The sequence below is a fragment of the Lottia gigantea genome (genome assembly GCF_000327385.1).
Source record: "Lottia gigantea unplaced genomic scaffold LOTGIsca_3, whole genome shotgun sequence".
NCBI lineage: Eukaryota > Metazoa > Mollusca > Gastropoda > Lottiidae > Lottia > Lottia gigantea.
In genome coordinates, this window is record NW_008708986.1 from 583,737 (window position 1) to 655,825 (window position 72,089).

A 72,089-nucleotide genomic window follows, 5' to 3' on the forward strand; every position below is an offset into this window, starting at 1 on the left:
TTTGGAATCATTTGATACAAACCTGGAGTCGAACGACCTAAAATACCCCAGGTCACTTTGATCAAGGAGAAATTAGGATTAAGATTATCTGTTCTCTTAATCTCTACTGAATTTGGATAATTGTGTGTAATTTTGTGGATTATCCTCCTGGTTGGAGTTCAATAGGAAGCTAAGAAGCTCATGTGTTAAAATGAGCTGTAACTTTATGTAATAATGAAGTTTTGCAAATTGTGTATTATTAAGTATATTGAGATATATTAACTGGATTGTTCCTAACATGTTTCCACTTGGCTGTCATTTTTCACCAAACCAGAAAGTAGACTCTGACACAGTCATCTGGTGCATTTGATACAGACTGATTAGTTAATCTCCCTTAATCTATGGGATTATGTAAATTGTTCAGATTTAATTGTGCGTTAATATCAAGCAAATCATTTGGAAAATCTGAAATGTCAGAAGTGGTCGTAAGACATTTCTTATATAATGTGTTAAATGCCCTCTTGATCAGGATTGGTTTGCCATTTCACTCTTGATGCTCTTGGGAAAAGGAGGTGAAATATCACTTGGTGAAATATGGAAAGAAACTGAATGAAGAGACTGCTACTGTGTACAGAACATATCTGAGTTCTTAGCAAAACTATAACATTTCTAAAATTCTGGAATAAGTACACTTAATTACGTTTTGCCAAAGGATCTGATTGTGGTAGGGTCTAACGATCAATCCCAACTTGTTTAGATGGTTTGAATACTTCTGGAAACCAACAGAAACTTTCTCTCAGTGATAAATTTGTCAATGTAATGAAGCAATAATAGAAAGACTGCCAAATTTTCAGGACGTTTGTCTATTTATACTAACTCAAGAATGTTGTTGGAGTTAATTCAATGTTTTTCATCATGAAAAGAACAGATTTTAAAATCTATTTTTGAAGAGAGATTAAATAGACGTAGTGGTTGGAAAAATTTCAGGTATTGAAATGAAAGAAGCATTATCATGTTGATGTAGAGAAGTGGTTATGAAATTGACTGGTTTCTTTAAAGACTGAAGAATCATTGTTTCTCTGATTGATTGCATAGCAGTGCTATAATCATCTAATTCTGGAAGAGTGGTGCCAAGAAATATTCATGCAAAATGGATTGACTAGAGATGTTGATGTCAGCTTGACTCCTTTAAGTCTTTGTGATTTTTTGTTGCCCATGGCACAATCTGTGGATCAATTATGTTTTTAAGTAAATTCTGTAATGAAGAGGTTTGAAAGAAAATTACCTTTGATGATTCCAAGGTTATGAAATTTGTGTTTAAAGCAGATGAACTTGATTAAAAATATGCCTCAGGTACTTATCTCCAAGCTATAAGTAGTAAGGTATGGTACCAATTTATTAACTGGTATAAATATGATATAACTTTCTGACTGTTTATACCTCCACCTACTATAGATGATATAGTAAAGATGTAATCGGTACTGATAGACAATAGTTATATAGAGTTGATTTTGGTCTTTAGATCATATACAGGTTGTTTTTATGAGAACCAACTTGGCACCAAAACATCAAACAAATACCGTTCTGATCATATCTTCTGGGCTGAGTACTGATCACTGTTGTTCTTGACTCTAAAGACTGAAGCTTCTTTCTTTCGTTTTGTACCATCAACATTGATTCTGCAGAGGAGTTCTCTGGATAAGTAATTTTTCTTCCTGAATGATTTTGTGAACCAGTTACAGTGGATGCCTTATGACTTCGAAAAAATATCCTCAAAGTGAAATTAATTGGTTGTGTTGGTTGTTGCTGTTGGTGAAGTGAAACTCTGACCACAAATTTTGGGATATTCTCATCATGATATAGTCAACTTCTAGGGTTGATCATTTTGTTAGAATCAAATAACATGCTTATCATTGAAAAATATTTGCACCATAGGAGAAGAATTTTTAATATGAATTGAAGATATTTAACATTCTATTTGCATACTGATAAAATGAAATTTATGGTGATTTTCAAGTGTTGGTATAGGTAGTGATAAGTTAATAAACATTATCAGTATATCTCTAGTCTTGTTTTTAGCTAACCTGTCTTGTGAAGTTTTGGAAGAGTTTGAAATGTGAATGGATTTTCAGTTCAGAACAAAATTTCATTCCAGGGTTTTTTTTATGATCTTTGAATTTGTGATCAAATTTCAAGATGAGTTACGGAGGTTACAGTGGATATAGCAGCAACTATCGCTCTTCTTATACAAGTTCACGGCCGTCTGCTTACTCCTCTTATTCTTCAACTTATAATTCATCCTATTCCAGTGGTCCTTCAACAAGTTCCTTAGCCAGAACTTCTGCTTACAGATCACATTCCACCTATGGTTTGGGAACGTCAGATTATGGAAGTGGAAGGACTGATTTCAGTAGGAGAAAGTCAGATTTTGGAACTGAAATAACAAGCCGTAGAAAGAGTGAATATAGTACAGACAAATCTGATTTCTCATCAAGAAGGAAGTCAGATTATGGAAGTGATGCTAGTCGAAGAAGATCACTGATAAGTGAAAAAAGTCAGAGAAAGGAAGAAAAACCGGAGTTGAAAACTGAAAAAGAGGAAAAATTGGAAGAGGAAATTGAAAAATCTGAATCAAAGTCTGTGAAATGTGAAGCAAGGATAGCGGATATCAAGAAAAATGATTTTAAAAGATCTGTGAGTTTTGAAACTGATGCAGGTGAGTTCGGTTGCATAGATGATTTCAAAGTTGGTGGTTTTGGATGGAATCCTCCCTCTTAATGCAAGAACAATAATAGATTTCATTGCTAGACTCCTGAATTGCCCTTGTATTTTGTTTTATTTTCTAATATTGTGTGTGATTCTAATATTTGGGGCTCTCCATTTACTTAGTATGTTTAACTTGCTCTCATAGCTACTGTGTTGTGATAAGTATTTGAATTGAATATCATTTTGCTTAGGCAGTTGTGTACAGAATTCTAAATATAAGGTTGAGATAAATATAGAATATGCCTGCTGATAAAGTGAACAATATTGTCTGGTTTCCTCCCACATATACATTGTTGTCAACAACTCGATAGGTATAATGGAGGCATCTATTTCTGTCAAACTAAGATATAGGTATAGGTTTGGTGCCAAGGAATGAGTAGTAATTACTGATTCTTACTATTTATATATTACATGGGTCATTTAGGTCAGCCGACTTTTCACTTTCTCAGCACTCTCTGTCACTTCCTTTCATAATTTGATAAATGATCTTTGAGTATACGCTCCATTTATGATGCTTGGACTAGGAGCTAAGATCCAGTGTAGTGCAGTCACATTAAAGAGGTTCCTTGAAAGTTGATATTGGAAAATGATTGGTGTCACTGACCTGACAACATTTCCCTCATTGCATACTACATGACATTCAATAGAAAACAGATGGTATTGTCTATAATATTTTTAAAGACTAAAAGACCAGCCTTTAGCTTTTATTAAATCAATTGAAATGGCACAATTCATTAGGTAGAAAATAACAAAAGAGTCTTCAGAAGGTTTTGGTTTAAGGTAAATCTATTTCTTGTATGATAATGACAAAATAAAATATCTGGTTCAGTTCAGAAGGAGTGTTGTAGAAAAATTTGCTTGTTAGGTATAGGTAGAATTTTGAGAAAGGGAGGTAATTAAGATCTGATTTATAGATTCATTAAGACTTGAAGTCGTTGTCAGTTTTGATTTGAAAGGAAAAAAACAAATTGGTAACAGGTGAAGCTGTGAATCATACACTGTGGTACAACAGGTATAGACTACTTGCTACTTCTAGATCTGTAAGAAGATTGATATCTTTGCTATCTGGTAAATATAAGAAGTTGTCCCAAATGAAATTTGAAAACTGAAGAAAAAAAATATTAGACCAGTATTGCATTTTTTAAGATTCAAGCTGAAAAAAAAAAATGATATTATCTATAGTTCTGATGTTTTTGAATTTTCTATGAAAGAAGAACATCATTCTTGACTTTCAACCAGTAGTTAAACTTTATATTAAAAATCAGAAAGCACTTTGTTGATAATATTGATAAAGCGTGGGGCTAGCTTTAAGATGATATAGTAAATATATCGGTATTATAAACACTTCATAGTATACTAATATTGTACTTTTATACGGTACACTGCTTTCTTTATATTGATAAGACGGGACAAGCCATTCTTGTTTTTTTTTTTAAACCTGTGCTCATTGAGGTACATTCATGTTTTCATCAAGTTTCTGTGTATCTGGAAAATGGAGTATGTGTTAGTTGCTCTCATTCAAAGCCCAAATTGTAAGTTGAATTTTGTTTAGCAGTCTATAGTAAAATACACAAAGAGTTGCCTTTTAGTTTTTAAGGGTTGTAGCTAAAAGTGGGGTTTTGATATTAAAGAAAATGTAAATATTATTTTTGTTTATGTTTGAATAGAAGTTGCTGACCTTGAAGTTTCAGTTACAATTAGAGTTCAGTTATTCATTACGTTATCCCTCAGGGGCATTCTGGGTAGGCAGATGTCTTTTTTTTTCATCTTTTGAAAGGGACAATAGGAACAATTGAATTGTGCGAGTAACTGAGTCTTTATATTGTTCTGATTCAAAAAAGCTGTGCAAAATTGATTCTGATAGTGAGCCTCAGTTTCCAGAACAGTACATATATACCATGAACAAGATGTACAGAGCGTCAAACAAGTCTTATGTTGATATTTTAATTCAATCAAGTCTTGGAAAATATTCAGGTGTAGCTCACTTGGACTGTCATGATATTGGTGAGTCTGTTTTCCACTACTTCTCAAAAACAGGAATGGATCTCAAAATTGGCCCTATGTGAAATAAAAGCATACTTCTTGTTAGATTTTTCATAGCATTGAGACCTCAATTATAGAGTTTACTGGTGCACATTTCATACATAGCTAGTGACAGTGACACCTGTAAGATGTAATTGATGAAATATTATGTTAAGTTTGATCTTTTGAATTTTTATAAGTGAATTTAAAAAAATATATGTTTCGGTATTTATGTCATTGTAATAGGAAAATTGTGAGCTTTTTCATTTCGATAGATTCAATTAAAATAGTTTTGATTCAGTGAGTTTTATGTCATATATCATTTTACTGTTGACTGTTTATTTTCTTTGGAGTTTTTATGTTCATGTGCTCTCTTTTGATGCATTCCCAATTCCCATATCAAACAATTTGAATACCACTTATTAGATATAAACACGAAGTGATATCCAGACATGTTAAATGATCTATGTTTAACAAAGATCCTAACAAACCTTTTTACTGCAGGATTGCAATGATCTTTTCCTTATTGGAAAAGTCCCACTACTGGTATGACTGGCAATGTTGGGCATGCTCAGGAACACTGGAGTTGACATAGCATAACTTTTAGAAAAACATAACTTAATGGCATGTTTATATTGCTGTATACATTTATTACAATTCTTATACTCTATAAAGTTATATTGCGATCTGTTTATTTTGACTCCAGAAAGTTTAGTTATAAAGAAAATATTTGATAAGTTGGTTATACCAGTTATTAGATTATAATACATAATAGATACTCTCTACAGGAAGTAAGTTAAAGAATTTTAATGATGATAAGATCATAAATATATTATTAAAAATTCAAGGTATGAAGTAGAGTTGTCTAAGAACCTTAAAAACCTATTAAGATTTATAGAGACTTCTTACACAAATATAGCTACCAATTTTTGCAAATATCATTTGTCAATTTAAATAATATCATTATTTGCTTAGGTTCCAATTAAGGTCATCTTATTGAAGAATAAGGGGTACTACTATATTTTATGTTTTATCAAGAAAGATTATTTGTTAGTGACTGAATCGTTTGTGTTTTTGATGAAGCATTTAAATCAAGTATTCTAACATAGAAATTGCTTGATTCATTCTTTTCATATAAATATAATAATCTTAAAATAATTTTATTTATTAAGATAATGGTATATTATTTTAAGGATATTTGGTTCAATCAGTTTTATCTTGAAAGATATTTGTTATTTCGATTATCACTAAATAAATTTGTAACTCAGAAAAATAGCTCAATTATTGTGTATAAGATATATTATATCTTGTAAAATGTTGTAAATACAGCTGGTAATAAGATAAGTTACTATTGAAATATCTGAAGCAGTAAATTTTAATACCTATTATTATATGATGTTCTGACCCATGGCTGATATATAGTATATATGTAATTAATTCGAACTTGATTGTTCCTTAATTACATATCTTTGGTTTACTATTCTGTAAAATTTTGCTTTACTAATTTTCCAAGGGTACATATGTTAATACAAACCTTCTGCATCTTAGTTTTCCTGTTGACTCTAATAAGGAACATTTGAGTGTTCAAATGTAAATGGAGGCTTTTGTATGCATCATTTAAGTGTTATTCAGGGATCGATATAAAATTCCCACAGAGCTCATGTTGCTTCAATGATTGCATTTCTATCCTGTTGAAATAAAAGAAATCTTCTGATGATTAATTGCTAAAGGTGTTCTCAAATTTCTTAATAATTTTAGGTTTGAAGCAGGGTTTGTTTAGATAATATTTTAGGTTATTTAAATATATATTACTAATTATACTGAGAAAGTTACAGTCTCTTGACAATTAATATTTTTGTTAGTTTTGAGGTTATATTGTTGCTTTCTGACTAAGGTGCTTTCTTGTAACATGTTTATTTCTCTGCTGCTGTTTCAAGATGCTTAAAGTTGGATGAAAATCTGTGTTCTATCATCTGAGTTGACATGGAATTTCAAAAAGTTCTCTCATTGAACACTTTATAGTTATTAATTTGCTCTAGAGTCAAGAATCTATCTATTAAAGGTGTGTTGATATTTGTCTATGAATCAATCTAGGTAGACTATTATCATTACACTATAGGTCTCTAATAATAATATAATGGTGATTTTGATATTTATGATGGAACATTACCAAGAATTCCTGCAACTGTTGGAACTCAGATTGTCTCAATGATAATTACCATGGGATGTTATAGAAATATAAATATACAAGTATATCATTTCAAGGTGTGGCTTGAGAATGATACTATTTTATGTCATTAATATTTATTTTAATACTTTTGAATTTTACAAGTCCTGAAAGTGATCATAAAAGTTCCATCATTTTTCCTATGTAGTTCGTCTGGTCAGATGATCTATATCGGAAAGTTTCTCTTGAAAAAATAAGTAATTAAAAGAGAATAGTTTTGAATTATGATAAAAATCATATACCTATATTTTTCCATACATGTATATGATTTAAACTCATAGCGATACCAGTAAATAATGATGAATTTACATACCAAGTAATAACAACTGAATGAAGAACACATAAAGAAATATTTTATTTGATATGTATCTAGTTGTGATAAAATGATTGCATGTTATATTGTCAACAATAGAAATTTTTATTAATTAATTAATGTATATGAATATGTAATGCATGATTTTATCACCATGTTTTGAATAACTGTTTTGAATTTGTGTTTGCTAATCAACTAACCAATGATAACTTTATTTTCAGCTGTTTCATATTTGACTAACCAATTAATTTGCTGCGTAGTTTAATAAACTGCTATAACTTTCAAGCTTGTAATATCATCTATGAAGTGAAACAATTGTCAAATATAATGCTATGCCTCTCCTGAATGCCATGTTTTAAACAGTTTACATAATCCCTTCAATCATAATGATAAGGATGTTAATCGTTCAAAATTTGCACACATCCATGAACATTTCAAACCAGAAATTCTGTATACTGACAAGTGGTAAACTTTACACCTAAACTACCCCTATGTCTCTACCTAAACTTATCTAGCCATGTTTTTATTTTGAAATTTGAATGTGAATTTGATGGTGCTTAAATTTACATAATATCAAAGTCAATTTGTTTATAATTTCAGATCAGAATCGTAACCGAGCTCTGAACTCCACTCCAACAAGAAGTAGTGGATATGGGAAATCTTCATCCTCACAACAACCAGATATTGTTTCTAATTCTATTAAATCCAATCGCTCGCAGGAAGTTACTAGATTGGAATCATTATGTGAGACCAGAACTAAAGAGCTGAATCTCGTGAAGATTGAGTTGAAATCAACAGAGAAAGCTTTAGATGCTCTGGCTTGTCTTATTAGATACCTTACAGAGGAGGTAAGATGCTATTCTTAATTGTTGTGAATTTTCTGCAAGTTTGTCTGCCAACTAAAACACTAAAATAATATATATGTTTTGAATAGCAAATTCAAATGTGAATCTCTCTAAATTGGTTTGGTGTCAGAAGCTTTGGAAGGTGGATGTCCTTTTTGTTTGTGAAATTTTGCTATTTTTTGTCTCTGTGTCAAGACTCTATTATGAAAGGAATGGTTTCTCAGAATTCATGCAATATTTACATGTTGCACTTAATGCTGACATAAACTGAATATTTTCAGCTTGATGCCTTTTCCTGTCCAAAAGTTAAAACTGATCTTGCTCAGGCTCAAGAATTGCAAAAACAAGCTCAGGAACAAATTGGTAAATATCTTTATGTATATTACTTGATTATTATTCATATCACTCATATAACTATAAGGTTTTGTTTAAAAAAAAAACCTTTAATGTTCTCATTCTATATCCCTGAATTTTCCGTTGTTTAAAATAATTTTTTGATTTTTTTATTAGCCGAGCTTCAAAAAGTTAAAAGAGACTTAGAGGAGAAACTATCAGAAATAACAAAACAACAGGAAGAAAGTTTGGCAGAAATTACCAAATTAAAATCAGACATGGTGGCAGCTACAGAGGCCCATGAAACAGCAGTCAAAGAACTGAAAGAACAACATGAAAAAAAACTGAAAGAAGAAACTGAAAAATTAGAGAAGAACCATACAGCTTCAACAGCAAAAAGTAAGATTTGGATGTTTGTCATTTTGAAATCAAAATTTGGTAGGTAAAGAGTTCCATCTGGCCATCTTTAAAATTGAAAGAGGTATGATGGCCATATAAGCTTGATACCTTTAACAGAAAAGTACAATGTCACTTACTGATAATTTTTGACTCTTAAAGTGTTATTTACTCTCAAAGAGTAAAAATGAAATTAAATATTGTTCCATTTTCAGTGAGAGACAGTCATGAAAAGATGCACCATTTTATGAAAGTACAAAGCGAAAGAGAGGTTTGTATTTTGGTATTCAAAATGTGTGATGAAGAAATTATTTTCTTAAATCATTGAACAGATTCAAATAAAATCAACTAAAATTTTCTTGAGTGTGCTGTCCAAGAATGGCAGTAAAACGCAGTGTGCTAATTGAGAGATTTTATCAAGACACAGCGACAATATTGAAATAAAATGTCATTTATAATCTGATTCAACAATGAAATTATCTCTTTAGCTTTCGGATCAAAAGTTCGAGTCCCAGAGCAGAGAAGATATGCTGAAAGTTAAACATCTTGAAGACATTCAGGAACTCAGAAACAAACATGATAGACAAATGGAAGGTTAGATTTTATTGTTTTTATCAAGATTTGTAGCCATCTGTCTGTTAATTTTCTGTATGTGTAAGACCAGTTGTACTTTTTTTGTAACCAAGGCCAGTTTCTCTATAGAACCCTTTCTTATCACCTCTGCCAATTCATTTAATACATTACATGCTGGATTATTTGGATATTTTAATGTGTTCAAATTGGCTAAAAAAAATTCAAAGAATTCCTTAAATTGTTTTTGGAAACAATGTATGTAAAATGGTCTTTAATTTGGTGGACTACTGTGAATGGACTCTTGCTGGTTTTATTAATTTTGAAATAATTTGTGAATTCTTACAAAATGTGACATAGAAACATGATCTGATTGAGACCAGTGTGAACCAGGGTTACACCAGGGTGTTCTATTGTCACTCAAGGGTTTCATTCTGTTTGTTAAAGACTTCTCCTCTACTAACCAAGTACATAATATGTATGTCAATATAGTCGCAAATCACCAGACTTAATCATAAAGAATACAAATAGTGGACAAAAATGAAGTTCAGTTTATGGATTTTGCAAAATTTTGAGATAAGTGTGGTGATAAATGATTTAAAATCAACATGGATTGATGTACTCGATGAAATGAAATTTCTATTGATTGTGTCTTGTGGATGGTAGATGACAACTTAACGTTTGCTTCATTGTATATGGACAATTAGCACTGTACTCCAGACAGTAAATAATTTAGCAAGATAATTAACATTTCTGTATGATATATTGTGACTGAAATTTTAAAAATGGAAACTACTAAGTCTAGTTGTTTATGGAATATATTGGATAATGTGAAAGGTGAATAACTGTTGTAAACAAAATGTATACTTTTAAAAATTAATTTGTGAGTGCAGGTTTGGATCAGCTCAAAGTATCTTGTGTAACCTAAGAAAGCTTGTTGATATTATTTGTTTCCATTAGGATTCATTGTGCAGACTCATTCTGATTTTGAGGACAGTTTGTTGAATATAAATGGCTTATTATATAATGTGAGAAAAATTTATTTCAGTTATTATTTTTTTGACAAATATCAGGAAAATCAGGGTTGTTTGAGTGGAATGTCTGAACACACGCTTTAATTTGATATAGATTTGACCATACTCAGAATGATATGTATTGATATAGCAAGCAAGTATAGATATATTTTCTAATTTCAGAATTACATCGTCAACATCGTAATAAGTTGGATGATATCAACAAAAGTTTTGAATATATCAAATGTACACTTGGGGTTAGTAAGCTTTTTAATACTGTTTCTATACAGTATAGTTGTATCTCTAAAAGCTTCCAAACTCTGCCCCGTTCAGTGTCAACATTAGTGCATTTTTGATTCCTGCTGGTTAATTACATGTATCAACACATTTTCAATTTCACATTTTAAAAGATTATATTGCTTGAATTTCTTCTTAAAACTGCTGACATCTTTTAAACAAACAAAGTGTTACAAAAATTTGAATTGTTTTCAAAAATTGTCTTTTATGAATCCTAAAATACTGATTTCATTTTTTAACAGGAGAAAGTTGAATGCTTAAGAGGAGAATGTGAAGAATTAAAATATCGGGCGAAACAAAGTGAAGATGCATTGCTACGTGATACAGATGTTCGAGTACAGATGGCTCTAGCACCCTATAAACACCTCCCTGAAGAAGTTGACAGTCTGAAAGCTGTAGTTGAGATGAGAAATGAAGAAATTCTCAAACTTCGAAAACAAAAGATGGATTTAGAAAAACAGGTATGACTCAAACTATGTTACCTTATATGCCTTATCACATCTAAATAGCAGAATCCAAAATCATACAATGCAAGGATCACTGGAGGATTATATTCACAGGCCTGAGAAAATACCTTCCTATTTCCAACTAACATTAGTTACATACCATAATTCCAACAGTTTAAACTCTTCAAAGGAAACCATGATATTAAAAATAACATATTAAGACATATGATTAAAATGTATATATTATTATTGCAGCTTGATGAATTACCCATAGCTAGAGAGAAGATTATTTCCCTTCAACAGAAAATTGAAAACCTTGATGCAATAGTTAACTTGAAGAGTGGACATGAAAAGTAAGTAGAAAAACAATTTTTTGAAAAATAGGCTTGAGATCCTGTTGGGTTTTGTAGTCTTTCTTGTTAGTCATGTATGTCAGAGGAGCTCAAACCGTTCTAGTGATGCAATCAAGCTATCAAACATTTCACTAATTACACTCTCTATGACCTTTCACTGAATAAACACTGCCTAAGTACTTGAAACAAGAACATGAGTCATTTGTACAAAATTTTCGATTTCAGACAACTTCATGATAAGGTTCAGATATTGATGAGTAAATACGCTAAGGAATCGAAGGCCAATAAACGTTTATCTATGGATTATGAAGAGCTCATGTACAAAATGGCTGCTTCACCAGAAATCATGACCACCAGTCAGGAGAGTTTATTTAAACGTCAGATAAGTCGTTCTCCACCAGGAAGTGAATGTAGTTCTCCTGATCTGAGAAGAAAAGCTAAATCTCCTTTCGATAATGGAAATGGGGACCAACCATCACCTAGACGATCACGTAAATCTAATGGTGACCGCAAATCACAAACTGACGAATCATTGGAAAGGAAACTCAATCGTCGTTCACAAACTTTCGTTTTGGAAAAAAAGAGTTCGACTTCAACAAGTCCACATCACCTGTCTCCAAGTAAAATTCCAAATGGATCACCAATGTCAACATCCTTGGAGTCAGAAGGCAGCCAGGTGCCAGTGGATATACCGCCTTCTGATGCAACTGATTTGGATCTTTCTGTCTCTGTCTCACTAAATGAACTTGGTGTTGCTGCTCTTGAGGACTCTATGGTCTCCAATAATTCAGATTCTGCTGCCTATATTTCTGACTCAGAAGTCTTTGACAGTCCAATGAAACAAAAACAAAATGGAGATGATGAAGTGGTGGGGAAATTAGAATTGGAAACAGACGTGTAAAATATACTTTAGTGATGTCTGCAAACTTAAATCATTCTCAGTTATACTTAGAAATTCTCAGAAATCCATTATCTATATTATAATTGTGCAAGTAGCTAGCGATGCTTTTGTTTTGAAAATGTGGCAATATACCCTTTTAATTCTAAAACTAGTGGACTATTTTAGTGTAGTGTAATTGTTATAGTCAAACCAACAGGTGAATTAATTTGGATTGTGTTTGACCACCAGTGATGACAAGACTATATATGAGTATTATGTTTCGACTGCCAGTATTGGAGAAAGACAGAAAATAGCATATTCTGACTCTGAACTATAGAGTGGGTATATTACCGGTATAAAGCATATTGTAAATACTAATCTTAAATTATTCAGTGTTTAGTAGTTGACTTGGAGTAGGAGTCACATTTTGTAGCCTCTTGGCAATCGCAAATGGAAATTCTTCTCCTAATTATACATTGCGTGGCCTGTCTCCATTGAAAATCAGGATGTTCCAAGCTGAATAGGAAATGATTTTGAATTGTTTTGAGGAAATTGACTGACAAAGCTGCAAAATTAAAGAGATTTTGTGTGGATTATTTCTTTTTCGGTCTTCATCTATATAATTGTCTTGTAACAATATATGCTATAGTCTTGACATGGTGAGGCAAATGCAACGCTACTTGAAATGAGGAAAAACACCCTATTTTTAATTGCATTGAGATTACTTTTTAAGTTTTGTTTATATAAATGTCACTTTTCGATGAAAACTTCATCTTGTATCTGTATTGTGCTCTGTAAGGAAAATAAGAGCAACTTCGTTTAGAAGAAAGTACCCTATATTATGAACCTGTCTAAAGACAAGAATAAAGAAGGCTTAGAAATACACAGAGAATGACTTTGGGCTTGTAATTATTTTTGAGGCAGCATCTAAGTTTGTCTCAATTAAATAATAATTTGTATGCAGCTAATTTTTGCTGTTTGCTTTCTCTTTCGGTTTAAATTGTCTCATCAATTTATAAAGTTTTATATAAATTTTGGAATTTCATTTTGTAACATCATTTTGTAAATTCTCAAATATTTTCAATCATCATGTCCTTTTGTTCAAACTGCCCTCATTTTAGATTTTTTGATAACATATCATTTTGGTTATTTGTTTTGTGTTGCATATCATAAAGACTAATTGAGACTTGAAGAAGTTTTGCTAAGCCTATGTTCAATCTGATTTTTATTCCTATCACTAGGAAAATAATGGCCCACTATCAACTAAACAGTTTTCCTACCTTCAGATTTCAATCTTTCAAAATTATTTGTATTTCATAGTCTTGTATGCTATTTGATTGAATTGAATTAGTAAAGTTATTTCATTCAACTTGACCGAATTCTATGTTCCAGCAGTAATAACAAAGGAAACTTTTAAATGACAAATTCAGAATTTGGTAAATTGTACAGCTTAATTAGATCACAATTTTGTATCTTTTTGTTATAGAAAATAAAAACAATACGAAATAGTAATTTAAAATAGTAAAGATATACCACAGGTGAATGAAATGGTAATCTGTTTGTTAATGAATAAAATGAGCATTTATTATGTTTGATTAATGTTATATTGTAAAATGATTTCGGTTGTATGACAATGTTTTGTTTTTGAATATTTATTTTTAAAATTTTTATCATATGAACATATCTAAGCGGGAACTTGTGAGCTTGAAATCAACAAGGTTGGATAAAGTCAAACTCAGTTGACTTGGCAATGGACTGGTCTTAATACCGACAGACTATCACATTGGCTTTAGTATTAGATATGTTTATATGATGAATAAAAGTGTTATTTTAAAATGAAATTATTTATAAATTAGTGAGAATTGTATGATACACATATATATATTATCTGTACTGTATTTCCACAATAACGTTTTGTGATATATGATTGTGTTAGTAGATTTACATTTTGTTATTGAACATGTTAAATTGTATATATATCTTGTTGTGTATTGGCAGCAAAATTTGATTTGGTAAAATATTTCCCGAGAGCATAGGCATAGATGTGCATGTTCTTACCATCTTATGACATGATACGACTCTTGTAAATTTATAAAGGTTCATCCATGAAACTGCAAATATTGTCTTTACTTAACTAATTTACATACCAGAATAGAAAGCAAAAGTAATAGTTCCTCAACTAAATTGTCTGCCAAAGAGATAAGATAACGATTCCTAGGAAAATTATTTTACCACATCAAGATTTGTGACCTCACAACTATAATCATTTTTGTGGTCTTGTCATCTTTCATTAGTGCTAAATGTAGTGGGAGACTAAGGGGGAATAACTCTTAAACAAATCTAAATATTGTTGCTAGAATGCACTGATTTTATGTTGCACTTGGAGAACTATTTATTTGTTTTAAGTATATTTCCCCTTTACAGAAAATAAGGATTGTCAAGCATAATAGGTCAAAGCTATTGTAGACCTACAGGCAGCACATTTCTTGTGTTTTTCTCAATAAATTCATATTCATTATTACACATATTGTTGAGCACCAGGCCTTGGTCAGTTGCCTTATTGATTGTCCTATGAACAAAGAAACTAATTCGCAGAATCTTAGGGTACCATTAAGCTTAAGCTTAAGTCCACACAGAATAATGAATTTGCATGCAAGAGTCATATTTCCAACTCATTTGCTATGCAAAACTCAGTCCCACTACACTAGTCATGAAACATAAGCAATTAAATTTATTGGAGTATTTTATTACAAAATGCACAAACATCTAAAAATATAGTAAATGTAAAGGAGGGAAGCATGTTGCATCAAGATCAAGATTGAAAAGAAAAGCAAATGTTTCAAGAAAAATATGAGAAAGGGTAGAAATTAAAGCAAAAATTGAAATATATTGAATTCCAAGGTAAATGTCCTGATTATTTACAACAAAAAAATTACAACTAGAGTGCAATTTATAAAAATTATTTAATGTTCGTTTGTAATTGAATATGATGATGTTAGTGAACACGTCTAACCCTGTTTAGGAATGTATTTGAGCACTGGACGAAATATTCTGAAAAATAAATAGACAAAATATAAAGATATGAAACTTCCAAAATTCTGATAACAACCAATTTTCCATCTCAATGAAATGAAAATTTATCTGCAAATCCATGTTCTGATGAAATCTTTATCATGATCACTAAAATATTGAATGCATCAAATACTGGGTTCAACAAACTATCCTTGGCTGTTGTTGTATTAACAAACACATTATTAAGCCAAATTCCATCTTTTAAACACTATATAAAAATAACAGCATCTTCAGCTAATTGTAAGTTGTAAATGCGATTTTTTTTTATTGCTGCGTCATCTTCCATATAGAGAGAATAGTTACTTAGTCTTGACCTTCTGGGTCATTATTAATTGAGGATTTTTTAAAGAATACTTACATGCAAAAGAGACATAAACTTGATAGCAACCAATCAAATCAGTTCCAGAAGTCATATTTGCTTGAGCCATATAATCGCCAGGTGGTAATACTACTGCTTCAACATCAAAGGAAGCCTCTTTTAATTTATAGTTACCCTAAAAAACATTCCATAATTAGACCATAATTAATGATGTTGACAAATATCACATGTCAAGGTTCATTTTCTAAAAGTAAACATATAAAGTAAATATATATAAAATGATTCCAAGCTAAACAACTTTAAATGTTGTTGATGAAAAAGTCTGAGACATAACTAGCGTACTTGTCCAGGACGTTCAAACAAATGAAGTAATATATGGACTGTAGCTGCTAATCCAGTCATATTGCATCTGGATTTTCTTGTTAATATAACTTTAAGGAATTTGCTATAAAAGAATGCTGTTATGCTGTTGTCAAATCCCAGCAAGTAAGGCAATATAAAATATTATTTCTGGCCAACACTGATACTTAAACTGTTAATCTTTACACATCCTAAAATGGGTCATGAGGTAGCTATAATACGAAAAAAATCTTAACCAATATTATCACTTCTGACAGGATTTAATAGGATATACAAACTTACTTCATTAATGGGACATTTACAGGGGATACCAGCAGATGTAAGAGGTGGGGGACACACTTGGATCAGCTCTAACATGGCACATAAATCATTATAATCACAGGAGCCAATATTAGCTACACATGGATATACACCAGTTTTAGAGTTCTTCAGTGTCACATTTGCCTGAAAGTGGAAAAATATGTCTTATAGATGTTTATATGTATTATCTGGCAATATTGGACTTTTTAATTGATATTTATATTTGTCTATACTCAAGACATTTCACAATTCATATTCATGTATATACATATATTTACCTTTTGGAATTTTGTTATTAAGTAGTCTTTTTAGGGTTTAATCTCCAACAAAAATGGGGCTTTGAATAGATGAATAAATTATTTGAATCAAACACTATATTGTTACATGATATTTACACATGCATATTGCAAAACCGGAAAATGACTTGAGTAACTTGAATAACTTAAATAAATACTAGAACTAGGGGAAAGTTTTAAATATTTCCTTATATTAATTACATGTCAATCTCTGAATTGTACCTTATACACATGAGAAATTTTAGCAAAGTATACTCATGACCTCATCTCTTCTCTAATTGACCTTTCATACAACATATCTAGGGATCAATTACCATAATGTTTAAAGAGACATGTTCATTTGAATATCTGCTGAACTGACCAATAGAGATGAATTACATTATATAATTATTTATTACCAATGATATCATTCTAATATTACTTATAACTTTATTTGAAAATGTTAAGAACTTGGAAGTGATGCTTGTCCAAACTAGGACAGTGTGTTTTTGATGAATTGCAGGGTGATTTGATATGGAATTTCAATGTTGAAAAGCATAAAAAGCAAAGCAAATATGTAAATGACTATACTCTTTTCAATGAAATGAAATAGATTGTTGGCATCTATACCCCTTTTATGATCAAAGAAATGAAATTTGTCAAAATAAAATGTCTAAATAGAATTAATGATGCGCAGTGATATTAAAACTGCTGTTACCCCTTTAAGTACAATAAAAAAATATGTAATATGCATAATAAGTACTATAATAAGTATATTATACTTTTTTATTAGAGTAGTGTGTTAGACCATAATATATTCCCTTGTGTTTTTGTTACATTTGCTTTCTGCTTCTAAATATCGTTCAAATCTCATGAAAAAGAATGTTAAAAGGAGTTGGCAACTATGCCTAATTTATGGAAAAAGAGATTAAATAATGCAAAAACAAATTGATAATTAGCATGCAGTGACCCATCTAAATGGTCAATCTCACTTAATTTACATTTGAATATGATCAGGGTTAAAACTGCTGTTGCCGCCCATCATAATTAGCAAAATTTATCATAGATTAATAAGATATGATTTTAAGGAAGAATTAGACTTAGATTCACTTTAAATAGTTCCTTCTAATCAACAGGATATCCTACAATTTTCTACAAATTTATGATTAAATTAAACTTTATGTGTAAAGACATCCAATGATATCATATGACAAAACAAATCAAGACATGCTATACATATTAAACACTAAAAAATACTATAATTCTTTAACTCTGTGAAAGAATATTGTTAAATTTATCATAGATTAACGCCCTTTAATGATAAGGAAGATTTAGACAATCTTTCACATTGTTTTAGTTAAAATAGTTCCTACATGTTAACAAGATTACATACAATTTTCAATAAATTGATGACAATGTAAAAGATGAGTGGACCACAGCCATATACGCCCACCACGGCATGTGGATGGTAAATATTCAAGATTTTGGGGCAAGGGCAATAACTCTGCTTCTAGCTCAAATTCGAATTTGATCTTCGTTTTATGAATATGTATACACATACCGAATTTCATTTGATTCCATCAAAAAATCTAGTTTTTAGAGCGTTTACAAGCAAATGTTGACGGACGGACAGACAGGGGTTCAGACAATATACGTTCACATAGAGAGATGTGGGCGTATAAAAATATGATGCTTAAAGTCATCCTTGTCATTATTTTTATTAAATTTTCAATGATTAATGAGTTTATAAATAAAATGGATACCAGAATGTATGAATATATATTACTAATCCGATTTATCTTATGTAGGGTAGACAATCCTATTATGAAATATATAACTTACATTGACAGGTGATTGAATATTCTTGTGAGCAGTTCCTGTGAAACTAACAGTCAGTTGACCAGGAAAAACCAAAGGATCTGGAGTAATACTCAGATATGTCAAGGAAAAGACCTCCTTTGATTTATCACCACAATTCTTTAGGGAGAAATGGCCAACCTGTCCAAAACTCGTCCTTATCTGTAAAAAGGTTAAGTAAATTAGCATCAAATAAAACACTATGAATATGAGTGTAAACTGATTCTTTACCTATGAACTATGGTATCTGAATTTTAATCCGGTTTTAGGCATTTTTCTGCTAGGACTTAAGGTTCATAGAAATATAAGGTTCAGTGATTTTACATTTGAAATAGACAAACTTCCCTCCCAGGAAATTCACGTGAAAATGTCCCACTTTTGGACTGAAAATTCTCCTCTATAAAATCATTTTTACAATTAATATTTTGAGTAGTATTTTGTACCTATGAACTATGGTACCCGGTATCTGAATTTTAATCCGGTTTTAGGCATTTTTCTGCTAGGACTTCAGGTTCATAGAAATATAAGGTCCAGTGATTTTACATTTGAAATAGACAAACTTCCCTCCCAGGAAATTCACGTGAAAATGTCCCACTTTTGGACTGAAAATTCTCCTCTATAAAATCATTTTTACAATTAATATTTTGAGTAGTATTTTGTAAATGATATTTCAATTCATACGAAAATGATTGTAAAAATTCAATTAAGACTGTACACTACAATGTCAATATCTTACCTTTCCTGAATATATAACGCTCTCTTTGGGAGGGTGAGCATCAACTTTCTTAAAACGGGACGGGTTCAATAAAGATTTCAGAAATCCAGATATATCTCCATTGATACCAATAGCATCATCTATCTTTTTCAATTCATCTTTCGGAAGATATTTCAAAATGTCAGCAGTGGCTAGTGTAAAAATACACAGACATGCTAGAACTATCTTGATTTTCAAATTTCCCATTCTATTTCATATACACCTTACTAGTAACTGGCCAAATCTTAACTCTTTCGTTTAAGCCGGCTTCCTGTTCACCAGTTTTGTTTTGCTTTGCTTCTATCACATGACCAGTCACGAGCGTTGCATTCAGATGATTTTAGAGTGATGTCCCCTTGATTACTTGGCGGGAAATTCTACATTGCTTGGACTTTCTTGCATTGCCTTTGCCTATTATGTAGGCAATTAATACATATAATTATAAGTTTTAATATATAAAGCTATGGTCCAGGATGTACGCAATATAAACAACGGTCCGAATTGGTCAGAAATGAATTTCAAAATCACTACAGTCAAGTAGTCTAATTTCGTGCTAACCGTTACCGTTTCGACCCACTCATTACACTACCAACTCGGATCGTTACTGTGTCGGACATATACCGATTCGGCCCACTATTTTTTATTTTAATCGGACCAAGTCTTAATTAACAATACTCAACCAATCATTAGGTATTAATTATCACTTTGATGTGAATTGTTCAATGAGATTAGTTAAAGGGTTAGACGATTTGTATTCAACAGTTCAAAGTTAAGTAAAGTAATTAAACGGCCCTTTTCAGGGACATCTAAACGGCCCTTTTCAGGGCCACCAAACTCTCTCAAAAGAGTGTGAATGAGTCTAATATATTTTTTTGAAAATAAAGTTTAATATATATAAAACACGGTTATTATAATGGCCGCCATATGCATTGTCTTTTAACATTGTTCTGAGTCCTAGTGAGAGTTGTCCTTACCATTTTACTTTCAATTTGTTTACAAAAGTGGTCTGAGTCGGTAAGGTATTGGTCCAAATTTATAAAAAATGTGATCCGAGTCCGTCGTAAATATTACTTCGAGTCACTAAGGTATTGGTCCAAGTCTAGTGGGCCGAGTCGGTAGTGAGAAAAAAAACCTTGGTCCGAGTCGGTAGTGAGAAAAATATCATTGGTCCGAGTTGGTTATAAACATTTTTTTTTAGGTCCGAACCAGTAATGGTCCGACACGGTAATGGTCCGACCGGTCATACATTCATTTTTCGTGCATCTCCGGAAATGATTAATAATTCACATGCGTGACCTCCACATTTGCTTGTATTGATAAACATGGGTTAACTCTACGAAATCAACCTGCAGAATTTTTCTTGTTGTTTCAATGCCACGTCAGATTTATTAATTATTTATTTGTAACACATACAAAATGGCGGATTTCAGTTATTACCAAATATTGCAATTTTTTATCGGCCGGATTTCATCTCTAATCGGAATTGGTTGTTGATTCTTCGTTAGATCTGGTCGGGTCGAATGACATGGCGGTGAAACTCGGCCCTGGATGGTGTGGCGTGAGTTACTCGATCTCCTTCATTCTTCCAAACTCGTTCTGATCATGGAATTCCAAGTGTCGTCTGCTAGAATATATTCCAGTGAACGAAGTCACGTGATAAACTAGCGAATTCCATGTCAGCAGAAAAATTCTATGGAACACAATGTGGGCCATATTCTTGTGTTGTTTCAATGACTTTTAGCAATAAATCACTATTAGCCTATTTTACTTATCTTATTTTGTCAGTCACTGCTTTTTTTAGCAGCCATTGTCGCGTTGGTTACTCATGAAATATGCGTCAAAGTGAGGGATTCCTAAAGAAAATCGAAACTAACCAATTTTAATTATTTTATAAACATCTAAGACATAAACATTTTTCTTTCTGTTTTTTAGTTTTGACGAAATTCGGTGTTGAATCCTTATATGCACGAATATGTTAACTCTTCGACATAGTGAGTTCAGTTTTGATTTCTTTTTTCTGTCATAAATTTTCAAAATGATATTTTCAATCCCAAGCTTTAATTAAAAATGTCTTCGGGTTCAATAGGTTAACATATAAGATTTGAGGTTTCAAGTGTATAGCCTAATAGTGCAGAAAAGTAGGATGTCAAACTAAATTCATTTCATAATTACTTGGTCTCTACATATGCGAGAGGTTGTGTAAGTAATTTTTGGCATTGTTGAAGTCTTGTAAGACATATAAGGCCCAAGTAAAGTAAACAAGTAAAATTTTTAATTATTGGTCTAAACATGTATGTATACATGTCTATGCTTCAGATTTCAGAAAACAGGCAAAATAAAATTTCTCCCTTTATTATGACAACAAACTCTAATATTTATAATAATATATGAATATGTATAATAAGTAAAGTGATATCAATTTACATCTTTGTACTAATTGTAGTACTGTACTCAAAACATAAAAAAAAAACAATAACAACAAACACACAAAAAATGAAACAAATATCCGACCCCATGATATAAATATAATTCTGTAATAGATTTAATATATATTGATATTGTATAAGTATAATAAAGATTCAACCAAAATGTATACTGCACCATGTATATTTAATATTAGAACTTAGAAAGTTTATTAACCTATGTGAAATAATTCCTGTCAAATTGAGTAGGCTTAGTAACTATAGAGTTCATATATCTCTATATTTTTTTTTCTGAGAACTGAAAGGTAGGTTGTTTTTGGTATTTTTGTACTGGAATGGATTTTATTGGAATGATAACCATATGAAATGTTAAAGATCTTATAAAGGAATGCCATTACACATTAGTATTGAAAGTAAATAAAGTTCAGTGTTTATCTAAATTAATAAAATCATTTAGAAAGAAACAACAACTTCACAACCTAATAACACAGAATAAATAAACAACATATCTTATCACAAAGAAAAAGACATAAAAAATATTAAACAATTTAACATGATATAGATAATAAAATTTAATTTACAATATTTTGTTTTCAACAACAAGTTGCATAAAGTAAGAAAAGTGAACATCTACAACATAAGCAATTATAAGACTGGAATGCAAGCTATCTGAAAATTTCACATAAGTTTTAATCCTAGTAACCTCAACTGTATTTCCATACCAATCATTGCCAAGGTTTTGTCATTTAAATGAATTTGCAATTTTTTTTTTTTGATTTTCATAGTTACGAGATCAAGTATACAAAATCAGGTCTTCAAATTAATGACCATACCAAATTAATTTTGTATAAGAAATTGTTTAAATTTTTTAAGATTAAATAGGAAACTTGAAATTCTGCAATAAGAAGCAATCACTATATCAAATAGATATGATATGTATATAACAAACAAATTATCATATAGTCCAGTCTGTAGAAATGAAATTCACACTGAGAAAAATACTCATTTCTTTATGAAAAATAGACTTTTATTCTACATCGACACATTAAATGCGCTAAACTAGGAAAAACTCATTTACACTATCCACATTCTTAATAAATTCTAGCTAGTTGAATGCACTTGCATTTTTTTAAAACTTTTCAGGTGATGTTATTAATGTTGTTTTTTGCATGATACTTTAAATATTACCATCCAAAGACTGGTTCTTTTATAAGAGTAACATTGTGATTTAGCTTCTTTTTTTTTTATACAATTGGAAGTTCAATCTATTATTTGTTCATTTATATTTTTGATTTAGGTTTTTAACATAAATATCACAATATGCAGTGCTATAATTAAGTTGACATGAGCAATATTAAGATGTAGTCCTAATTGTTACATTCTTTATGTATAGCGATCTTGGTATTCATGATGCCACTTATTAAAGTCTATATTAAACACTATCAAACATCCTGTTGCTAAACCAGCTATAAGGAACCTGAAATAGAAATAAGTCTCTCATATAACTGAGCACTGATTTTATGTCCCTTATATGAGTAACAAAGATAGGCAATGTCATGCAGAATGCATTAAAAGAAATTTTTCCAATCTTCAGCTATAGAGAGATCTTTGAAGAGTACAGCTAATAACACATTTTATTTTTGCAAGGAAAAAATGTGAATATTAAAGACTTCGCACCCACAGTTCCGAAGATGTGATCAATGCCATCAACAAGACATAGATTTCTACATCAATACTTACTTTTGGTCGTGAGTTAAAGCAAGGGAACGAATACTACTATCACAGGTTGGATAAGAATATAATAATGTGAAGTCATGTGATCGCCACACCTCCACTATACCACCATCTCCACCTAACATAATGTATTGACCATCTCTGTTAAGAATCATACTCTGTAAAAAACAACAAGAAAACTGAGAGGAAGCACCAATTTTATATTTGCATGAAATAATGAGATGTGATGTGTCACATAAGGAGATCAAATACTGGTTGTGAATGTAAAAAAAGAGGCACAATGAAATGCAATCTGATTAAAATTAGACCTAACTTCCATTCGTATTTTATTAGTTTAGCTAATAAAACATTCGAAACGAAACTAATAAAATATGAACGGAAGTTTAATTAGAATGAAATGAAAAAGCAAAAGTACCAGCAACAAAAATCAAGGATGGAGCAACAGGAGGAATTAAAGCCCCAGCAACAAAAATCAAGTATGGACCAACAAGTTATGTATGGATGAATAGAAAACTTACATTAATGTTGTCCTTGTGGTCTAAGTACCGTAACAATTTTCCATTAATAGAGAAGCTACATATGTTACCACTGTCAAAGTTTACCAATATATAGGCCTCTCGTGATATGGTTATTAATCTTGGTGTACTACACACTTTAGGTGGGTCAAGAGATCTCAGTAAATCACCATTTAATGTATGAACGAGGCACGGACCATCTGGAAAAAAGGTATTGAAAAACATTAGTGAAACTGCTGTTTTCAGAAGTTAAAAATTCTTGGATTTTTCAGGTAGCATATAGTTCTGAGTGAAAGCATTCTAGGTATTTACCTTTGGAACCACTGATGACTAATCCCAATTCAGCCAACAAACTGACACAAGTTACTTCAGAGAGATGACCAGTTAATGTAGCTCTTGGAGTTGGACTTTCAGTGCCTGAAAATAAAATAAAATTTAAAAAATGGAAATGGGGATGTTTCTTATTTCTGCCACATCAAAAGGCAAAAGCAAACAGCAAATTACATTAATGGAAAATTAATCAGCAAGTTTGTTGTTATATGACATACTAGTATCTTAAGTTCTGAAAACAAAATCTTAACCCTGGATTTGGCAGCATAGATGACATTTACATATATACTTACTTCCATTGTCACCCATAATAGCTTGATGCTTAGAATTAAACATCCAGATCATCACAGTACAATCTTTCGAACCAGTAGCAATATAACAATCTTGGTTCACATTACATTCAGATCTACCAACAGTTGTTACCACATCAAAATGTCCAAATATAACTTGTAAGATTTTAGCTGAAATAGAAGGAAAAATTACTTTATCACTTCCTTTTTGAAATAGACACTCGGGCTACCCATAAATTTCATGCCAATTAATTATGTCAATAAATTTGCTCATCAGTAATCAAGAAGTACCGGTATACAACAAAGATACTATTACACATACCCGAGTCTGAATAGAATAACCTAAAACTTTTATCCCAGAAACCACAGGCAAAGATAAATCTGTTATCAGCTGTAGTTACAAAACTGGATTGAGTGACCTGTAGCCTTTGATCAAAATTATCACCAAGTGTTCGACGGAATAAGCCGGTATGTAATACTGAAATGAAAATAGCAAGTGACTTATATAGAGGAATATTTAAAAAATGATTAAAAAGAATATTTGGCATTGCCCATAATAGCCAATATCATGCACATTGCAATACAAAAGTCTTGTACCCTGAAATATGACGATTGAACATTCTGTTGATTTCATAAAACCTGAATGGCCATTTGAGCCACCCAAAGATAAATTGTTCCAGCACTAATCAAAGTAGTCTACAATGAATAATAGGATGAAATAAAGCTTACCTAATAATTGATCCATTGCAAGTGGTAACTGTGGTTGGTTGTTTGGATCTTGTTTATCAGAAGAGAAGCTACTGGTATTTGATTGAGCTGGAAAATTTTAACGAATATCTAAAACCTTACAAATGACTAATAATATGAATTACATATGAAATAAGGAATAAATCATACCAGCAAAAACAACTAAGTTTATCTAAGAAGTAATGTTAAGAAGAACACAAAATACTTTACAGTTAACTTTTGAAATAAATCATTGAAATACTTACGCTGATAATTAGAATTCCATTTATTAATAGCAAAGTTGTGGTTTGATGAAATAGTGAGGACGGCAGGTAATGGTACAGCAGGATGAGTATTAGCTGCAACATGGACGACCGGAGAATTCGACAAAAACTTCATAATCATACATACATCATCTTGATTAGTAGAAAACATCATTGGACTCTGGAAGTTAAAGAAATATTTTTCTTTCATTGGAAAATATGCGAATAAATCAATAGATTTGGACATTATTAGAATTAGATTACTGTATTCAAATGAACAAGCTTCATAAAAATAATAAATGAACTTCAAATGATAATCAGTTTTATATAGAGTATAAGCTTGATTTTACATAAGCAGAGTTAATTGATTTAATCAAAAACTAGTTTATCATGAAAGCAATTGATAAAGATTTACATTAAGGGAAATTAATTGGAACTAAAGATGCAAACACATTCAAAAAGGAAATTGAATCTGGAAATAAATTCAAGCAAGAACACAATTGGAAAAATTAATAAATGAAGGAAAATTTTGTCTCCTTTTGTGATGAATTATCCCTCAACCTTCAATCAAATAAATAAAACTTTCAGAAAGTCTTCAACAATAAAGAATTAGATTTAGCACAGTCTGAAATTTCCAATCCCAAGATTAAACGATGAAAACTTTGGAATGAACCTGCTTAATATTTTTTTTCTTATTCTCCTGGTATTTCTCAGTCAACTGGAATAAAATGTTAGTATAATACTCAATTCACACATAAAATTTAATAACAACCTGTTACCCTTAACTGTCCAATCTCCTATATTGTTAGTAATCAAGTTCCCCATTATCTAATCAGCTCTATTGATAATGGAAATCCTATCAATTAATTTTGTTTTGCCTGCCAGAAATTTTCAGTGTCCAAATTTTAGTATCGCAGTTCAGTAAAGAATTCAGTAATGTACCATCCACAAAATGGAACCTTCCCTTATTTGCCTAAAATCAAAATACATCACAACAGATAGTGCAGAAATTTCAATATAAATTTAGTGGTATTGGTTTTTACAAATTTAAAGAAAGGCATTGTAATATGAGACATCATTGCAAGAATTTTTCAGATTTTCATAACTTGTATTATACCGTATGCAATGCATATTACTAAAAGGATGCTGAAAATTGTTTTGTAATCTTCATGTCATTTACAACAGAAATACTTTTCTTGAAATGGATTCCAAAGGTAATCATGCCTGGTGAGCAAACATTCAATTATCAATTAGTAAGATTTGGTTTATTTATTAAAAAACATGCTTGGTAGTAAATGGTAAGGGTTTGAGGGCAACTATACCTGTGCATGAGGTTCGGTCTATAATGAACCCATAAAATAATATAAAGTTAAATGTGTATGAATGAAGTGATCTTAGACAAAGCTTAAACAGATATGGCTATGCTGCATGGTTTCTTTTATAGTGCACTAGAGTTCTAACTACATTTATAAGCAGTGTGAATGATTTTCTAAAAGCATGTAAATGCTTCCAAAAAAGATTTATTCACTTACCAAATGCATCATTGAGCTTCTAGGTGGATGAGGCTCTGCTAACAGTTGTGTTGGCGTTTGACCAAAACTGCGGATTTGATTTTCAATTGCCTGTAAAAATAAAAAGAAGGAATCTTTGAAATAAAATTGTCAGAGACTTAATGACTCAAGGATCCGTCTTATCAAAACTGGATGAAAATATTTGACAAAAACTTATAGCGACAAGAGTCAACATGGAACAATGTTAAGTATAATGTGGTAAAATGGGTAAAAATGGTCAGAAAAACAAACATGGATCAGTTCCATTTGCTAAAATTTATTTACCTCTTTCATGACAGGATCTGTCATTGATTCCAAACTAACACTCCCTTCGTAAGTAAGATAATAAAATACATTGGTGGCACGTACAGCTTCTGGTCCTGTTAAATTATAAATTGATAAGTCAATATTGTATCAACATCAGAAACATTAATGGAACTGGAATTAACTCATGTTGACAAATGGCCTTGCCAACCCTGAAATTATCTTACCTCTTTGTTTGTAACCAAATATAAGATCTACCCAATGATGAAGTTGACAGGATACAAACTCAGACTCCAATGCCTAAAATGAATACAAAACCATATTAGCTAAGCACAACAATTTGTTTCACAAATAATCATAATTGAAAAAGAACTAACAGACATAAGCGTACCTGTAAAGTTTTTAAAACCCACCACATTGGAATTGCAGTGGCTCTCAAATTAAAAATATTTTTGGACTTGGACAGCTATATGCTGATGAAAAAGCTTACCATTCTGTTGATTCTGATAAAGTCATGAGGTGTCTTAGCCCATGCTGGTAACTCTACATCATCAACAACATGACCGTCTTCTTGTTTACCAAGATTAAATTTATTACCATTGGTAAACATCTCTGGTAAACAATAAAACTCTGGTATTAATTCCTAAAAAATAAATCAACATGCCAAATTTTGGTTGACTCTGAACCAGACCTTTACCTTGAAAGAATAACCAACATGGCTTTTGGATGTCTGTTTTCTTCAATGATTTAGTAGGCTTGTGGACTTAGTTGATATAAATCTGTTGTTGGAAGAAGCTGTTTTTAGTTGTTAGTTGTTTGTACATACCTTAACATCAGATGTATCACGTTGACAGTTCTTCCAGGATTGACTAACAGATGTAAAAATACGATTGGGATGATCAAATTTACCACCTTGAAGGTTTAAAAACATGGTAGTGAAAGGTTCCTGTAAGGAAGAAAAATACCTAAACATATTAATTTTCAATCTTAATGCTGGAGTTTGGCATGTAAAAACTGTAATCCTACAGAACCTTTCTACTGTATCAATATCATATGAATTGTCTATTAGATTGGTAAAATTCGTGTACGTGAAAATATCAATCTTTTTTTTAAATAATAGGAAATAATACTTACAACTCTTATTAACCAGTTGAGAGTAAAAGCAGCTGTAGAGTAGTGGGTACCATAATGGAATGGTGGAATCTGGTCATGATCCCAACTTGTGTATCTTTCTTCAAAATAGGTTTTTCTTGTTTCATTTAGGGCACCAATGGGCTAAAAAATAACAACAGATTCACCTTCAGATAGTCCATCCAACAAACTCAAATCCACATATCTAGAGGTAAATTTGACAAAACCATGAGAATGGACCACTTCAGATACAATAGAAACAAAAACAAGAACATAAGCTAATAACCATACCTTTGACAAATCTCTGTAGTTATTTGGTTGACTGAGATCAAGTTCCTTGGAATCATAACTAACCAGTACCCAGGGAAAGATAGGATATTGGTTTAGATCATTGTAAGTTCGACCTGAAAATAACAGTAAATCCATTTTGTTAAATTCTGAGAGAATTTTGTAAAGGTCTGCAGGTCAATTCCAATTAATGTAGACAATTACCAATTTATGTAGGTTTATGCATAATCAACATAAGGATTTATAGTATTATGTGACTCACCTGCAACTGTGTTTAAAAACATAATATAATCATAGTTTGATATCTCTCTTCTCTGCCATTTTGTCATCATAGTTGATAACTTGAATAATTGTTTACCAGAGGCCAGAGACATTCGTCTGAAAAAGAACATTGAAGTTGAATCCCTTGAGCATTATTTTATTTCACAGTAAGTGTAAACCTAAGTAGGTAATACTTTACCAGACGAAACATATTCCAGTTCATCTCACCTGGCTTGAGGCAATCCATATTTAATACCAACTCCAACTCGTGGTAAGGCATCAATAACTTTCTTCACTGTTACATGATCAGGAAAAGCAAAGAAAACAGCAGCTGAAATGAAACATAAATAACATTGTTACCTCCCTTGATTCATTACCAGTTCAGTACTAACTATCGCTATCCATACAAATTGTCACATCATTAAAACATTGACCAAGCTTAAATTAAATGATTTTGCAGCATATTATAAGTGTTGTATAGTAACACATTTTATTCTCTAAATTAATATAGTAATATATTTCGAATCTTGATTATCTACCCCTTGCTAGAATTGATATTTCATCAAGTGGCATTTCGCATTATCTGATAAAAAGGGAAAAGGTGTCTCGACTGGACCAACGTGAGGTCAAGTTCAAATCACCCCTATATGAATTATGGTAGGCCTACATATTATGGTATGCCATAAGCGCAAGTAACAACCACTTCTACAAATTTGACTCCTCATATGTTTCGAATTTAGCTTTGCTTAATCTAACCTTATAAATTTATCAAAGCGAACGTAGGCAATATTGTTTAAAAAACTAAAATTTATGAAGTTAGCCGCAAGAGATGGCGAATCATATAATAATGGAAAAAGATTGCTGGCAGACGCGTGATTAAAGCAATTTAGTAAACGATTTACTATAATGTTTGTCTAAACCATTTATCAAATATTATAATAATGCTACATAAAATATATTTGCTTTGTTTTGTTGAGATGTTAGTCGCCATTTTGCCAGTATTTATTCAGTAAAGAATTAATTAAGCGCGAGATGTCAAGAATGATGAAGCGAGGAGCTACGCGGACATGGCACGCGTTCTGATAAACTAGTGGTCTAATGTCCGCGAGCTATATGGAATGTTTGTGTCTATTTAGCCTTGGGATAGGTGAAAATCATAATATATATAACAATAGTAGAAACCGAGTCAGTAACAATTGATTTTAATTTTCTCCGTTATCGGTTTACTCGACGTTTGCTTCCCTCAACAACCAATTTACCTCAAGGCAAATCGACAAGTGTCAAGTTTTCACCAGTATTGCACAATCAATGCTCTAATATAATTTATTCAACAGAAAATAGATTCCGGAGATAATCAATAGATAGCGAGACCAATATTCACAATCCAGAAGGAATTCACAAGCCACTTAATATTCATAAGGATATGTATATATGTATATAGGTCTTTATATTAACGTTAATATTGCGCCTTGTCATTAGGCACCCGAAGTCAGAGCCAGTATACGGGCTATTCAGAAACATGCAATTACTTCAGTAATTCTTATATATTTTTTCCGTACACATGCTATTATAATATTTTCAAAATCAATTATACTTACTACGATTGGCCATAAATATTTCTATAGCAACATTTTGTAGAAGATACCGACGACTGAAAATGGCACGAATTTCTCCAAAGTTCCATTTTCCGTGCAAGTGATCCACATAAACCAAGACCTGAAATAAATTGTAATTTAAGATAATTGTTAAGATTTCCATGTTAATTATGAATAACTGCCTTATACTACAGCATAATTATAAGTGCTTTGAACAAAAATTACATATTCTAAATATTATTTAAAAATAAGTAGGTGTACATGATCATATTCACGTGCACTTGGCTCATCTTTGAAAACTTAAGAATAAGAGTGTATTTATCTCTATTTTTTTTAAACATTTAAAAGGCAATGGTATTTCTATGAATTGAATTATTTCTAATGCTTTATGCAATGAAAACGGTTTCATTTATTTATTTGAATGAATTATTATTTCTTCATAAATTATTTGTTTAAGTTCTATGTGTACAATGTTTTATGTATTCTAAATATCTAAAACGTGTTTTTTTTTGCAATTTGATTTTTCTATACAGCAAGTCGGAAAAAGAGAGGAAGAAACATTTCAAAAGCGATCAATAAGACTTTGACAAAATATATAAAAAAATGTCGGAAACAAATACAAGTCAGAATTAATAATTTGAGAGAAAATAAAAATCAAAATTCATTGCTTGAAACATTTATCTTTATTAATCCCACTTTGTCCACTTAACTAGTTAATTTCTCGATATATCAAATTTTCTACACTTAGCATTTTATCATGGGACAAATTAACGTCAAAACTAGGCTAACAGACAAATAACGTTGAACAAAAATTTTAACTTTTACACGTGGCACATATCAATATACGAGATATATGAATTCGTCATGTGCCATCTTTTCGGATCATCTATGTCACTTACGAGTGTCACATGTCAGGCTTGTGATTTTCTACTGACAGTAGAGCAAGATTTATGGATATATTGATATTCAAATAGGTCTTATTCAATGTCAAATAACTCTCAAAACACAACTTCTGTCTAAATTTCGATATTATGAGGGCACACGGTTCACTTAATATGAGCTTCTAAAATTAACAATATTCAGGTTCTTTGTATCAAATCGTTACATTTGAAAAAAGAGATAAGACTGTTTTTAGAGGAAGTTTTGTATTCCCTTCGCATTGACACGACTCGTTCAGAAAAAAAAATCCCAAAGAACAACAAAACGAAACTCATCGAAAGTTTGATTAAAAGGCAGGGCTGATCCAAGTTTCAGAACAGAATCCTCCCCGAAACAATCAAACAGGTACTTGAGTTCTGAGCGCATTTTAAACCCAAACTATATACCATAGTACTGATATGTGCAATGCTTGATGGTATTTACGGTTGTTTATGAATACCAGGAAAATGAAAGATTGAAACTGTCATCATATTAGTCAGATCTTGTCGTATATTATTAATCATATACCTTCTTAACATTCTTCATAAATTGTTTTTATCACTTCTATACCAAGCCATGATACCGTGCAGATAATCTGTGATTTGAGATAACGTATAGCTTTCTTCTACATGATATAATAAACAATATTAAAGAATTTATTTAAAACATTTCAATGTTCATCCATCGTTCAAAATAAAACAATCTTCCCATAATAAAGATATTTACAAAAAAAAATGTCATTTCAAGTTCATATGGTGTAAAAGGTAAAGGAAGTCGTGGATTTTTCTTGCCTACCGCGTAATAAAACTGTATAGTTCCATTATGACTCTATGTTAAATCAATTCTGACATTGAGTATAAAACAAATAGAATCTTATCAAACACTTCAAAAAACATTCAAAGGTTTGAAATTTTTAACATAGGCCTAATTATCAAAAGTATTTTGCTGTGGTTTACAATACAAGCATTCTCATTTGCCTTAAAGAACGAACGATTTCATTAAATACATTAGTAGATGTAGGCTATTTATATTAATATTTAATTAACTTGTATATCAACTGTCAGATTCTGACCAGCCCATTGATTAGTTATATAAGAAAAATGCAGAAACCTGTATTAATGTAGTTAAAGGTATGTTGAACATCTTGTATTATGCCAATTTTGAAATAATTAACAATCTTTAATGATGATGAGAGGCAATCTATTGCTAATTAATTTGTTATTAATATACATTACTTAAATTTTAATAATATTTACTGACCTAACAGTACTCTACATGAAGATTGTTTCCGATATTTTTAATACTTCATCGATGAAAATATTAAATAGACTTCTGTATTTAACAAGAAACAAGCCTTCGGGATTTCTTCGTTTATGAAAATCGTTTATGAAAATCGTTTTTTTAGTCTCTTGCTATCATCAAATCGATATATTTTGTAACCGTAAATAAAATGCAAATAAATTCTGAAATGGTGATAATACATTGAATTGCATTATTGAAACTTTGGGGCCCCTGGGATCTCTGTTAAAATTCTGTTCGATGTCACGGCCAATCATAATTCAAATACAAACCTAATATAATTGGTAATCAATAAAAAATCATCAGAAAAAACAATGCGTTCCTATCACTGATTTCCATGGCGAGACTAATAAAATAACCCCAAGAATTTTCCATTATATGACTTCATGTTGAAATAAACGTCGGGTAATCAGGCCCCCGGCTTGTAATAGAATAGCGTAAAATCATTCCCGTCGAAACACGACATAAATCATTCAAAATGGCGGCAAAATTGTCCATCAAATTCAGATGTGACGACGCTACTTTCAAGTTGCTACAGTTTCACGTTTCTGATTTTTCCAACGTTAATGCTCTGATAAGTTATAGAATATGCAAAACACCAAAGGGTTTGGAAGGAAAAGATATCTATAATTGGTTATATTCCAGAAATATAAGTTTAAACATCTATAACGTATTGTCCTAAAAATTTCCTAGCCAAACTCTATCTTTCAATATAGGTTGTGAAGTAGAATACTAAAATAATAACACTTGATTTTTAGTAAACGTATGTGTTTATGATATGTTATAGATTTAGAATTTTTGTTACCGAATAATAACACAGAAATGGCCTCCATCGTTCGGAATAGAGATTTCCAACAAAATATAAAAGACCACAACCGTTTTAAAGATAGCAGGCTAATCTAATAACCTTGCCAATAATTAGATTACGAGTTGATCACCGCTATTCTAATATCTAATGGATCGGATGTTGACTACCGACGGCCTTTCTTTTTCCCATTAATTTATTAATGAACCATTTTCCTAATCAAATATTTATGGAGAAATGGTGTAAATGGAGAGGTATCGCTGTTACGGATGTGTCAAAGATCACGAACAGCATCTGTACACATATTTACAGTTCGACAAACAAATAACATTTTATTCAACATAATTTCTTTATTATGGAATGTTTATTGTATGTATAGGATGATTTTTTTTTTAGCATTGTAAGCCTATAACGACTCTGATTTTCATCTAGAAATATCAAATCAGAACCAGGGTCTTTGTTTAATATAAGTTGCATGTACATCAAATATCCCTTACCTTATGAGGTATTTTAGATTGGTTTAAAGGATATTATAGAATTTCAAAAGATTTCTTTTCGCTTGCTCTGTACGATCTATATACATTGTTCTGCGCATTAAATATTTCATCACATTTAGGAATTTTAGAAATACATATGACGCATATTTATTCTTCAATGGTGTGCAGCAGAAGCACTATCTGTGTACACAATCATATAAAATCATTTTTGAGCATTGCAACTGATGCGATCAAATAATGCGATCTATTGCGTTTTTACACGTACGTTTTTTGGCTCCACGCTATCACTTTGATCTGTGGTCATACCATGAAATTGCAAAAGAAAACAAACGACGACAATGCTTTGTAAACGAGCCTCAGAAAAACTCAATGTAAGAGGTAAAAGAAAACGAAAACACATGTTTAACTGGATGAAATATGCAATAAAACAAAACCAAAATGTTTGTAATTCTAAAACATCATATTTCTGACAAACATTCTGTCTGAATGTAGTTTATATTCTGCTATAGAAAGGAGCCGAGAAGCACGAGAAGCAAAACAACAGAATTACGACAAAATTATTCGCACTGTATGATTTCAAACAGCTATCTGCATTAGGCCAGTCGGCCGTGACAAAAAGGAAATGCCCAGTGACAGATTTACTGTGTAATTTGCATATTGGGATTAACATTTTATGCACGAAATGTAAATAATTATGTTTTCCTATATTATTTCACTAAATAACCCTATTTTATGTCAAAATATTATAAATAAAATTCTTACGAACATGTTTTATGTTTAAGTCTCCAATTTTGTAAAATTAATAGGAAAGTTCTCTTCAAATTCTTTACAAATTAACCTGCCAGATCTTTCTATAAATCACAATATTAAAGTTAAAATATTTCCAGTACTATGTCAGCAATATCAACGAGGCTAATTATCTGCACAGTGTATTATAAAAGAGTCCGCAAAGTATTATTATAAGTATACATACAGCTGATTATAACTATACATACAGTTGATTATAACTATACATACAGTTGATTATAACTATACATACAGCTGATTATAACTATACAGTTGATCATAACTGTACATACAGTTGATCTTAGCTTTACATACACTTGATCTTAGCTATACATACAGTTGATTATAACTATACATACAGCTGATTATAACTATACATACAGTTGATTATAACTATACATACAGTTGATTATAACTATACATACAGTTGATTATAACTATACATATAGTTGATTATAACTATACATACAGCTGATTATAACTATACATACAGTTGATTATAACTATACATACAGTTGATTATAACTATACATATAGTTGATTATAACTATACATACAGCTGATTATAACTATAAATACAGTTTAAGATAACTTGTTATATAAATTGTTATTTTTCATACAAATGATTATAACATTGCATGAAATTCTACATAGCCTACAGCTGAATATAACTATGCATACGGACTACAGTTAGAGGGGTGGGGGAAGTTTATACTTAACAGTATGTTTTTCATTTGCAAAATATGACTTCAATTCGACATAATATATTAAAGCTATGGAACGTTTGATTGAAAATTTGAAATGAATGGAGTTTTGCGTCCTAGGGTACAATGAGGGAAATTTTACCAGAACAGAGGCATTGTGCCTACTCTTTTTCGATTTACAACTGTCGAGGGATCTTTTACGTGCACAGTCTGTAGCACACGGGGCCTCGGTTTATTGTCCCATCCGAACGACTAAACGCTTTTTACATGTCAGTCCCTCTTAACTGCATCTTTGACAGGTGAAAACCGGGTTGAAATATACGAAGGTATCAACTCCATCTATGCCGAGATTGAACCCTGGTCCTTCAGGTTAGTGAGCAAACGTCTAACTAACTGAGCTACCGCAGCTCCCGATTGTTAATTCGAAAGATCCAAAGTAGATAGAAACTGTTTAGTGGGGTTTATAGATATTAAATATTAACTTACATCAGACGTTGAACTAGAAAATATTTACAAACATCGCCACACTTTTACTTAACTCAACTTTTACAATTAGTCTTGAAATTAACCAGAAACCAGAAAAAGAACTTCTGATGAAAGCATCGCATTGGAAGAGGAATGATACCTGTCAATCACACGCGCCACGTCACATGTAATAACTTCTACAAACCATTACAAGATACATATGGTTTTTATATTAGTCTTGAAGCTTCATTAGAAAAATATACACATATACTTAATTTATGATTATTGTAAAATATCTTCTAGTGATGTAAATTGGATGACTTATTGCTTTTAAAAATGTATTTAATTTTCTAAGCAACTTTCAAGGTCAATAACGGTTTTGTTATTTCTAAATGATTAACAACCAGCACTTGGGGTCATATAATTCAACTCGCAAAGCACTTCTCATTTTCACATAAACTGAATGAAGGTCAACGAAAAGGATAAAATCTACACTCGTGCACTTTATTCATTACATTATTCAAAATCTTTAATTAGTGTCATTTCTCTTGCATCTTTCTTCAGGTACATCAATTACACGACCTTTAATAGTTTCAAATCGGCATAAACCTGAACCTTGACGAGACGTTAATTATCAAGGCGAGACCATATCCGCAGACTTTGACGACAGTTTTTGTTTCCGTTCTTATCTTGTGATGATGTAAATAATTTACAAATTCAGATATATGTTGTGAATCAACCGTTTTGGTTATTTTGACGAAACCTCGACCATAACCAGACTCGTTTACAGATTTATATTCATTTTTTTCTTAGCTTTTGCTATCTGTTTCCTTATCTGGCATTGACCGTTTTCCAGAACTGTTGAACTCCGGAATATCAATTTCATCGCCAGCGTGTAAATGGCTCTTTTGAATTGATTTGTCCAAATGCTGTAGGCTTACACTAAAATTCTAAATTCAAAGTCGTGGTCGAGCTGGATTTCTCATAATGAGAGGTAGTGAAAGATTGAAGTAAATGCATTTCGACAGTTTTGGAAGATTTAGCATCTCATTGTTTTCAGGAATTATCTTAGAATGCTGGCACTGATTAAACACACATGGTCATCTCGACACCTTAACCATCAGGGTTCAGTGAGAAACTGACCAACACTTTGGCCACGATCAGATGATTGTCAAATATCAACGCGGGTACAATTAATCTCTAAATTAATAACCAGATATAAATTAAGCCAATTAATTTTGAAATATTTTGTGCCCTAGACACTTGTCCACCTCGATAACCCAAATAATTCTTCATCTATTCTGGGAGGCAAGATTCTTCAGTCAGCTACTTAAGGTCAATGGACATGTAAAAATAAATTTTCTGGCCAAACAGTTGTCTTCCCTCAAAAAGGACAAGTAGAGATATTAATCTTAAAGGAATCAAACCAGATTATTGTAGGCTTTAAAAATCAAATCAAGTAAACTTGACCAAACCGGGTAAGAACTTTCATGTAAACCTTTTATATTTAGCCTAGTAAATGTATTGAAAAGTTTTGGATTAATTTACAATAGATCATTCCCTATTCCCATAAATATGCGTCGATGGACAAGGCTGTGTCAACATGTCGTAAATATGAACATCTTTATGTACCAGTTTATACATTATTATTGTACCTCACGTGGACAGAATTTTCGCCGCTTGATTTAATTTATACACCATACTATAACAAAATAAATTATTTTGTTTTTTGACTGTCTGGTCGAATAGGAGACAATCAATTAAAGTCTACCTATACCGATGCAAATCTAGCTCAGCTTCACTCCCAGTCACCAAATGAATTCTCAGAAAATATTGTACTGTGGTCAATATAGACAGGAAATAACAATAATTTATAGATTATAGAGAATTTTTATATCGTATGTGTTAGCATGATACAGATTTACAACTGACTTGTCCCTAACAACATTTTATTGCTGTCTTGGTAGATAAAATCTTCGAGAATCTAAATAAAAAATTAATTTTTGAAAGTGTTTATTAACATCATAATCTTCTAGACCACACATTAATGAAAATTTAAAGTTTTGGATATATACGAACTACTTCAAGTTTTTCAAGGATTCGTCGATCGTGTGATCACCGTTTCAAGAGCTATCAAGGATATTTACACGTTTGTTTATTGTGTGTGAAATCAAAATGTAGTACTCTTTGGGGATGACCTAGAGGTATACTTCAGTAAAGATTGTTTCACAGCAATGATCAAGGATCAGCAAGTTAATTAAGAGGTCCTTGAATATATCAGTTCGATCTTGGAAAGAGTATATGGTGTATTGTTTTCTTGTCAGATTATGGTCCTACGAGACGGATTAGCCTTTGTCTGTTTAATCGATTTCTCAATAGATTACTGGGAATTATACGCCCTTGAAGATCAGATCAGACTGCATTCGTTCTGAATACGTTTTGCCCAAAGCATTCCGGTTTTACCGATTAAGATCAAAGAGTTACGTTACTTATCAGAAGACAATGAGATGATCATCTGAATTTTAATAGCCAAATCTTTGACTTCTGGAGAAGAATTTATGATTTTTTCATGATAATATAACTTGGAATACAAAGTGTATTGAAGAGAATAAGTTAACTAAGAAATAGGAAATAATAATGAACGCATAAGATCAACACGAATTAACACTAATAATTTAGGTCTTATAAGTAAATTTGATAAAAAAAAAAAAAAAAATCTGTGTAATGTAACGAATGAACACAACTTTAATCAAGTCACGATAATAATTCTTTGAAATCAAGACCATAAGAAATACAGGCCAATTAAAACAACATAACTTGATAAAGTAAAAGGTGAATTGTTGACAAGACAATAGTTTGTTTCCGAGGTTCCCTTGTTAAATCATCAAAAGAAAACATAAACATAAAGGTTGGTTGTATTATAACAGTTATTCTGACTAACAACTCACATTGAGGTGGTCCTTCAAAAACAATGCAGTGTTTGAAAGATAAATTTATCAATTTTTGCCAAAACTTTCCCCAGTATTGTTTCAACGTAGGTAGTTCTCCTGGAAATTATCTGGCTCTATAGTGTAGCACTATTTTAGATCACATAAATTATATAACTGAGGCAAATTATCGGACTATTATTCTTATCAAACTACTACTATACTATAACGTTACCAGTCATGTTATCACAAATAACTCACATCAAAAGCAGACAAAATGGACTTCTGAATTTTGTAGGTACAGATGTAGAACGAAATGACCAGAAGCTATTTATGTTCTCTATGGTGGTCTGGTACTAAAACCTCATTGCTCACTGCGGGGTGTCATTATCTGTACATTAGCTAGACCAATATTGATAACACTAACGGGAAATTTGAAACAAAACATGCAATAAACTCTCGCTTGATGAAAGAGAGTGTTCATTAGGAAATTGTAGGTACATAATAAAGTGTAGATGATGAAAAGTTTAGAATTTCAAAGAGATGAGAAACATAATAAGGCATGGACTAAGATATACCATTACTGTATTGGTATGTAGATGATCTGATATTCTACCTTTTAAGTTTATCTTGGAATTCAGATAGGCTACTCCTAGTTAAAACATGTACATGCTGACAACTGACAATTTCTCTGACCACCAAGGGTTTGCACTAAGACTCCAAGTTCTTCTCGCCATATTGTGGCCCTGATGATCTATGTTCAATTGATGCACACTGTTGCACATTAATTAGTTGAAAATATACACAAGCCCTCTTTTAGATCATCTATTTAAAGAAATAACTTCTACACAGTGAAGTATCAAGAAAATAACCAACATTCTACCAGAGAAAACATCAAGTCCCGTGTCTTAATGTTTCTTTAATTACTGAAATATGTTAAAAGTTTATAATAGAAAGTGAAAAATTAGATCTAGGGCAATTATTGTTATCACTTTGACGCCAGTAGGGCTAAGTAAAATACATGTAGTGCCAATTAAGACTGTAGAACATAGTTGATAGTTAAGTTTATGTAAATAAGTGTATTTTATAAGAGCAATAAATATCAAGTTGGTTCCACGAGTCAGATAGGAGTTGACAATTATGAGATCTCGAGGTCATGTTCATCAACATTCTGGTAGTCTCGTTTCGGTACAAAACGGTAGGCCGAAAACAACAACTTTTGAAAGGCCAATTGAAAATAAGTCTTACACTGTCAAAATTTCAAAATTCAGCTGCAATCAGGAGGCAGATAAATTTAACTTCAAAACATTTAAAGTTTCTCAATATACCATTGATAACTATAGTGTTTCACAGTCAGAACAATAATCAAGTACGAAAGAAAAAGAAACTATTTTTCTTCAATTAAATATGAAATGTAAATGAATGAAAGTCTGAGTATTTGTGACTTGTGTAGTCAGTGGAAGAATAATGTGTTTAGAAACATTAGTACGTTGATACAAACCAGATGTAGAAACACTCAAATTTCAAAATGCATTAAAACTAAATTGCTGGTTAAACAAATGTTTTATGGTGCTACCTACAATTGTTTACATTCAGGAAGTAAATGTTGGCACACATGCTTTCACAACTTTTTGTTGTGGCAAAGGATTATATATCTGACGATAGAATCGATCAGTTCAATTCACTCAAGTAGGCTACAAATGGTAGGCCTACACGAAAACGTGATATGGTACCGTGTATACTCAGTGAAATGACCCGAAGCCACAGTACAAGATTTTCAAGGAAATGAGTGACATAAGTGTAATATAAGAACAACTTTTTAACGAAAGATAAATTGAGACGCCAAATCTCTCAAGAAGTTGTAGTTAGATAGTTTGCCTAAACTGTCAACATATACTTAAACCAGAAAACAATGTTTGCATTTCTCAACCTGCCATCTGAAATCTTTGAATTCCGCTCTCTCGTTCGACGCCTTCATCGGCGGCGCGAGGGTTAGGCTTGTCAGTCTGAATTTGATGAGAATCGCCTTCTGTCCGAAGTAAAACGTTCTCGGCCTATCTTGGTTCATAAATCACCAGCTCATTGTAGCAATTTGAAGGTGATTACAGTATCATGAGGACAATCTGGAGTTGGTTAAGAAGAGGAGGGACTCCATTATTATTATCTTATCACCACCAGCATGGGTTTAATTTACCGACAACAGGATACCCACAACTTGATAAACTCTAGATCAAATTCTTTTTTATTACCATTGGGTAAAAATGTAAAAATAACTCTTCTGGTGCTTTTAGGCTATCTTACTCGACAGAAAAGATCCACTTTCATTTGGCGGAACAATATATAGAAATATTCATCTCAGTTATCAGGCCCAGTGAAAACCAAAACCATTCCTGTTACTCTCTTTATCTACTTGTCATTTGTATCAAAGTTTCTGGCGACTGGTGAATTATCGAACAGGTGCAATCCTCATTCGAGATATCAGATCTAATCGACTATTCTCAATCTATTTAGCGTTATCAATTGTTAATATCAAGACATTCTGACATCTTTAAGTTTTTCTTACAGATTTCCCCGTAAAAAACTAAAAATCTTAAGAAAATATACTTTCAAATAGAGTTATGGTTGGAGTCAGACCATAAATCAGCTTAAAATGTTCCAAAATGAAAAATCTCTGAGAAATATGAACTCTTGTATATACAATATATCTCTCACGAGCCACTGACCAGATACATGTAGTTTTAAAAAAAATATATGTATATCGACTTATAGTCAGAGCAAATTTGCTGAAGCATAGCCTATTCATTACTACATTTCGATCAGTAACAAACTTCTTAGGAATAGACATACTGGCTACAAAATGGATGTTCGTGTATTAAGGCCCCTCCTTGGATGTTTATTGCGTGTGGCCAGGAGCTCACTGTGAATTGGATTCTTAGTAGATACATTAATATTACATATTATAATCTACGAGAATTAGAACGATATGTTCCGCTTGTCAAGTTTGAATAGTTTAATTGACTACCTATTAATAAGCAATAATAATATTAGTACTGGGTCGTTAACTTATAATATATTTTACCAACAGAAAGAAGTAATATAAAGCGTACATCTTTAGTGGCCCTGTCAAGAGGTTGTCAAATTCGTTCCGCCGCGAGTATGCTCCTTAAGGATATTTGTAATGTTAACCGCCAGGTAGCAGTCGAGATCTTCTCAAATGAATGTCACACTCTTTTGTTAGATACGTCACATCTTCTGTTGAAATCGTCACATGTCCTTCAATATGTAATGTGATATATGATTTAAATGGGTGGGAATCTGCTCATTAAGACCATTGTTAATGTTGATGGCCCACTGGATCCTTTTTCTGGACGACTAATTACACCATCTATGCCGTATCTAATGAAATCTGGTGTAAAATATGGTAAATATCCTTGCCAACTTCATCTGATAATTTCAGTTCTTAAAGAAATAAGCCAGCGCTCATTTATTTTTGTATTTTATCATTAATAATACCCATTATAAGATATGAAAAAGCGAAGGGCACTGAATATTTATTAGCCGTCAAGATAAGAATGAGTTTAGAACAAATTGTAGGCCTACAGATCATAAAAGATTACATAAACATCCAAATGTAAGCTATCCAATTTCATTGCCCTACTGCTTTGGAAACAACTCCTTGTCTTGTTTGTATTCTACTATGTCAGAGTTCATAGTCCATGTAGCAATTGGTTCTGACGAGTTATCCAATCGACAAGAATTCGATGTGACATTTTAATTTGACTAGACAATGTATGCAGACAGGCAGGCGGCCAAAGCTGACATCCTGCACTAAAGCTTTAGTGAAATTCTATTCGAGAAAATGAAGATTGGTCGAGATAAAGATCAGAAAATAGTGATAAAATCTAACATGAAGCTAGAATTAAAATACTGCCAGAGGCATTTAATCACTGATCACCCTAACCCTTAATAAGACTCCAATTAACGCAGTAGATCACGGAAATTTAAACAACTGCTTAAAATTGCTTTTCTGGAAACAGCAACAGTGGTAGAAAGAATCTGCGTTGCTAGACGTCTGTTGTAAAATTAAGGCAGATTCTTGTATTAAATGTGTGTATTTTGACGAGTAAATTGGCCTTTCATCTGACAGATTAGAAAATATGAAACAACATTCCCAAAAGAAAACATCTGCCACAGGGTTAAACCTACATCAATGTTTGTGATGCATGTTTTCTAGTATATAACTACAGTTTTATGGTATGGAATCTTCACCATAGAATCATTCAAATATTCATGTAATTGTACAAGATATAATACAATATTTACAAGGGATCTGACAGACAAATGTTAGTTGATTTTGGAAAAATTTGGCCGATTGAGTGAAAAAGTCACAAAAATGACTTTGTGATTATTTCGTATGTAAATCAAAATCTTAGAGTGACAATAAGAGGACTGAAAAAGAGCATATAAGGCGTAAGGCTACACGTGCATAACAACAACCCAAGTAGATCTATTTATCAAAATCACGTGCATTATCACGTGATATGGCGTTCGTCACACGGGACCATCAGATGTTTCACGGGATGTAGAACTCTTCCGTAGTTGAAATAGAAAATAATTCTCATTATCTGTACCAGACAAAAGGCTGAATTAGCTCTTAGAATAATGGAAACAAGATCAAATTAGGAAACGGTCTTGTCACTATTATGCATTATCCTGCCAAGCTCTGGTGCGGTAATTATAGTCGCTGAGGGGCTTTCAGAACGGCAATATGGTCGCTATGTTTGGTTACTGACTGAATGGAATGGGATTATATCGTGTCGAGCCTTGGGGATTTAAAGAGCTGGAAAAGAAACATTGGTTGAGATTTGTGTTATTTATCGAAGTTGACATTTCGTAGAATTCAGCCTATACCAGATCAGAGTTGGAAAATTTCCCCATAATGATAAGGTAGCTAGTCAACTCATGACAGAAGAATCAATGTCTCCTGGTGTACTGCTGCAGGCTTAAGAAGCGAAATGAAGTTACATCTCTTACATTTCTGCAACTTCCTATACTAAATAAGACAAATTGAATTTGACCGTGCAAAAAAATGAATAAATAAATAAATAATAGTTTGCCTAAACCACCGCTTGTCGCTATTTTAGGAAGAGCTAACTAAACTTAAATAAAGTAAAGATGCCAGCATGCATGTCACACAAATTGGGTCGCAAATACTTCAGTTACAGAAGGTTGAAAAATATATGTTGTCTGCAGGAATGTAACAATTACTATATTCAAAAATACTCTCTAGACGCCAAAATGCTTAAAAAGAGCAACTGTTAAGCAGTGAGACAGTGGTTCACATTGAAGAAGATCGTGGTAATGGGCGTCATACACACAGCGGGTCTAAAGCAAACAAAATAATTTTCCAGATAATTGGTTTGAGTAATAATGACTCTATTATAGAGCAACTCACCAGGGAGAGTCAATTAAGATTGTTGCTTATTGAGAGGATAACAAAAAGACTGATGCTCAAGAGACCGTCTTATGAATTAGACAAGAGAAAACGTCGGATCGTGTAGCAATACACCTCAGGCAAAATAGTATACTTCTCTTAAAAAACTATGGGCATTAATTATATATGCAAGACGAAGATGGGAATTTATCGATTTATTTTCTTAATTTCGCTTCTGCCAATACAATTTCTATCAAAATGTCAACGTTACGCCTATATGTTATTCAGAAATAAAAAATACAATGTCATAAAGTGTAAAGTGTAATAGAATTCTTCATTAAGGACAAAATAGATTTTTGAAGATCATATGGATAAGATTTCACATCAGAGTTGTTTGTTTCTGAATTCAGTGGAATTCTAGATTCTGTAATAAATAGATTGCGACGGTATTCAAAAGTAAAACAAGGATGAATTCAAAATATATTTGTTAAAGTAAAAGCCTCAGCAGAAACAGCATGTAAATGATATACATTAAACCACTCAATCCCAACCCCAACATCCTAAATTCCCATTAAATGGTTTTTATGTTCTCGGTATTCACGATGAGCAGATTGATAACAATTTTTACAGGTAATTTTCAATACGATAACATATCAAATTATCGCCCAATACTAGCCTTTAATTACATACTGAGGTGTGATTTAATGTATTAAATTGTATTTTACGATGTTTCTGTGTTTAAATCACGACGTTCGAATCATTTTATTACACCAATTATTTTATTATGTTTATAAAAAATGTGAAATATGTCGCATCTATCGTTAATACTGCTTGAAATATTCAAAACTAGAAAAATATATACCTATACATTGGTCTACAAGTAAACATATGCCAGAATCAGAGCAACATACGTAACCAAATTGAAAGACATTTCCAACATGTTAAGCCAAAAATAAAATAGAATTAAAAAAAATACATTTAATGCTTGTCAACACAAACTTTTAAAAATCACAAAAGATTTTGCCGTGATAACAGAAGATTCCAATACAAAAGATATTTTGAAATATACAATCTATACATAAGACAAATTTTAAACCTTTAACAAAATATAACATTAAATGTGACAAGAATTACAGATTTTTCACTCCCCACACAGTTTGTCGCCACTGGTAAAGAATAAAGAAAACTGATACAACCAGGAGTAATTTTTTTCCACCAAATCTTATTTCGTGCCAATTAACCTCCTGTGATTTTAAACGGCAACAGGTCTAAAATTACCAATAAAATAAATGTTCTTATATAAAATTAGTTCCACATTTTAGGCAAATAACCACACGTGGTTTGTAACATTTTTTTTATATGCAAAATATTCAGTGGATAATAAATTTTATTCAGCAGTGGAATCCGACGTTAAGAGAGTATTCAAATGTGTGAAAAAAGTGCATGAAATTAAATGCTATAAAACAGATCACAATAAAAAAAAATCATCCTGTAAAATGTTCTTAGACCTCAGGTTAGAGAAATTTGAAAATGAAAGTATATACGAGAGCCAGAAAAATTAAACTAATTTATCCGTGAAATGTAAATTAAATTAGATAAAACTATGTTAAACGAGGTGAATTAGACCGTTCAACGGATGAATAAAAACGGCGCCGACAGGGAAGACCGCCCTGAAAATATATGAATTGTAATAATAATGTAATCCTTGCTTATCTATCCAAGGGTTAAATATTATCACTTTTAATCCTTCCGGCGGTTTCTTACTAATCCTCGGCAGAATGACGCCGACTGAAAAGTATCAGCACAAAATATGAAGATATTTTACTGAAGTAGTCCTCCATAAACCCATCTAAAAATTGCCTTCTATATTTTGATGAGTAATAAGAGGTTTGCGAGTTTCTCACCAAGCATGTTCATTTAGCGCCCATTTTCATATCTTTAATGAAGGGACTATGTTACTTTAAAGGGTAATTAAATTCAATTTCGTAGCACGAGGCTTTGAATAAGTATATCGATAGAGGAGAGACTGTGCTCTGATTGGATGATTACTATTCATTAGGATACTGAATCCCCGCCTCCGAGACATGACTGACATAAGATGGTAGATGACGCAGCGTGATAAACATTCAAGAGTTGTTATAGTTATTAAATTTGGAGAAGACAATCGTAATGAAACAGTGGTGAATATTCAGCGAATACAACTTTACTTCAAATTTGAAACATACTGGCGACTACTTTGCAGGATTGTGAAAATTTTCACACTTCCAGTGAGGCCACGACCTCAACTGTGTAATAAACGCATTAGATTGGATCCTGTGAATATTCCGAGAGGTTTCGAACTATTGTTGAACTTTTAAGAAACACGAATGCTCCTGGAAGGTAGTTCCCCCGAGATGTTGGCCGCACAGTCCAAACTGTTATTCCAGTTGAATAAATTTTACAATGAACGAGTTGCAGCGAGAAAGAGTAACGTAAATAAAACTATTCGGGAGGTATGTAAAGTTGTTCAAGATGTTTTGAAAGAGGTGGAAGTGCAGGAACCCCGGTTTATCAGTTCCTTGACAGAAGTAAATCAACGATATGAAGGACTTGAAGTTATCTCACCGACAGAGTTTGAAGTGGTTTTGTATCTTAATCAGATGGGTGTATTTAATTTTGTAGATGATGGGACCATCCCAGGTTGTTCGGTTTTAAAACTTAGTGACGGACGGAAAAGATCTATGTCTCTTTGGGTGGAATTTATCACTGCTTCTGGTTATTTATCCGCTCGGAAAATTCGCTCAAGATTCCAGACTTTGGTTGCACAAGCCGTAGATAAATGTTCCTACCGAGATGTCGTCAAAATGATTCCCGACACTACAGAAGTTCGCCTAAGGATTAAGGAACGATTTATTGTTCAGATTACGCCTGCATTCCGATGTGGTGGTATATGGTGTCGAAGTGCCGCACATTGGCCAATTCCTCAAATTCCATGGCCGAACCCTAATTTAGTTGCAGAAGTCAAAACAGAGGGATTTGATCTGTTATCGAAAGAAAGTATATATATGAAGGACAAACAATCGGCTGCTGAAGGAGATGCATGGGTGATGTCATTTAGATATGCAGAAGATCGTCTTCTTTACGGTGGATGTAGAAGAAAATGTCTCAGTATTTTGAAAGCTTTAAAGGACAAACATTTCGATGTTCCCGGACAACCTATTCTGAATTATCACATGAAGACCTTGCTTTTGTATGAATGTGAAAAACACCCAAGAGAGTCAGAATGGGACGACACGTGCTTGGGGGATAGACTAAATGGTATTCTATTACAATTAATATCATGTTTACAAAACAGAAAATGCCCGCATTATTTTCTACCAAGTGTGGACTTGTTCAAAGGAAAATCTACATCAGGAATGGACAACGCTGCCAAACAGGCCTGGAGGATTTTAAGAGAACTTTTAACAAATCCCCGAAGCTTGGAGAGATTGTGAAAAACTAAAATAAATGTTTTATCGTGATAAATTCAGTGGTATGTCTGGTGCGAACTAGTTAACTGTCGACATAATTTATAAATTTCAGTGTTACATGTTTTTCTTTTAATTCTAATATTCAATTTTCTCAACCAAAAATAAGTGTAGCCTATATGTAAATATATCTCTTAAGAATTGGATGTATTTCTCAAAATGGTAAGTTCAAACCCGCCGATATTTTCGAAATGATCTCCTTAAATGTTTGGAAGAACATTTATTTTTGATTCACAGTAATATATATGTATATATCACAGAATTTCCAATACCAAAGCATTGTATATATATTATTTTTATGTTAAAGAAATTATTCGATTATCTTGGAGATTGAGCTATATGTTATGTATTTATTAGCTATAAATTAAAAAATAATTTAAAAATCCCTATTACTTTTTTATCTCTATACAACATTCGATAGACCTGTTACTGGATATTGCTAAAGACTAACTGCAAAAGCCGAGGGCGTAGAATTCACATGCATGCAAAATATAATATTAAAAAACGGTAATTTCGAATATCAAACAAAATATTTTCAGATTTTGGAGAGAATACTTTCCAATATTAGAGAAAATTTCTAAGTCCACCATCCATAATAATGGATTACAAATAAATCTTATATAAATGTATTCTAATATAATCTTTTCTTTAGTGTAAATTAAAAAAAAATTAACCTATAAAAATCAGTTTTAAAGATATAATAACTAATTGTCATTTAACTACATTAATTTGAAAAATATTTGTACAGGACGCGTGTTTTCAGAGTGAATTAATCGTATAATTTTCCTCATCAATTGAAATCGTATTGATGGTGGGGGATTTATTACAACTTAAGGAGTTTTATGTGACAACATCAAGTGGTTTCAAGTAGTTCTATCAATAACGTAAAGTGGGTTATTCATAAATTATTACTAAAAATGTAAACAAACAATATCAAGTACTTATATAACTACACAAAACCTCCCAACATTGCTGAATTATCAATATTTAACAAATATACCTTTTTTCACTTTTTAAAAACATTTCAAAATTATTCTCAAAAAGTCACAAATTATTTCTTTCAATAAACCTTTATTTATTTTTAACCAACAGTTTATAAAACCTCCTTAAAAAGTTTTCACATACTTAGTATATTTTTCTTGCGTTAATACCGAATATCTAATAAATAAATATATCTCAATCCTTCTTTTCATTCAGTTATTTGCACTAATTTGTTTGCACCGCACAACATTTTCGTTATGAAAACTGTAAATGACAAATGATTGAGTAGTGGAAAGGTATGTTAAAATATCTGAAAATGTTAATAAATACGGAGTTCTTGTCATTATTCCTAAATATCTTGTACATATTGCCTATATTACCATATGGAACTAATTGAAAGTATCTAATACATTAACCTGTAGACTCATTGAAGTATTATACACATGTAACATAGGTAAATTAAATATAGACGATGCACGTGCATCTAGGTTTCTTTGCTTTAAAATACGACCACATTTCGTAACTGTTTTAAAATTTGTTAAATCACCGTATAAAGTACGGATTTGATTTCAGAATATCGGTACCGGTAATAAAAATTTCCAAAATAAATTCTTTTAAGTAGATCTATATTAGTAAACGGAATTGAAATAGGGCCCATCTTTTTCTATAAAAAAGGCAAGTATGACCAATCAACTCTGTTATCATCCGGAGTGGAAAACGAGATTAAAACGGGCAAAATTAAGAGTGGAAAAGGTCAATTCTCGAGATTTCTTTAGTGGAAAATGTCCAAAGAAACTTAAAACAATTGAGAATCAAATGTTCAAAGATAATATAAGGAGAGAACCCAATTCCCACTTTCAAGATAAGTCCTATATTAAACGTTTTCGTAACAGTTAATGTATTCCAGTCATTGATAATATTGTACCATGTTTGTTTGAAACATATATCTTTTAATTTGAAATAGCCTTGGATTTATTGTAAAGACCGTTCAATGACCTATTTTGTCTACATTTATAACTACACAGTCAAATTTATATTCCTATATTTTTTTTTTCTTATTAACATATGGCATAAAAATCGAAACACGGGTAATACACAGTAGTGACTTGACAGAAGAATCTTTTAAAGAAAATTCTTAATTTACCGTGAAAAACATTAAATAATGTAGAAGGGACATTCTCTACAAATATTTACTCCTGTGCGACTCAATAAATTGGTCGTAATTTTTCCAAATCTGATTATTTATTACAGTTCTAATGAAAGCCTTTAAAATCCGAAGTAGCGTGATATTTGCATGTAAGACTTTCGTTTAAACCAAACAAAAAGTCTAATTATAAGGAAAAGTTAGCAAAGGAGTGATGCAGACAATACTAGCGTGATTTCATGACTCTAATACACGCTCAAGCAACGTAATTTACCAGCTTGGAATAGTTTGCGTGAAGCAATCGCTTAGGATACGAAGTTCCGTTTAAATTGCTCACTTAGGGACTATCACATGACTCGGATCGGCAACTGGAAGGACACAAATCTAAGTTACACAGTCATTCGTCTTCATTACCCAACGACAGGGGGTCCCTTAAGATTAAAGACTGAGTCTGTATTATTTCGAATAAATGTAAATGGAAAGCAAACTTCATATCATTTGAGATAATAAGCCTTTATACTTCCAAGTTTCTTTCTACCTGCCAATCACAAAAAGGTTTTGATAAATAAAACAGGAAACGAGCCCGAGGTAGACATTCTAACTTGATGCACACGTAATTAATGGCGTTTTTAATGGACATGGCATGAACCTATCACAACTACTCTACCATATTCACATTTGACAAATCATTACAAAGAATCCTACACGTCTATCCATAGTCTGTAGAGTTTAAGTTGGTTGTTGATAATGTAGGTACATTAGGCAGATGATCCAATTTCATACAGAGTACCGTACGTATCAAATCAAAGAGTCCAACAAGGTATCAAAGAAGACAAATTCAGATAAAAGTAACCATGGAATTCAAATAAATCATTGCCTGCTACATAAAGTTTCTATTCAGTATTTAATTGGTGTTATTTGTTCATAATCTCCATCCTTCTGTCATGTTAACAGGACTACCACCCACTAGAGACATATCAGGTTGCTGAAAACGCGTGTTCGAACCCGGGTCTGGAGCTCCTGGGTGCTATTCATCCACGATCGCCACCTGGTAGCTCGACACTTCCTGACAACTTTAAATTTTAATCACCTCTAAGAAATATAGTATGTGACATTTTAATATCAGAAGAAAAATGTAGCCGAAAACATCTCTCCTTGAAATTAGGCTGGGCCTCAACGAGGATGTCCAAACAGATGAAAAATCTCCAACGCAAAATAATAGTCGAAAAAGTAAATTAAAAAATAGGTAACGTAAAGATTTTCAATAATTGTGTATTGTCAACAACAATTTTCTGCTCTGCCAGAGATCAGACAAAAAGCTTCCTATCTGGAAAGACAAGTGACAGTTAAGCCTTGGGCAAGGAAATTAAAATTTTCGCGTTCAATTCCTTTTGGCGTTTTCTGGGACAGAATCAACGACATAGTTCGTTTTTTTCCCTTGGAAATCATTTTGAAGGGAAAACCTGACTACAAGAGATTTGAGTATATGTATATAAACCTCAATCAGTTTACATGGAATGATAAGCAACGGAAACTCTAGTGGGTAACATGACATGTGTCAAATAAATCATAAAATAGAAAAGTACCTGTCTAGGTTCAGTGGAATGATATTTGAAAAGAGTATTACATTCCTTGAGTAATAAGATTTTAGCAGAATTCTAGTTATGAATTAAAAGGCGCCAACTTGAAAGTATGTTCATACCAGAAGGCGAATGACTTTGATACATTTAACATGACGGTAAAGGCAGATTCTCACAAGCAATCTACTAAACTGTAGTGGGTATCATCGATTATGAAAATATGACACACACATTGACATCAGAATAGACCAATATTTGCGTGCTGAATGTACTTAACCCTGGAGCAAAGAAACCGGGGAACGATAGCTCATAGACTGAAGATTACCATATAATTATTTGCTACAAAATTCAATATTGCATGATCAAACTGATTAAATTAAGGGAAATATTTTTCTTCGTAAATAAGGATTATTTAGAGACCAACCAGGCTAATTATCTATAATTTCAATGATGGAATTGTTTTAGAGTGAGTTTGAAATTATATGGTTTTGTTGGAAACGTATCATTATAATAAATTAAAAATATTGCATATGTTTAATCTATAGAAAAAGTGAGAAGATCAAGAAAATCTAACTAGATTGTAAGCAAAGAAAAGTGTGACGAGAAATCTTTGTAGTGAAATAGAAATCGGAGTTCATTCTAATTTCGTAATTTACTTCAAATTTGAGAAGATCCTTATCAAAATGACACAAGATGTCAGTCAAAGGCATTCAAAAGGACTAGACTCAATATAAATGGAGTAAATTAATAAGCATGAAGATATAAAGAAGACAACCCCATACTTTGACATCTACTCAACACTTAATGCATGGACGAGTGGCCTTACAAAATATAGGTAACCCTGCACCAAATTAGTGGTTGTATTGTACGTAATACGAATACCTATCTTTTTTTCTTCGCTCGACAAAGCAAGAATTATTTTAACACTTCGTCTATGGACTTAACAGGTCAAAATTTGCCCTTTTCCAGGCGCCGAGACAGAAATTTTGAAACTTTTTCTTTGACAATAATTAAATTAATCCACACATTTCTCTTACTGAACTAAATTATCAAGAATGTTAAAATTCTTGCTGATCATCGTAATAGGCCTTGAAGTTTACAAAGAATTTAAAGATGCTTGGAAATAATGACGCATTGTGTTAATTTAGTTATGGTTCGCGAACAAGATATTTCATGTATATACGGACTACGACTCTCTTGAGTTTGTCCAAAATCTAATTAATCCGAGCCAACTCTTAAAAATTGATGCTGACTTCAAGCCTGAAAGATCTCTAATTATTTTAGACTGGAGGTCCCGAGATACAGCTTGCGATACATTTTAAGGAGATTCGATCAGTTCTGGTTTGATGAGCAGTTTATGTGTTCTTTATGAACCGACAGTTTTGCAAATAAATTCTGATATGGAATCCGAGTAATTACACTTTTGAAGGATTCCTTTATTATAAAACCTTAATGACTACTAACGAAATGACAGCTTCATTTACTACGAATGTGTGGTTTCTTGTGCTGGTAAAAGAGAAAAATTGTGTTATAGTCGGATTCTAATGCAACATAAATTTAGGCCAACATGGGTATTTTCTGGAATGAAAAGTAATTTAAAGGGAATATATTCACAGTGAAAACATGCATTATCATATTTCGATGATAAAAACTATAATATATGAGGCACAGAGAGATACAAAGTAGGAACAACTGTTATTAAGGACAAATGCCAGACAAACTCTTGCTTCTTATCGTACATTTCAACAAATTTGGATTGTTGGCAGACAATTAGAAAGTATTGTGGCTATTGTTTGTTATGTGACAAGCCAATGGTATGCAATTTTTTCACCTAAACTTTTCAGTGAAGTTTATTTGCAAGACCGACGGCGTCATTTTATCTCCATAATTACAATATTTGATGACGTCTGGTCCTCGTGGGTTATCACCCTTGCTATGCATCTAAAGATACTTCTAAATGTTTGTTTATGGTTTGATGTTAATTATTTTGATAAAACGTATGTTACAAGGCACTTTTATGATCGGGTGAAATATAAGAATTTGGAATTTGAAATTTGTCGGTCTTTAAAATATTTCTGTCACGCTCAGAAACTGTCTTAAAATCAAAGGAATAAATCCGACCACGTTAATGTATTTCACTAATCTGCTATTCTTCTGTTTTCATGTAGAGGATTATTTTCACATGACATGTGTCTTGTCATTTGATAAAATGAAAAGGACGAATTATTCAATACGTTCTCGTTGATTAATACATTATCAAACATATATCAAGAATTACGAGTATTTACGATGTATTCTATCATGACATATCAACCAACGGGATTAATCAAATTAATCAACATATATATTGATATAAAGAAATGTAGGTACACTCCAGTAATCATTATATAATTTTAGTTGATGCACGCGACTATACGGCGTTTACATATAGAGTACCGGTACATATGACATCAAGTGAGATTTATTACGTTGTTGTCACAGATTTAGCGGTATCGACTTCATATATTTTCCACAGGTGACCCGTATTATTTAAGTTGTTCTGAATAGCCTTTTGGTTTGTTTTTTTTTTTTTCATTTTAATTAACTTTATTTGTATTCATCATCTTTCCATTGGGTTTCATCCTGTTCCATCAGGAGTTTCATATTCATAGAATTGATGCATGAGAACAAATTCAACCTAAATCTCCACCGAACATAAAGATTAGGGTAAATGGTCATTATGTCGTTAGTGACATTCATTTCGGGTGTGGTGACGGTAATCAGGACATTAACGTAAAGTTAGGACATGAAGATGTTAAGCTATATAGCCTAAAGCTACAAACGACAAGAAATAAATCTGTTTTATAAATGACTTCTATCATAGATATTGAAATATCTAATATAAGATTTAGCTGTGTCAGAAAAGCGTATTATTTTTGTTTTGAGATAAAAAAAAAATATATTTTGTATTCTATCTGTGTGAATTTCCTTGACGTGTGAAATTTCTTGTACTGTGTGTATGCTGTGTTATGCGCATTTTTTTTTTCAAGTGAGATTAATTTTTATTTCTTTCTTTACTTCTTCGTGCTCTTGATTTCTTTTGAATCTTCCTTTTAGTCTTTTTTCTTCAACTGTTCCCTTTCCTTTGTTCATAATTTCGAAACAATGACTTCAAAATACATTATATACAGATACACTCAGATAGAGATAGAATCACAAAAAAACATCTAATGCAATATAGATCATGACAAAAGTCAGAACGATATCAAATAAAAAAGGAACAACAAAAGATACCGAACATCAAACTTATTGAATATAATCATGATCGAAATAATGAAGACACGGAAGTGGACCACTGTGCCACACGCATGGTTAATACCTGTAACGAGTAGTGTAAATGACAAATATTACATTTTCCAGTCTGGTCATATTAAGTTTACACAATTACACATTTTCAATCTAAAACAGCCAAATAAAAAGAAGAAGTATGACTTATAATTTTTCTGATTTCAACTGAAGAAGAGTTATATCGGTTGATGAAAATGTTATCTATGTGAAGATACAAATAATTTCCAATGAATGTAGAGGAAAACTGTACGTTAAAGCAATATTGACATAATATTAAAAAGACACCTAAAATTACACCCAAAAGTCAAACAAAAAGTCAGAGTTAAACCTAGTTTAACCTGTCAAAACACAAGATGTGCAATACAGCAACTATGCTACATTAGCAACAATACAGTATAAAGTGTCGGAATGGAGAATTTTTTAAAAATTATTCTCAATCTCAAGGGTCATCATCGTTTAGACCATGCCCCTCATTCACCACAGATGTTGTCTCATATATGTTAAAGTACTCATTTTTCACATGTAGAACTGTAGAAGCGTGTTGATTGTCCAATTTGAAAAGACATCATGAATAATTATTCCCTTATTCCTTAATCAATGTTAACCAACTAAAGTGAAACAGTAGAAATAAGTAATAGCATTGGACATGCTGATGAAGATGACCCACAAGTGAGCTTATAGATGAAAAATTCTTAAGTTCAAATACTGATATTAGATATAGACAAATTTGTATGTGTGCAATATCAACTTGCAGGTGCATCAAACAATAAATCACCAAATGATCAACTAAAGCTATTGCATGGTCAATTCTACATATTGCTTCATATATAGTCAACAATTATATGCTAGACTCCTTCTAAATATTGTTTATCTCATAGTAACAAAGAGTTTAAAATCAAATCATATTCTCTCCAAAGAGTCACTAGATCTATGAACAAAACAATAATAAAATATCAATCTCAAAAGAGTTATCTCCCATTAAAAAGGTTTCAGGAGTCTTGCATATGAACTGGCGTCCAGTTTACTTTTGAAACTTTCATTTAGGCATGCTGGTTTTTTTTTAACAATATAGACTACCAAATGTCATGAATACATCAATTATCTTAAATGGGGAAATCATTCCAAAAGAACATACTATTGGAAGCAGTTCGTGTAAATGGACACATCATATTTTGTAGATGATGGAAATTGATCTGTATTTTAGAGATCAAAACTGAAACCATCCATAGAAATATTATCTGCCTTAAATAAAAGTATTCTACTGTTAGTTAGTTTGTCAAATTCTTACGTCCAGTTACCGTACTTGACTTTTTGTTCCTTAATTTGAATTGTTATCATTTGAAATGTTATAAAAAATTATTCAACTAAATCTAAGATGAACTAGTAAAACAATTAAAAATCCATAAAAAAAATAAGAAAACAAACCTATTTCAAACAAAGAAAGCAAAACTGAAAATTCTGAATATGAAAAGCAAACAAAGGATTAGGATTATGAAGCTTTGCAACAATTGTAATGTAAATATCATGCATCTCAAAATTTGTAATTTGAACATGAAACAAATTTGAAAGACTGGAAAATCCAAAAAACAAAAATTAAAATGTTAACTAAACATAACATTACTACTTACAGACTTTTCAATGTTATTACACAACCGGCAAAAAATAAAAATAGTGTTGAAAAAATATACAGAGTTACTTATGATTTATATTATTTTGTTTTCAACAGGTGTAGCATTATATCAAAGGACAAATTTAGCTTTTTATTCATGTGTTATTCTTTTACCTAAAAGTCATAAATTGAAGAGTGTTTTAGTTTCTGTAAATTTGTATGTATGTCAGTGATGCTAGTTATATGAGAGGACAGATTTTAGTGTATTGTAAATTATATAAAATAAAGACAAAACCTACCTTTTGGTCGATCTTTTTGTTTTCTGGATCTTCTTCATCCATTTCAAAATAAAGTTCCATTTTAGTAATAGATATGGTACCATTAACAGTCACTCCTGGGGCTATTAATTTACAACTTGTTGATAGTGCTACAGGTCCTGAAGAAATATTCATTTTCATTTAACATTTCATACGTATAAACAAAAGCATCTTGGTATTACAGAATAAACTGCATACGAATAAAAAAGCCATTGTATAATCTTTGTTAATTCTCACACAAAATTACCTGAAAATTCTTGATCAAAATCTTTTTCTTCCATTAGTAATTCTTCATCAGTGAAATCTAAGGTTTCTTTTTGAGATTTTTTCAGTTGTGCAACTTGTGCATGGACAGCATCTCTGGCCTGGTTGATAGCATCTTCAGTAGCACCTAATAATTAACATAAAAACTCATTTTTAATTTGTCTCTCCACAATAGCCCAAACATGAGCAGAAAAGTAGAAAATATAACTATTTCAATCATTCACACTTTGTATAGTGTGTGACTGTCAAATCATACAAGAAAGCAGACATGTAACAAAATCAACATGATCTACTCACCATGTTCAATTGCAGCTTTCAAAGTTGCCTCAGCATGCGTAGATCCATAAGGATTTCTAAGAAGTCTTCTTCTTCTTCTGGAATCATCCTCCCAAACATCTAATTTCCAAAATTCCAGCTTACTACAATTAAAAATTATTAAGATCTTCAGTTTCTTCATTTTATAATATGTATTAGCAAGAAATTTTTCATTTTTGACACGGTTCATTATACGTTTGTACAAAATCCATACAAGAATTGAACCATCACATTCAAGTTTTCGCTGTAATAGATGCAGAGATGATAAAAAGTTTACAGGCTACAGGTTAAAAAAAGTAAAGTAAAGTGTAAACTAGAAAATATAAATGAGCAGACATGTGCCAACAATATACTTCCACAGATACAACCACCTTGAACTTCTCTAAATTGCAATCCATAAGTCAAAGTCCACAGTTAAATAAGATCAATGAAGTAAACAGCTGGATCATTCAATTGTTAGGTGTAAAACTGAGTCATACATCCAGAATTATAATCAATATAAACACTTACTCATCTTCACCCTCTCCCCATGCACCATGTTTATTTGTTAAGATATTAACTATTTTTTCTCGTAACTTGACAGCTGCAGCATGGTCTCGACGTTTAGCAGACATTATAAGATGATCACACAACCTTTCTTCCTGTTTACGGTCTAGCATGGTCTGAGCTGATATTGACTAAAATGAATGAAGATTAAATAGAAGTTATATCAAGAAGGCTTGGCACCAAATGATCATGATGGATGATTTGATGATAATACATAATGAAAATCCATTGTTTTTAAATACAATTTGATGAATAAAAAGCAACAAATAATTAGTTACCTCAAAGTCAGCATGTTTCTGAACATCTTCTGCTCTCATTCTATTCAAAATAAATTCCGCTTCATTAGCAACTCTTACTATGTGATCTCTGGTAGCATGAGCTAATAATCTGAAATAAAATAGCAAAAAAGGTGAATAAATTTCTTTTAGTAACATGATGGATAAGGAAAATATTGTAAAGGTCATCCAATGAGAAGAAGAATATACACAGAACTTTTCTTACCTTCCTTCATTAACCAACTCAATAAAAGCTAACCCAGCATGCTTCTGTAAAGAATTCTGCCATTCTTGTGAACATAGCAACATTACCAGTTCCACTACAGATTGACTCTGCTTCAATGTAACCAATCCTAAATAGAAAGAATAAAAAATCTCTAGGACTGATAAACAAACGAACATTAATCACAAGGGAAACAAGAGTTTTCTTCACAATCTCTCTTATGCCAAAAACATAGAGATAAAAAATTAACTAAAAGCAGTTATAAAGAAGAGTAAGAGTTTATCACAACAAGATCTCACCTCCTATTAATAATTCTTGACCATGAGATCCGATGAGAGTTTTATTAAGATAAGCAGCAAAATCCACAAATATTTCTCTAAGTAATGGTGCTACTGATCCAAGAGATCGTTCAAGCCTTTCAGTTAAAGTTTCACCTTCTCCATTATCAAAATGTGCTGGTAGATTTTCAAGAGGTCCAGGGATGTTATTACTCAATTCTAACTTTGTTGGTTTACTAGGGTGGTCTTCACCATTCATTGCATCATGGATACTGATTGACGCAATTGGAGCATTAGTGTCTGTAGCTTCAGCTCCTTCTGGATCATCTTCCCTGGTATGTTGAATACTAGCAGCTTCTTGATCTTGTTCTGGATTTTCAGAAGTGGCTTCTTCAGGTTTTACCATTTGGGAATCTGAGTTTTCTTTAGGTTCTTCAGTTTCTGTTTTTGCCTCAGCTGGTTTTTCATTTGAATTTGAATTAGATTTATCTGCTTCAGGCTTTTGATCTTCTTCTTTTGCAGCTTCTGCCTCTGGTTCTGTATTTTCACTCTGATCCTCAGTCGTGGCTTTTTCATCTTCAGGTTTTGCCTCAGCATCATCATTTGCCTTATCCTCTACGTTTTCATCAGTGTTCACTGTATCTGCTGCTGCCTCTTCTACTTTATCTTCCACAGAATCTTCCTTAGATGCATCATCATCTGGTTTGATATCTTTGGCAGAAGCAACTTCAACAGGTTCCTGCTCAGGATTACCTACAATATTTACAAGACAAACAGTTAAATTGTTAAACATTCAAATCAATAAAGAATTACCTATTAAACTCTAAAGCAATAACTGTATATATCATCAATTCATTTCAAAGGAATGAAACAAAACAAAAAGAGGCGCCATCTTTGTTAAAACTAAAAAATGTATGACTTACCTTCTACATCTTTTGAACTGTTTTCATCTTCCTTCAGTTCATCTATGTTTCCATTTGTAGTGGTTTCTGGATTCTTTACGTCTAATAGAAAATAAATAAATTATTAGTTAGTTTTTACTGTAGGCATTTGCAGTAGATAGTTAAAATCCATACAGTAAAGAGCTAATTAGCAAATACTATCTTGGATAGTCCTGGATAGATAATCCTTTGACAACTACCAAACTTAAGACAAGTTAAGACGTCTATCATAGAGTTGCCAATGTGGCTTTAATTATGTAATTTGTAGTAATAAAGGGGAAAACAACATACAGAAAATGGTCAAATAGACAAGAGTTTATAATAAAGATAGCTTGCCAGGCAAGGTAATATACGCCCACTGGCAGTTTTGATTTTGAATAAAAATATTTAGCAGTAAAGTAACAATCACCAGTATGAAATATTCAACCTTCAGACATACACTTCTTTTGAACTCTTTAGAGCGATACTGAATAATATGGAGTATGAGTTATTTCCCTTGTTCTTGAAAACGTGTTCAATTTTTAGCTCGTGAAAACTCTAGAAGGCAAATATTCCCTCTTCAGCACGGGAATGAATAATAAAACCAAGTTTTGTCAAAATCTAGCAAGAATCATGCCTTTTAGTGTTTAAGAGCTAAATTTGAAAGCGTTTTCAAGAACAAAGGCAATAACTCATACTAAATATTTTTAAATTCTTCTGATTTTCAATAGGGTTCATCATTGGGTGATTACGAACACTCACACCAAGTTTCGTCAAAATCCATCAAGAATTGTGCCTTCTAGAATGATTACGAGCTAAATATAGAACGAGTTTTCTAGAACAAGGGCAATAACTCATACTAAATATTTTTCGATTCTTCTGATTTTCAATAGGGTTCATCCTTGGACCGACGGTTGGACCGACGGACATGGGTGACGGCAATATACGCCCCCCATTTCATGTGGGCGTATAAAAACTAACATGAATTTCATACAAAGTTGACGAGGACAAATCTAAGATTACATCATAAGAAAAACATAAAATAAAATAATAACGAGTGCAATAAGAAAAGAACATGATTACACCAAAATGAAATAAGTCTTAAACCTCAAATTTTTGGAACAAAGAAAGCACATAAGTACAAATCTTGAATCCTTCATTTTTCATGAACATAAAAGATGACCTTCAAAATTTATTTATACTTATCTTAAGAAGATTTCAGTGTTCCAGTCATCTGATTGGTCAATAAAATCAATTCAATATTTAGTTTTATTATCCAATCAGAATACTGTATTTCTTAAAATCAGAATTTTATCTTAGTTCAGTTTTTGAGAATGAGGCCCCTGATCTCCTATTATGTTATCCCGAAATCCTGAAAGTTTAGTCAGCTTGCCCAAAACTTATTTCAAGGAAAGAATGTTCAATAAAAGACAAAATTACATGAAAAAAAATACAATAATTATAAAATCAAACAAAAACTGTGCAATAAATTGATACAAAAGATGTCTAATATAACACATCTTTCTCTGCTACTAAAAACAACTGGAAAACAACACATAAGAGATGTGCAAGATGAACAACACCTGATGTTGGAGGAAGAGTGGAGGTGTGCAGTTTAGAGGAGACACTGCTGCATGCCATATGAGCTAATATACTGCCTTCATCTTCATCATGTATTACTATAACCTCACCCTTTCCAGTAGTCTCATTCTTAACCTCTGTTTTGTTATCTGAATCTCCTTCTTTTACAATCTTATGTTCTTCCTCAGACTCTTTCCTATCACTTTCCTTTCTTTCATTTTCTTCAACTTTAGGTGTAGTTTCTTCCTCATTAATGGATTCAATTTTAACGTCATCCACTACAATTTCCTCTTTAGGAATTTCTGTATCAGCAGAATCAGTTTTAGCCTCTGATTGACTGCTTCCTCTGTTTACTTCAAATGTTGGTGATACAATCGGTTGTTTTAATTTTTCCCATAAATTGCTGGCTAATATCCCAAAGAGAAATTACAAAAATGCATTGAATCCAAAAACAAGTGAACCATCACCAAATAACTATGTGTCAAGACATCGTTCTATATGAGGTGCATTCACATTATAGTTTCAATTCTAAAATTGAGAATTCCACTAATCGAAAATTCTTGTGACAAAAATTAAAATATGAAAATTACTTAATACCAAAAATCTAACTTATTCAATGTCTTTACACATACACATTCAAATAGGCAAAATTCAGAAAGAGTAAACATAGTAAACCAATATAAAATAGCTGAGAAAAAAAAACTATACCTGATATATTGGTAGCAGAAGGAGAGTTGATAGCTGATCTAGTTGGAGTAGCTGCTGGACTAGGTGGTTCTAGTATATCCCGATATTTAGATACCATCAAAACTGATGTAAAGTATACTATAGCCAGCGCTAAGAAATTAGCCTGTTTTTGTTCCTCCTGAAAACAGAAAATAATTTATTCCTTTTTAGTCTAAAGTCTCTGCTGGTCAACAAGATTGTCCCTAAGATCATGTAACTCTTGTCTCTGGATTAGTCAGCTCAGCACTACTATTGTATAGTCCACATGCTATATAAGGTTATTTCTTCTTTTCAAAATTGAACTGATTTTCATACCAATAAATTTATACTATGAAATATTGAACAGTAAGAGGTATATTCAATGTGGATAATCAATTTGTGATCTTAAAGTTCAAGACTAGTTTGATAAATGAAATAAAGAGTAGAAACTCACCACATCTCTATAAACTACAGCTCTCAATCTATTGATATCCATATCTTGTAATAATTTTTCATAATCTTTAATTGGTGAAACTTGACTTCCCATATTCTCTACAATATTCTGAAATATAAATCAAAGCATGTATTATTACAAAGTATACAATATCATGATGATATCAAAATACTTTGAAAATCTCAATAGATATCTTAAATAAATGGTAATTAAGACATTGCAAGGTCTGGGGAACTCCAAAGGTCAATTCATGATGTCAATGGTGCGAGTTGGATTGGCTGATATGGAAGAAGTGTCTAGTGGTTCTGCTGGGCAATGATCCACTATACCAAAGGTATGTCAACTATCCCTTGACATTCGGAAAATGTAAATAAAAAAAAACTTTTTAGGAAAAATCATTGCACACTACCTAGACTTTCCCATCTTTAGCTCTATTTCAATTGAAACTCTTTTAACTTTTAATATATTGTTCAATGAAATTAAACTGTAAATATTCTTGTCATTAGATTCATGAGACATGAGTCACGTCAGATTGAGATTAAGTGTAAATTATGCACCTTGGCAGATGGATGTGACCCACCAATAAGAGATTGTATAGTATCTACTCCATTAACTGGTTTTGGTGAAGTTGCACTTGCTTGGTCGGCAGGATTTTTAGGTAATGTTCTATGTCTACATTCTAAACAATTTCTTACAGAAGAGGTACATACTGAAAAATATTTTTCAATAATTTACAAACTATGCCATATCATTTTATAGAATTATTTCAAGCACTGAAAATTATTTTTAATCATTCACGAATATTATGGGCAATATCATTCCATAAAATCTTTTCAGAGACTAATTAGCTCATCAGTGATTAAATCTGATAATATAGAAATATGTATTTCAACAACTAATCTGGACCATGTTATTCTTCATGCCACATACATGGATATCATAAATGTCATACCTAATCTTAGACACTGTCTTAATATTCCACCAGCAGGCATACTTTTCTCTGTTTCTAGTTCAGCAAAGTTGGTTGAACTAGCAAATACCAAGATATCAGTCATATACATTATTCTTTGTAATATAGATACAGCTTGTTCTATACTTAATCCTTGATTAGGTTCAACTATATCTATTTCTCCCTAAAAAGTAAAAAAAAAAAGATCTTGAATCAACTGTAAGCTAAAAATGTTTTAAAATATCCATTGTCATTTCTGAAATATTTATAACATGTACAAAATGTAAAAACAGAAACAAAAATTTACTCACATTAGTCGATGTTGCTGCAGCCAATAAAGGAAGTAATCCTCCACATGATGTTATCAAATTGTCAGCCAATTGAGATATCATATGAGTAACATTGACAACATAAACATGGTTTTCACTTGAATTCACAAAATCTATCACATTTCTAGTACTGTGACTGAAAAATGGAAAAATAATAGACATATGGAAAGATAAATGAACAGCAAGTTTTCTAATCATTTCATTTTTTGTTTATTTCACCATATGTACAATGTATTCAATTTTTTGACAAAACTAATGCATTAAGTATCTTCTGTTACAATGATAAATTGATTTTTGTTCCTACCATCTTTAATTATTCCAATGTTACATTTGTTCTGAGTTAATCCATTGCTTATCATCATACAAAATTAAAACTATTACCTTTTCCACACTTGGATGTCTGTTTCAACAGCAAAAAGTAAATCTGATAATAGTTTTTGGTGAAGGTAAGACCATTTAAATTCAGGTATTCTGAAAGGGGGAGCTCTTGGACCAGGACTGAAAATTGGTTGACCTCCAGGCCCTTTAGCTGATTCTTCTGTATTTCTCTTTTCTTCTGGAATTTCTGGTTGCTCCACTCCAGATGCAGAAGGTTGTTCAGCATCTTGAGGTAGTTGTTCTTCAGCAACATTGTTCTTAGATTCTACTTCATTTACAGCATTGCCAATAATTTCATTAACAATTATGTTTACATCTTTTTGACTACTGCTATTTTCAGCATCAGTTTCCTCCTGGTCTTCTGCCTTCTCACCATCAGCTTCTTCTCTCACTGCTTCCCTTTCTCCATTTTCATCAACATGGTCCTCATCATTCAACTCTTTGATTTCTACAGTACTCTTTGGTAGTGGTTGGTGAGACTCATCAGACAGACCAGAAATGGTACTGATTGGTCTTTGACGTCTCTCGTTGGGATCAGAAATATCATCAACTCTTTGTTGTTCATATTGTTTGTAAAAACTGGACATAGCTTTCTTAAAATCTTCATATGCAACCTACAGAATAGTATTTATAAACAATGATTGCATCATATTCATAGTTTCTGATTGGAATAACTAAGAGAATTACTTGATAGTAAACCATGTTAGGGCATGAATGTAGACATTCTTCTTCATCCCAATTAAACTTACAAGAAGTATCCCTTCTGCAAATTTTTTGCTCTGAATCACTTTCTTTGATCAATGTCAAAACAGTGACTATAATGTGGATCCTCAAGCTAATTAATGAATAATATCTACCTTGGAATGTAAAATAGCCAGGGTATCAATCCACACTCTCCAGCCACCAAATTCATACTTTATAGCATGATGTAATAACATTCTGAACAAAGACATCACCATATCAGTCACTCTCTGTTGTTCACTATTATTAGGATAAATATATGCCATGGAAAATAACCAATCTTGCCACACAGACATTTGTAGTACAGTCCTGAAAGTGGTAAAAGGAAAATGGCAAAGGTTTAAAGAAGCATTATGCAAATTTAAATCAAATGATTTAATGATGTATTTGGGTAATAATAATACATAATAATTAGTGCATTGCCTACCTAGCTTGTACAAGCTACATCTCCTATACTAATATCAGAAAATTAATCATCTATTTTCATTTGAATTTAACGCATTTAAAATCATGACTCAGAGGCTTAGCTGAGATCTTATCAATATACAGTTTTAAGAAATAAGTATTTGATTAATAAAGACAGGTTCATATAATCTATGAGGACCCACTGAAATATTTCAACATACCTCCTATTATCTTTATTATTATGACACAAAATTGTCAGATCTGATAGGAATATTTTCTTCACTTCCATAACAGCTTGACTTGGTTTAGATTGTCTAATCATGGTTGCTATCACCTTTAATATAGCTGAAATCAAATATATTACATGAAATATAAAAATATCAAATAAATATACATTTAAGTATCCACTGTCACAGTTTTAAAAGGCCAGAAAATTCTTATCTTTCTAACAAGAGGGTTTGCTGAGAATTTGAATTGATTCAATGATATAAGGTTAAATTCTAAAAATCTTTACCAGAATTTTCTATTTTATGGTGAGATTCTGGTTCAGGTCTGTTGCCCTTACAGATTTCTAGAGTCAGTCTTTCTGTTAGAGTCTGCAAATAAAAGTATTTACATCAAATGAAAAGAAAGGAAATTAACAGAACACAATAATCAAAAATTATAAGAAAAGTAACACAAGTTTCTTTAATATCCAGCATGTCATAAAGTAAACAAGACTTACCTCAATAAGTTGTTGATATACAGGTAATGTTATCTGTGTAGAATTTAACATCAATCTCTCTCCAATCAAAGAAAATAAATTATGAGGTGCCATACAGTCTTGTTTTCTCCTGAAACCAAAATACAATGTAAAAAGTCAATGATCACACCCTTTTCTCCTTTTTCCTTTATCAACATATTATTCAGGGTAAATTTTTATTCATAATTTTTCAATCCTTATATGTTTTATAGATTCTGGTTATTTATGGAATTTTTATTTCCAAAGTAACCATAAAAAACACACATATATTCATTATACATAAATTAGTGATTGTAACAAAAACAATTTATTTACCTGTGTGTACTTCTCATGAGGAAAAATCCCAACAATTTGAGAGTATGTAATCTTAAGTCTTCACTCTCTGATGCTAACAGTTTAAATATAGTTCTGAAATGTCAACAATACATATTTACTTAAAAATAGTCTATCTGTTGACTACTTTCACACAAAGAAATATGTGTTCATTTCTTCCAAATGCAATAATGTAATGCATGATGAATTAGGGTGAAAAATATCTAGAATGAAAGAATCAATGTCTTCTAAAATTTGAAAGTTTGTCAACAATATCAACAAAGTTTTTACCTGACGCCCTGTTTTTTGTCAAAAGCAGGAACCATTGATGATGGATGTTCAGCCATTAATTGTACCAGTAATTTTAATACATCTAATAAATTATCATCCTATAATTATCAAGATAAACATTAAATATTTCTCTTGTGATTATAAAATTCTGCCATTTATATAACAGGCAGATCAATCAAACCCCCTTCCTTCAGATAATCATATGGTTGCTCTTCATGGCTTCTCAAATGAGCCTGTAAAGACAAAAATTGCAATTGTGGTTTATCATAGTGTGGTGTACACAAAATCCTATAGTTTTTATTCAGATTTAATTAGCAATGCCACTTACTTCATGTAAAGTAGTTAAGTAATTGAGCATACTCTGTAATTCATCTTCTATAATGCCCTGTCCCTTTAATATCAATTCTTTAACATAAAGTAGCATAAAGGAACGTAGCTGGATGATTTCATCTCTAGTTGGGCGAGGTCCTTCTACAAACATATAAGTAATTAAAGTACATTAAAAAACTTTGGATCTAATGTAAATATACTCATAGGTATAGGTAGATAACGAAATTAGGCGACATAAAAAATAAAAGTTGGTTATCGTCCCCGCCCGACCGGAGAAAACGGCCCGACTCGATATATTTTTTATCTTTTATTTTCTCATAAAATGTCTAAAAAAGTGTGCCGAGTGTCCAAATTTATTGAAATAACAATGCTGTTCCGAATGCTCCGTATAAGCTTCCGGTACAATTACCTCCCTTGACATTGCGCTTGCGCATTAATGTTATTGAACTCAGTACTGTTTTGATCCTGCATTCATTTAAACTAGCTTACTTACTAGTCTTCGCATTTTTATTTAATGTAATGGATTTTGTAGTAGCTAGCATTGCGCAAGATAAAAACCCCACATTATTGAAAGCATGGTGTGGGATTTGCATCTCCAGCGACAAGACACTTTCCGAATTCTACTCAGAATTGGTAGCCGGAAAATTTGACAGAGAGCCGCTGCAGGAGGAATGCAGACGATCATTTGTCCAAGTCCTAGTTGGTGAGTTTGAATGTTTCATCCACATATTTCGACATCAATCGTTCAAATAGATCGTGTGCACTATGTTTTTTTAGATTAGAATATACGGGAGGCTTTGATTGGCCATGGGGGCCAATGATTGTAGATTTTGTTGCTACTTTCCCATTCAAAAATATTTCTGGCAGCGATAGACAAGGTCACGTGACTAATTGCTGGCGTGTTATTTGATTGTTTTTCATCTATGACAGTCAGTACTCGGCAGTTTTGATGTTTTTTTCTTTTTAAAATACAACAGGCTCAAGTGGTTTGAAGGCTATTTGCGATAGTGCAAATTTGGTTAAGGCCTATACCTATAAGAAAATATTTTTAAAGTATTTTAATCTTTCATTCTTTGTATATTTGCAGGGACGACCAAGAGAGATCTCACCAAAGTTTCACCAAATGCTAAAATTTTAATTAAATTGTTAAGTTTTCGATTAAAGTGTTATTACAATTGAATTTGTTTTGAATTCATGCACGGAAATGCTATCCCATGCATCTCTACCCTAGCAGGGTGTGCATGGGGCAGGGCGTGCATGGGGCAGTATTTCATATATACCGACAACTCCTTTAATACTGGACTCCCAAAAAAAAAAAAAAAAAAAAACCTCCCCCCTACCCGCCTTTTTCTAGTAGCAAGGACGATAACCAATTAATTTTTTTTATTTGGCCTTACAAAAAAAGTGTTCTAAATATCTCAATATATACATGCAACTAAGCAAGTAACATAGAATTCATATTATGACCAAATGTTTGTAATACATTTCAAAAGCTAGAAAATCTCTACTCCATCTTTTCAGATAAAAAGAGCAAATCATTGCAGGCACAGAAATATACCAACCTGTGCCTTTAGGAGTAATACCACTTCTATTTTGAGGGTTAACAACCCAATAATAAAATTTTAATGTATGCATTGTTTGTAAGACAGCACTGATTCTTCTAATATTATTGTATATCTGGGCATCATTGATAAATTCAGTTGCTAAGTAACAATATAACTTGGTCTGAACCTGTAAGATTAAAACCATAATCCATAAAATCAATATATATTATGTATTCGCAACGTTATGAGCATTTCTTACAAATTTCTAAACATCAAGTTAGGCATGATTATTTTTGCTCAACCTCTGGTGTTTTTCTCCACATGATGCAAACAATAAAACTGCACTATCTAAACTACCTGTATAAAGTAATTTTCTCAAGTTTTTGGATTTTAGATACTAAAACATTTAATGAGGTTTGTATCAGTCAATCATTGGATCAATTTCTTACCTCTACTGAAGCATGTATCCATAATGTAGGATTAAATAATATATGATCAAAAAGATGTTTTAACAACTGGCCACCTGTCGGTAGTCCAACTAAATATTTAGTCAGTTTTAAAAATGATTCTAATACAGCAGGAGTTATATGATCTCTAGAAGCCTGAAAAAAAAATGTTAGATCAAAATTCTGATAATAAAACAATTATTGTAATCAGTTCCCTCCCTTGACTATTGAAATTAAAGATATTATTTTTATCAGTTACGTCCCTTGACCTTGAAAAAGTCAAGTCGCTATTTTTTTGTTGGTACTGTATATTCCTATTTGAAGTGTTTGTTGTGTATGTTGTGTATGTTGAGCAGCTATGATGGTTGTGGCGCCAGGCAGGGTATGCTTACTCTTCTAGACACCTGATATCACTTTTCTTGATGAAATTCTTACTCACTTGTAATTGATATACCTTCTCATGTGAAAAGTTCATTAGCTGTTGCCAGCATGTTGTTTAGATATCGGGCTATGTTATGTGGTTCAAATTGTTATTGCTTGGTTTGTTAATAAAAAGTTTTTGTTACCTTTTCCAGTAGATATGAAATAACTAAAAATCCTTTATTTTGTAATAGTTGCTGTTGTATGTTACCAGAACTTTCAATTAAATCACACAATAAACCCATTAGATTAGCACTGAAATGACAGAATTATAAATATAATCCATCAAAGAGCACTGAAAATATAATCAGAATTTCTTTGTGAATGTACGCAGATCATATGAAATGCATTATCATATTAAATAAGAATTAAGCCATGTTAATATTAATAAATAATCAATATGCAGTATTATCCAATGTTTATCACAAACAAACTCCTTACCATATACTGGTATCTATAACTGTAGTTTTCTCATCACCTGTATCAACAGGTAAATCTAACTGACCAAATAAGGGAAACAATGTCTGAAATATACAATATAGATATCTTTAGTCAACATTGTATATTTATATATCCTTCCAAAGTTTAAGATGAGCATTCCATAATCTACCCCCAAAATTTAAAAGGGTCAGGCCTTTACCAAAAAGAACTTTCATGACAAAGCTTTAAATTAATCATTTTTATAATTTTTAAGTTTTTAAATAGCAGGCATACATACCTGTATACCACCTAAGGAATGTAATGTACTGTGTATGGAATGTGTTATTACTGCTTTTACATCCTATAAGATAGAAACATTATAATATATAGCATTGCATTTCATCACATAGTCATATTTTTTACAACATTCACTTGAGACATTGTATTTATAGAAATAACATTTCAAGGTTTACTTGACATTTCAATGATACTATCCAACTGAATTCATACAGATAAATATTGTGTACACTGTATCTAAATATGATGCTGTTTGTAGGGAAAGTAAGTTATCTTGTAAATTCTGATAAGTCTTGATCCTAGAATGAATGTTACTGATTACTTACTCCAGACATTAAAGCATGTGGTGTATGGACAAAGTGAGAAGGATTCCCTTTAGGTGATGATTCTAAACATAATTGACTATCACAAGCTATAGGATTATACATAAATACTATTGTTGATGTTAATTTACCATCATATAACACCTGAAATAGTTACAATTCTCAATTAGAATATTACAAAAAAAAAAGGAAGGCGAAGAATGCATATAACACGATTTTTGCAATGAGAGCAGAATAAATTTTTGTTTTTTTTTTCAGTCATGCTCTTCCCTCTAAAAATGCCGGAGTGTAATTGGTCTTGCAGACATTTTAAATCTAATTATTAATTTATTTCATGTTTTTACACATTCCAAAGTTGAGTTTATTAATATATATTTATATTAGCTATTGTTTTTTCCATTGGACTGATGCAAATTCGTGTGGTGTTTATATCACCATAAACGCCGTTGCCTCATCACCAAAACAATAGGCGTAGTAATTTTAACCAATGACGTTGTTATTTATTGACGTCATTGTATCAAATAGACGGTCTCCAATGTAAACAATAATGTCGGCAGACCCAAACGTTGAAACATAAAGAAATAGGCTCTACTAAAATCCATACTAAAGTCTTTGTATCAAAATTAGAAGGTCTTGAAAACATGCTAATACACATTTAATCAATTGTCCTGATATACGACCATAACCGCCATAGGGTAACAGTTTATTGCTTAAATATATAGATCATTGTATGTCAAAGATAGACACTATGAATTGATTTCTCAGCCATTGATACAAAAAAAAAAACCCCAAAAACAATAAATAAAAATAAGTATGCTTGTTATAAATACTAAGTTAAAGTATAAACAAATAAGGATTTAAATACTGTGATATTATCAAGTTTCATGGGTGTTAAATTTTCTTGTATTACATGGGATGACAATAATTTATGAAAGATACTAATTGAGAATATTTTTAATAATAATGGTTTATTAAAACAATTAGACTGGTTTAAAATAGTAAGTGATTAGATGTAAAACCCAAGAAAAAAAGATAGCTTGCGTTGCAAGGTAACATACGCCCACTGGCAGTTATCAGAAATAATAAAACAGTCTTTAGTGACTAAAGTACAAATTTTCTCATATTGAAGAAATTATTCATGCTGAATAATTCCACAAAATTTTTTAAAATCAATATCAATAACCCAAATACAACAAACAATTAAATCACACAGCTCTAATCAAGGGCAAAAAACAACTTTTGACGTGTGTTTACGAAGTCAAGGGCAATAACATAAAAAATGTTCATCAAAAATATCTCTTGTTTGAACTTGTCCGAGATCTTATCAATTCCAATGATCACACCAAGTTTCATCAGAATCGGTTGAAAACTGTAGCTTCTATTGTGCTCATAAACAAATTTTAACGTGTTTTTGGTAAGTGAATGGCATTAACTCAAAAACATTTCATCGAAAATGCGTCAAGTTAGAACTTGTCCGAGATCTTATCAATTTCAATGATCACACCAAGTTTCATCAGAATCGGTTGAAAACTGTAGCTTCAATCCTGCTCACGAA

The 72,089-nt window shown here is 31.8% G+C and overlaps 5 protein-coding genes across 5 annotated transcripts; 2 read left to right on the plus strand and 3 right to left on the minus strand.

Annotated features, from left to right (window-relative positions):
- Nucleotides 1–2,175: 2,175 nt before the first annotated feature.
- Nucleotides 2,176–12,461, plus strand: LOTGIDRAFT_228499 (hypothetical protein; the record flags this gene model as incomplete). The annotated part of the gene is made up of 10 exons (XM_009057074.1): nucleotides 2,176–2,695; nucleotides 7,908–8,155; nucleotides 8,434–8,515; nucleotides 8,663–8,884; nucleotides 9,097–9,152; nucleotides 9,370–9,475; nucleotides 10,648–10,721; nucleotides 11,004–11,222; nucleotides 11,463–11,560; nucleotides 11,786–12,461. The coding sequence occupies 10 exons, from the start codon at nucleotides 2,176–2,178 to the stop codon at nucleotides 12,459–12,461; spliced, it is 2,301 nt and encodes a 766-aa protein (XP_009055322.1).
- Nucleotides 12,462–15,153: 2,692 nt separating this feature from the next.
- On the minus strand, nucleotides 15,154–20,962 carry LOTGIDRAFT_228500 (hypothetical protein). Its single transcript, XM_009057075.1, has 6 exons — nucleotides 20,815–20,962; nucleotides 19,360–19,788; nucleotides 18,609–18,785; nucleotides 16,474–16,635; nucleotides 15,871–16,006; nucleotides 15,154–15,491 (listed from the first exon to the last, which is right to left on the minus strand). Coding segments are annotated over exons 2-6 (702 nt in total). The 5' UTR covers nucleotides 19,585–19,788; nucleotides 20,815–20,962; the 3' UTR covers nucleotides 15,154–15,489.
- A 2,221-nt stretch (nucleotides 20,963–23,183) lies between these two features.
- On the minus strand, nucleotides 23,184–27,280 carry LOTGIDRAFT_153142 (hypothetical protein; the record flags this gene model as incomplete). The annotated part of the gene is made up of 9 exons (XM_009057076.1): nucleotides 23,184–23,277; nucleotides 23,541–23,692; nucleotides 24,053–24,249; nucleotides 24,362–24,466; nucleotides 24,673–24,840; nucleotides 24,992–25,147; nucleotides 25,399–25,485; nucleotides 25,662–25,839; nucleotides 27,191–27,280. Coding segments are annotated over 9 exons (1,227 nt in total), but the record flags the coding sequence as incomplete, so codon positions are not given.
- Nucleotides 27,281–27,571: 291 nt separating this feature from the next.
- On the minus strand, nucleotides 27,572–31,620 carry LOTGIDRAFT_228503 (hypothetical protein; the record flags this gene model as incomplete). The annotated part of the gene is made up of 10 exons (XM_009057077.1): nucleotides 27,572–27,588; nucleotides 27,700–27,772; nucleotides 27,963–28,115; nucleotides 28,299–28,418; nucleotides 28,607–28,747; nucleotides 28,895–29,007; nucleotides 29,154–29,269; nucleotides 29,381–29,483; nucleotides 30,751–30,868; nucleotides 31,594–31,620. Coding segments are annotated over 10 exons (981 nt in total), but the record flags the coding sequence as incomplete, so codon positions are not given.
- Nucleotides 31,621–46,740: 15,120 nt separating this feature from the next.
- On the plus strand, nucleotides 46,741–48,473 carry LOTGIDRAFT_182097 (hypothetical protein). Its single transcript, XM_009057078.1, has one exon. It carries the CDS (start codon nucleotides 46,949–46,951, stop codon nucleotides 48,053–48,055), a length of 1,107 nt encoding a protein of 368 aa, XP_009055326.1. The 5' UTR covers nucleotides 46,741–46,948; the 3' UTR covers nucleotides 48,056–48,473.
- The last annotated feature ends 23,616 nt before the right edge of the window (nucleotides 48,474–72,089 follow it).

Bases quoted from the DNA above. Each gene is read 5' to 3' on its own strand.
- LOTGIDRAFT_228500 (XM_009057075.1), bottom strand. From the start codon at position 19,584: ATGGGAAATTTGAAAATCAAGATAGTTCTAGCATGTCTGTGTATTTTT. The intron at 18,786-19,359 runs GTAAGATATTGA...ACCTTTTTACAG, and splicing joins GCGTTATATATTCAGGAAAG to ATAAGGACGAGTTTTGGACA. The intron at 16,636-18,608 runs GTAAGTTATATA...TTCCACTTTCAG, and splicing joins ATATTCAATCACCTGTCAAT to GCAAATGTGACACTGAAGAA.
- LOTGIDRAFT_182097 (XM_009057078.1), top strand. From the start codon at position 46,949: ATGCTCCTGGAAGGTAGTTCCCCCGAGATGTTGGCCGCACAGTCCAAA.